This window comes from Mustela putorius, unplaced genomic scaffold (genome assembly GCF_011764305.1).
Source record: "Mustela putorius furo isolate JIRA1106 unplaced genomic scaffold, ASM1176430v1.1 tig00003875_pilon_pilon_pilon, whole genome shotgun sequence".
NCBI lineage: Eukaryota > Metazoa > Chordata > Mammalia > Carnivora > Mustelidae > Mustela > Mustela putorius.
Genome location: NW_025422026.1, coordinates 6,183,626 through 6,253,033, shown reverse-complemented (window position 1 = coordinate 6,253,033; position 69,408 = coordinate 6,183,626). Strand labels below are relative to the sequence as shown.

Below are 69,408 nucleotides of genomic sequence, written 5' to 3'. Positions count from 1 at the left end.
GCACAAGGACAGGAACGGGACGGGACTGGTGCCTTCTGGCCCAGGGTGAAGAAGGGTAGTGGGATTTCCTTTCCCTTGACACTGGAGTGTGGGCCACTGTTTTTGGAGTAGGTAAGGGATTGGGAGCTGGCAGAGTGTCTCTGCGCAGGCCTTCCAGACCCCCTGTTAGCAACCCAAGCCCTTCTCCTCCCGCCTGCCTGGCAGAAGGGAGCTTGGCAGTGGCAGCGAAGGAGAACTGGAGTGAGAGCAGCTGCTGGCCAGGGCCCTGGGTGTGTCCTGGTCATCCCCTACAGGCCGTGGCATGGGGGACGGGGCTGAGAAGGGGCTGGGTGCCTGCTGAACTGAGCCTTCAGACAGCTTTCTGGATCCTGCCTTCACATCTCCAGCGCTGCACAGTGACGCTGGCACGTGCAGGGAGACACGGGGCACAGCCCCTCTTGTCCAGGTACAGGGGTCTCCGGATCCAGTGCCCAGGGTTCTGGCCTTCAGGCGTTTCTTCGCCTTAACCCCCTGCTCAGCCCCACTGGCCCTTCTGCCACTGCTTCCCAGTAATTGAAATGACAAGCCTGTGGTCCTTACAGTCTAGACAGCCCCGTGCCAAAACCTCCAGTTCCTTCCTGTGGGGTCTTTATCATGGATGGACCCATCCCATCTCATTTCTTACAGATCTGGTGACAGCATGCATACAGAAGGCAACCTCTTTTCCTGGGTTTGTGATTTAAATGGTTCATCATGACTTTGGTTCAGGAAATACTGGGGTCTTGAGGGAAAAGCTTTGAATGTCCCAATTCCTCCTCTCTTCCTTTGCCAGCCTCCCCCACCTCTGGCACTCCGCCCCCGGATGCCCCTCACTCTGCAGTCAGGCAGCTGGCCACAGGGTCCCACAGGGAGCCTCTGGGATTACCCTTGGTGGCGCCCAGTCCAGGCAGGGAGGCCCTGGGCCTGCCTTCCAGTGCTCACCATCCTTCCCTCCCATGAGGCTCCAGCCGGCCGCCCCCGGCCTGTACCCTTACCATCGCTGCTGCCCCCCCCATCCCCTCCCCACCCAGTCTCCTGGGCTGCTCCAAGCTCCAGCTGGGTATCTGGAGGGGGGGGTGAGGGGTTCGCACGAGCTCAGTGAGGAAGGGTACAGGGATTAGAGCTCATGGCAGAACAGAGAATAGGGCCCACAGTAGGAGTGGGGGAGAGAGGGCAGGGAGGGCCCTGGGAGGCTGCCCACTGCCCTCCCTGCCCCTCCCCTCCTGGTTTTAGCTGCCTCAGCTGTAGCCTTGAGCTCCTTAATCTGGTGATCAGCGTGGTGGTGGGGGGCGGGCTGGCAGAGGCTTTAGGAGGTGACAGGGGATCCTGGGAGTCGCACTCCGCTAACCGAGCGTCACGCAAAGCCAGGGAATCACATTCCAAGCGCGGCTCCCGGTCCTGAGGCTGGACCCCACATGAGTGGTACCCAGTGGAGGGCCGGTGCACAGGCCCCACAGGCAGCCAGTGTCACCTTGTCCTTTGTTCCTCAGGAAGAGAACTCCCAAGACAGGCTCCTCCGCCCTGTCTGCTTGGCTGTGGTCTTAACTGTCCCCACCCTTGCCCAGCCTCCTAGTCCTCTGGCTCTCTTTTCCAGGTGGAAGTCGAAATCTGCAACGGGTAAGGATTCCTTCCTCTGGCAGCCTGTCAGGGCTGGGCAGAAGAGAGGGATTTGCTCTGGAACGAATCAAGTAGGCGGGACAGTGCGCCTTCCTGGCTCACCAGCTTTGACAGAGCAGCCCTGAGAGAGCCGGGGGAGAAAGGAAACGGAGGCAGGGATGCAGAGCCCGAACCCACATGGTTTGGAAGCTTCGGGTGCACCAGGCCAGGGTGGCCCCAGCCTGGGACTTGAGCTGGAGAGAGGGCACAGGAGGAGATGCCATGGGCCGAGGCCCAGATCCGAGCTCTGCTTCTGGCATCCCTGCGCAGCAGCGCCCCCCTGACTCTCAGAGTCTCTCAACCCTCATCTGTAAAATGGGAGGAAAGATCCTAGCTCGGAGCTGCTGTGAGGAGCGTTAAGTACATGGGAAACACCGAATAGTGTTCATTTTCCTTCTCCCTTTCCCCCGTTAGAAATGGGGCAGGTATGAAGGCGTTGAGCTCCTCAAGGTCAGTTAATACAGCTAGATTTTGAGGACCGAGGACGGTGACGATATACAGAATATTTAACCATGGGCACCGGCCAGTCACCGTGGCAGCAGGCCCAAATCATCAGCCCAGGGGAGGGCACAGCTGGGCCGGAATAAGTTCATTTGTCTTTGTGTCTTTCTGCCCTGTCACGTGTCTGTTCATCAGCAAAGCACGCAGACTTCCCTCGAGGGCAGTCCCTGACAAGGTTGGAGGATGGATCCCCCAGTTCGCCTTTGCATTCGGAGCAGCTCAGGTCGGCCTGGTGCGGGGCCCCGGAACCCCACCTGGCAGAGGACCCAACAACACAGGGTCATGAGCTGAGATCCTTCCCAGCTTCGGGCCCTTGTTTCCTTGGGTGAAATCCTTGCCTTTGAGGGCCCAGGTGGCCTGGTAGAGTGACGAGGGCCTAGGAGGATGCGGCCCTGCTCACCTGGAAGTCAGAGACTTGGACCCCAGCCCGTGTTCCTGCTGAGTATGAATAGCCTTGGGTGTGCTGGGCCTGGACAAGGAGCACTGGATAGAATGGCATCAACGGTGCCTTTTAGCTGGGACATTTTACAATTTGGAAGTTGGTTCTGCTTTTTCTCCTCTGTTACCAGCAGTCTGTGGCCCCAGCCCCTGGGGCTCACAGGAAACACAGCTCCTGCTGTTCCCTTCAAGCTGCCCTGGGATGCAGGGAGACCCCCTTACCCGGAGGCTACGAACAGGAAAACCCAGCTCTGTGCCGGCAAGTGACTTGAAGCTGGGTGGGGACCTGCCCTGGAGCAAGACTTGGGCCCCAGAGCACATCTGAGCCAAGTCTGTTCCCAGCCTCTGATCTGGAGCCCCCTTGGCTGTTTCTCTTTCCTCTGACCAGTGTTTACCCTGGTGGCTCTGTTTGTCCCCGGCTGACCCTCGGGGTGGTTTTGCAGTATCCTCCTTGGGGCTCAGCCCACCGTACTCCCCTGGGCCGGGGCCTTTAGTCGCTGATACTCTAAGCCCACAGAAACAAAGCTTGGGGGAAAGGCTAGTTCTCAGAGCCCCTCCCCACAGCACGCCCAGCCTGGGGGCTGAGCCCTGGCGTGGGCATAAGTGTGGGCCATGGAGTCAGGTGGCTATGGGCCTTTTACGGCCAGTGTGACCTGGGGCTAGCCCTTTACCTCTCTGAGCCTCTTTCCTTAGTTCTAAAATGAGATAACCACACCTTTTTCATCAAGTTGCAGCAAGGCCTAGAGATAATATAGGTAAAACACCTTGAAATTATAGGGTTACTCTATTTTTTTTTTTAGGGTTACTCTCTTTTACCTCCCAGTGCCAGGTGAACCCGGGGGTCCAGAGACCACAGACATAACCCGTTGTCTTTCCTGACCTCTTGTCTTTGAGTTTCAGGCCTGCTGTGCTGGGAAGGCTCCAGAACAATCTCAGGGGAGCTCTTCCCCTAGCCCCAGGGAGCAGAAATACCTACTTCCAGCCCTAATAATACCTGAATGAGATTTATAGGACACCTTCCTCCCCAGAGTGCAAAGCTCCTTCTCACATATTATTCTCTTATCTTTAGATCTTCCCGTGCAGTGTGATGGGACAGCCTCTTTTCAGCATCTCTGAAGATGGAGACAGAGAGGAGCTGTGGGTCTTGCCAAGGTCACAGGATTGGAGTCCAGAGCCACGTCACTCCCGGACATGGGAGGTCATCAGCAGGGGAAAAGCCAAGCAGAAGGGGAAGATGCAGGATCCGCCTTCCCAAGGCAGCAGCAGTCAGGGGCCAGGATGGATGAGGCGGCCGTGGGCAGAGACGCGAGCTCCTCCTCTCCCATCCCTGCCCATCTGGGACTTTGCAAAGGACCTGGGGAGACATACCCTGACCATCCCACAGGGTGGGGCCTTGGCCTTTGGCCTGTGGGCTCCTGTCTTTGCTGTGGTCACACCGGGTGCCTGTTCAGGTCTGAGGGCCTCTGCCCATGCCTCCAGCTCTCTGCCATCCTTATTTCCACCCCAGAGGGGCAAGGGCAGCGTGCTGGGAGGTTGCCAAAGCTAGGGGCTCCAGCCTTCTAGGAGTTAACGACTCCCTCTCCCCAGCTGTCCTCCCCTTGGTGCTCCTCTTCCTCCCTCCTCCTGCTCACAGCAGGCAGGGCCTGGACCTGGGAGCCACGCCGCTGTGCTGTTGCCACGGGAGCCGGGAGGCAGACCTGAGCTATGCAGGGGAAAGGCCCGGCCTGTCAAAGTGTCTGAGATGAACCGTCGCCGTCCCTGTGCAGCTGGGCTCAGACGTGTCTCGGCTCTTGTTCTGTGCCTGAGAATGGCGAAGCCCAGTGAGGTTCAAGGGCAAACTCACTATTCATTAGTCAGGGGTTCTTGACGTCCCGTCTCTCCCAGGGATGGGATCCCCCACGCCTCTTTCTCTCCCTCCTGTAACACATTCCTGGGTGCCTTTGGTGAGGACTACACCCTCTGCCTCTGCCCAACCTTTTCTCCAGAGGCCCCTAAATAAACTCCCCCCAAGGAGACCAGGCAGGGCAGAGACAGTGGCCACAGGAAACCAGGCAGGACTCTAGCCATGCCAGCCTGCCCTCCCCCCAGCACCCTGTGGGCCCCATTCCCCTCTGACTCAGGGTACCCCTGGGCCACCGGCACGCACAGGCCCGGACAGGAGGAAGCCACTGGCTGCTGCCCCGGGGACAACAGGCCCATTCTCTGAGGGCTCCTAAGTTGGCCTGCACAGCCTGAATTTCACAGCTGTCTCTTCTGGTGCCTTTCTCTACCATCACGTGTCTGTTTTAAGACACTCCAATACTGTTGGCTGGAGAATGTCAATCGTATATTCTGTAATGTGGCTGTATCAGAATGTAAAAGACATACAGACTTAGTCACAAACTACACCGTTAGGAATTTACTCTTATGGTTCTATATGTAAAATTTCCAAAAAAAAATGTGTACAAGGATGTTTGTCAGAGCATTTTCTTTTTAAGAATGTAAGAACATGGAAATGAACCTATGGTCTGATCATATGGTGGAATATTATACAGCTCCAAAAAGCACTGTGGTAGGTCTCTCTGTGCTGATATGGAAGGTTGGCCAGTATATATTGATGCATGAAGAGAATAAACTGCAGAACAGGCCACAGAGTATGATTTTATTTACATGTATTTAAAGGTGGCTCTGCCTTGGGCTCAGGCCATGATCCCAGAGTCCTGGGATAGAGCCCCCACATCAAGCTCCCTGCTCAGTGGGGAGCCTGCTTCCCCCTCTCTCTGCCTGCCTGTCTGCCTACTTGTGATTTCTCTCTCTGTGTCAAATAAATAAATAAAACCTTAAAAAAAAAAAGTCAGTCCTAATTATGCTTGTATCTGAGGAGTTTCTGGAAACTTCGAGTTGGAAGATGGATAGATGCCTTCTTCTGGACTGTTACTTGTTCCTTCCATGCCTATGGAATGTTTTCATTGAAAAATTTAAAGACACTATTTAATATAATGGGCTTAACTTCTTTTTGGGGGGGGGCGCTTAACTTCTTTTAACCAACTTAGGATAAGAGCTCCAGGAGGATGCTGGTGGTGTTGCAGGGAAAAAAATCCCAGAAACTCTGCCATTGGCTGTTTTCAGGCCTAAGAAGCACACATCGTCGTTGTCATGTCTACTGCGGTTAATTAAAAGCTTTACTAAGTGCCAGGCTTAGTATCTCTGGGTCTTCCTTCAGTGGCTATCATTCCAATTTGACCATGTGGAAGGGTAGTTGACTGGTTGGTCTGAGCTCCTCAGCAGGGAGGGGGTGGGGGGGTTCCCTGTTTTCATGGGAGCAAACCTTACCCCTCTGCCTTCCAGAGCTGCCTTTTTGGGAGAAGACCTTGGAAGCCCCCGCCTAGCTATCTCCTCCCCTACACCCCAGCCAGTCGAGTTGTGGGACTGGGCTGGGACCTATTGTTGGGGAGGGGCTGTCTCTGCTGCCTAGTAGAAGTATCATCAAACTGGGGGGCTGGTCAGGCTGGGGCCAGCAGGGGGGAAGGAAGGGGCTGTGAAAGGCCCAATTTGCATAAGCAGCATGTTTCATGAGAGAGACATCCTCAGGAAGTGCCCAGTGCCAATCGCCTCCTCTATTTGCTTCGCCCCTGACCTTCCCCCCAAAGAGGAAGTGGACCAGCAAGTGTCTCAGAGGAGGCAGCACGGGGTGGGCCAAACCCACTGGAGGCTGGGGCCACCTGGGCTCCCCTCAGCCTCGCTCCCCCTGCTGTGGCCTGAGAGGGGCAGGGAAAGGATTGCGCTGACCCAGATGGCACAGCTGCTCAGGGATCCCTGAGGCCTGGGTGGTAGCAACGGTCACCCTGAATCAGCCATGGAGCCAGCAGAGAGAGGAGGAAAGATGCATTACGAATGACCACATGAGGAGTGGGGACTCCTTGGAACTCCGCTGGCCATCAGTATTATTGGCACATTCATTTTAGGGGTGAGGATGGTGAGACACAGAAAAGCTAAGTCACAGGTCCCAAGCCACACACACAGTGCCAGAACCGAGGTTCCAAACCAAGTCTCTTTGATTCTGAGGTCTGTATCCTTAACCCCACGGCAGTCATGTTTGGCTGGGCCACATAAAGGAAGCCCCCAAAGCTGCAAGGTCTCCTTGCCAATCCCCATGCACAGAGACATTCACCCTTCTTCTGCAAGGTCACCACAAATGGTCCTTTGCCTGAGGTCCTCCCTCAGTTTCACCTAATGCCATCTGTCTCCTGCAGGGTGCTCAGCCCTGGCCTGGACAGTGGAGTGGAGAATGGGGTGGAACTATAGAGCCTTTCACAGTTGGGGCTTTTGTCTTGTCTGGTAGTATAACCTCTCCTCCAGGGCTGTCCAAGGGCAGTATGGTTGTCCAGATGGGCTTTCCTAAAGGTGGTGGTCTGGAGGCAAAGATGCTGCCCCAGCTGGTCAAGACAAGCCTAGCTGAGCACTGGAGAGCTGGGGCAGAGTCCTGGGGAAGGTCCAGGGTCTCCACCTGGTGGAAGTGGGAGTGGGGGAGGTCTGAGGGTTAATTAGATGTCACAGACTCACAGTCCCCTGGTTGTGGGTCATCTCTTACTCCATACTCCTACTCCTACCCCATACTCCTACTCCTAGAGTGCTTCTGTTCTTCCTTGACTGGAAGGGGCCTACCAGGGACGCGAGGATCCTCCCAGGCTCGTCCCCGTGCTTCCCAGAGGCTGACCTGATGGAAGGCTGAGGGAAAGCTGAAGGTACAGATACAGAAATGGGAGAAAAGAGGCCTCACCCAGGCAACTTGAACCACTGGGACACTCCAAGCCCAGTGGGTCCCCCTGGGTGCGCATGAGGGAAAACTAGGGCAGATTCTGGAAAAGGCCTCTTGCTATCCTGTGGACCCCCTGAGTCTGTCTTCCCAGCCCACAGTGAATGAGGTTTCTTTGCAATATCCGTGTCTCTGGTCAGTTTTTCTGGGAGGACATGAATGAGGAAAGTATGACTTAGCCACTAGCAAAGAAAAGGTATGGTGTGTGGGGATGTGGAGGGGACCTGGTGTAGACGGGAAGAGTCGGGGAAGGTCTTGGAAAGTCTGCCTCCCTGACTGGGGCAGGGTCCTTTGGGGAAGAGGATGAAGGCTGCTACCTGGTCCAGGACCTGCCCCTAGCCTTGAGGGTGGCCCTCAGAGGTACTGCTAGGTTCCAGAGAGTGAGGCCGAGCACGGTGGCCCATGGGTGCAGCTGTGGGTGTAGCCAAGATGCCCCCACAATCGCCCGTCCAGATGCCAAGCACTTAACCACTGCCCACACTGCCTCCCCGAGGGTCCCGCGGGCCACTGGCCTCGCCCTGCCTCACGCCGCCAGCGAAACGTCTCTCACACGGGCCCCACCGCAGCGGGGGCGCTTTCGGGGCCACGCGCGGCGCGGCGGGGTGTGCACCACTGGCCGGCAGGCGGCGCTCCCCGGGGTGCCCGGCTCCCCCCTCAGTCTGAGCTCCGCCGGGCAGCAGGCTCGGGCCTCAGGGCCCCGGGAGGAGCCAGGACCCCGGGCGGGAGGGAGAGGACGGAGGGGCGCGCGCGGCACAAAGAGCTTTTTATTTAAATTTGTTTAGAGTTTCGCGAATTTGCATGAAAAATGTGTGAGAAAAGCCAGCTCCGGTGACCTCATCCGCACCTGCCATTAACGTTCAATTAGCGGCTGAATAGCGGCCGCCGACGCGACGTGCAGAGAATCCGGCCAGCCCCGCGCAGCCACGGCTGCGGCCCGGGCCCACAGTGGGGTGGGAGTGGGAGGGGGGTGCGTAGGGCCCCGGCCCACGGCTCCGGGCTGGAGACCCAGAGGCCTCCTCCGCACCCCGACTCTCCCAGGGGACGCGGGGACACCAGGGTCCTGGGCTTCAAGGCACTTTGGAGCGCACGGGGCCCGCGGGATCCTGGGGATGCCAGGCTCCCATCCGGCGCCGAGGGGGACGGGCTCGCCCCCTTCCCGGGACGTGAGGTGAACGGCTGAGCCCCCGTCCTAGCTCAGATGGGTTCCCTCGCCACCTTCCGGACGAAGTGTCAAGTACAAGTTCAAGTTCAGGGCCAGGCCCGGGGGGCTCCGAGCCTTCCCCGGCTGCCTTTGTTCTTCAGGATAATCGCTCCCAAGTCCCCTCCGGGCGGGGCCCGGCAGACGCCCCCGCCCCGCCCCACCGCGCCCCGCGGGAGCCGCCTCCTCCCGCCCGCGCGGCGCCTGTCCCCTGGTCCCGGCGCCCCCGCTCGGGGCCACCGTAGGGTCTGGGGGCTCGGGGCGGGGGGAGGCGCGAGCCGCGTCCGTGGGAGCCTCCCCAGCCCCGCAGTCCCAGCAGCAAAGCAAGCTTGGTCGGACGGACGCTCGCGCTGAGGTAAGAACCCTTGGCGGGGTGCGCCCGCACCCCTCGTGCCCCGCCCCCCGCCCGGACTGTGCGGCCCAGAGGGCGGGGTGCTGCAAAGTGGCGGGGGGACTGGGCAGCCCCACTGGGCCTCCGGGGGGCGCGCTGCCGCTTCAGGGCTCTGGTTGGGGGGTTACTAGGCCTGGGGCGGGGGGCAGGGCACAGAGCAAGGGCGCCCCGTGACGGCCTGGTGAGGTCGCCGGCCTTTCCCAAGAGCCTCTAGCTCATCCACGGTCCGTTAGCCTCTTGGTCTCCACTTGGTGCGCTGCTAGATCTGGCTTTTCCTCGACTCCTCTCAGATTCTGGCTGGAGGAGCTCCCAGTTAGAATCTAGCTCCCCAGGCCCTGAGGCTCCTCCTGGAGAGCTGGAGTCAGAGGGAGGTGGGTGTTGGAGAGAGAGCGTGTGCGTGTGTCGCTCAGCTCTAAGGAGAATCAGCTGTGGGCACTCCTCGCTCCCATCTCTGGCACCAAAATTAAGGCCCTGGTCCAAACGGTGTCAGCTGGGGTGAAGGTGGGTGGGCTGTGATTTAGTGGCAGTGCAAGGGGCCAGAGCAGGCGCTTGTCTCTGAGCATAAGATCTTTTTCTGTTCCTGTGTGCCTAGCTCCTGAATTGTGTGGGGAAGGTGTCAGCCTGTACCCCACCCAACCAAGACACTGCCGGTCTGAGCCACACACAGAGCTGCTTTTGAGTGGTCCAGACCCTGTCCTCCATACCTGCCTTGCACTCTCAGTGCTCACTTGGAGGTCCTGTATGCCCCTGTGCTTTATTTTACACACAGTTCCAACATCCCCCATATTTGGTTTCTAAATGGACAGCCAATTAGAAGGAGCAAATTAAAAGGGCGGGGAGATGGCCTTTTCCCTGAAGCCACATTGCTCCCCTCTGTGTTCCTTCCCATCTTCTTGATGAGAAATCACAGATCTCTCACCTGTGGGATTTTACTCATGCTAAAGTTTCTGCCTCCAAGAGTACAAGGACCTCCTTCTTCAGGAGGTCTGCCCAGATTTCCCCCACATCACGTCCTCTCCTAGCACCTTCAGCCGCACTGCCAAGTGCTTAGTGGGCACTCAAGAAATGAAATAGTTTCTGAATTAATAAAAAAAAAAATCAAACACACATAAATTTGAAACGCACTGAAGATTTAGATTTTTTTTTTTTTTAAACATTAGCTCAAACTGAGATACCATCTCCCAGGGGACTCTCCCCCTCTGTTCCATTACATAAGAGATCTCATTCATAGGCAAAAGCCAGCAGGGAGAGGCTGCTCCCATGTACTCTTGTTATTTGGGGAAAAAAAAAAAAAGACAAATTCTATGCAAGTTGCTTTAAAATTTTAAAAATTTTAAAAAGAAGAGAACCCCTCCACTTCCGTAAGTCTCCGCTGTCCATTTGACCGGGTCCGAGGGCCTGGAGGGGCTGGTGTTTTGGGCACTGCTTCAAACCTTGTGCCCTCCTACAAGGCCTCAGCGGGGCCACCAGGAAGTTGACTAAAATTGGAGACTGTGACCTACCTAGTGTATGTCTTCACGCTCCCGATGATTCATCACTGACAGGCTAATGTCAGACGAGCCTGGGAAGATGTTTACATCCTTTTTAAAAAGGGAAACTGAAACGTTTTTCTGCAAAACCGTCTGCAAACGCTCCTCTTCCTCGAGGGAACTTCTGGCCTGAGCTCTCCTCTGATTCTCCCTGAGTTATTGTGTCATCTTGGACAAACTGCTGTTTTTCCTTCTACTAGCCGAGGTTCCCAACTCGTGGAACTGGGTAGAATGAGAAAATATAAGGCAGCAGTTTGTAAAGGGCAGTGAGTTAAATTCTGCCAAATACTACACTGTCGTAGACTGAGGGTAGGAAATGATATTTTATTATTAATATATAATGGCTCAGTCATTCCAGCTAAAGGAGATGGGTCTTGTTATTGGCCCCCTTTTACAGAAGGGGAAAGAGGGCATTACGTAAATTGCCTTCGGTGCCAAACCTAGAAAAGAGGTCCCTGTGCCTTTGGCTTAGACTCAGTGTGCATGGCTAAACTACCAACATTCTAGCTTTGTTCCTAAGCTGGTTGCGGAAAATTCCTCCCAAATCACAGTCCACAGGGATTCTGCTCTCCTGGTCACCCAGAGGCAGAAGGAAGGGTGGGGGTGAGTGGTGAAAAGGATTTGGAGTGTCGTGTTCAATGCCTGACTGCTAAATTAGGAGATGTAGCAAAAGTCAACCATTTGGTAAAACTGGTTGACTTTTGCTAAATCTCCATTTCCTCATCTGTAAAATGGGCTTGCAAATGGATCTCAGGAGCTCTTTGTGAAGAAAAAGGAAGGTACTGTAATCAGCCCGTGCCTGAGATGCTGTCAGTGTATCCACAAATGAGAGCTATTATTATTTTAACAGCAAACACCTTTAATGACAATGTTACTGTCACTTTGCATTTTCAAAAAACAAGGTCCTCCTCCCTCAGAAAAGAAAAAACTGACACCAGTTGGTCTCCTCGTGCTTTAAACAACAGCCAAGGAGGGACCTGGACTGTGAAAAGACGTCAGCTCTTTTCAGGAGGCAGATCACCGATCCCCCAGGAGGTCACATGGATGCCTCAATGTCTTTGAAGGTGATCAATTAAATACAGACCCTTGCACTCTTGTCTCTTGGAGCCTAAGCACTTAGAGGTGTGTGTGTTGTGTAGAGGAAAAACATTAATAGTTCTGGGCAGTACTCTATCTCCCTCAAAGCAGGATCCCTCTTGGTGGGGATGGTTTTCATGCAGCTGTCTCATCTCTGGATGGAATTGAGGAAAGAGAAAGGGAGAGACACTGATTCCGCTTCCTTCCATATCAGAAAATAAGCAAAGCGCTGGCACAAAGAGATTCCACAAAGTGTTCATCAAGCAGGCAATATACAGGCGTCCTGCCTGCCTTCCTCCATCCCATTCCTGGGGTGCTGGCACTGGGGCAGGGACAGAAATGGTGACAGTCAGCGGAGGAAAACTGAGAAGACTTGCATCCAGGGGTCTGGCCACCCCATAGGAAAAGCCACCTGTGCCAGGCATGCTTCTAAGTGCTTTACGCGCCTGAGCCCAGTTAATTCCGCCAGCGCCCTGGAAGAAAAGGGGCCGTTATTAATCTGTTTCAATGATGAAATTGAGGCACAGAGAGACTGAGTAAAGAAGCCTGAGGCCACGTGGGTAGTAAATGGCAGGTCTGGGTCCGATTTGAGCCCAGCGAGCCTGGTTCCACGGTCAGTATGCCTAACTCTCCTACCCACCCGCTTATCAAAGGACCACGTTTCAGAAAGAGATGTGCACCTTTCTCAGAGTGAAACCAAGTGCCCCCAGTGCCCTTCGAAGTCTTCAAGAGTCTCCCTGTGCTGCCTTCCCTCATGCTTCTTGGAGCCCCGGGTTAGAGATGTTAGGAGACTTCTTTACAATCCTCCTCCCTTGGGCAGATGAGGAAACCGAAGAGAGGGCAGGATTTCCCCCAGTCACTGAAGTGGACATCAAAACTGTTTCGTTGTTTTTGTGTGTGTGTGTGTGTGTGTGTGTGTGTTTGTTTTGTTTTTTGGCGGAGCAGGGCTGCACGTCCAGGACTTGGGGGCAAAGAACTCCTTCCCTTACTGGAGACTCTTCAAGGGTCCTGGGCCAGAGGAACCTCAGTCCTTCCTTCACAAACCCAGAGACAGCATCATAGTTGATCAGGGAATGGTGGGCTTTCTCTCAGTTTCCCCCACGCAGGCTCCATCTTGAGGGCTGCCTTTGTCCTACTCCAGAGAGGGGCTCCCTGCGATGAGGAGGAAGCTGGGGACCGGGTGGGCAACCACACGCACCACACTCACAGGTCAAGGAGTCTGTCTTCTACCCTGAAGCCTTCTGGTCAGAACCAGTAGAGCCCACTTTACCTCAGTTACAGGCCTGGGGAGGAGGAGGAGGCCAGCTTCATGAGCTCTTCCTGGTTTTTCCAGGACGCAGAGATACTCTCAACAACCAACTGAAGTAAATGTTAAGGCGTTTGTGACATAATAGCCGGAGTAACAAAAATCCTTTAATCAGATAAGGCTTGGCATGGGTCAAAGGGTTGTGTGTGGGGCGGGGGTCTGAGTCTGAGGCCGGAATTAGGACACCCTAAGGAACAGCTCCACCCAGGCCTCCGGGTCTAGTGAGTTAGGCCTTTGGTCCCTTGGTCAGTGGGACTTCGCAAGAGTGACCTTCATGAATCAGAAGCTGGGGACGCCCATGGCGGGGGGAGGGGGCAAATGCATTTGCCCAAACGGTTTTCCTGGAAAGAACAAAACAGACTTTCAGCTGGTGGAAGCGGACACCAGGAGCCCAGGGCCAGAGATTACATCTGGGCTTATCTGCTTCCCCAGGAATCTTATTCGTTATATCCTTACGATTTCTTCTCCATCCGTAAGGTGAAGAGAATCAGTCGTGGAGTTAGTCCTGATGGCCCTGCTCCTGACCCCAGCTGCATCTTTTGGGCCGTGCCTTCAAGGGTTTGGGAATGGAAAATGTAAAAACTCCGTTGCGACGCGGCGTCTCCAGTCCCCCGACCGCACCCCGCCCCCGCCTTCCCTGCGCGAGCGTCGTTCACTTTCTGCCTAAATTCGGAGGCGCCCGCGGCGGCCGGCGGCCATCTTGCGGCGGAGACGGGAGAGGCCGCGCGGGGTCGGTCCCAGGCCCAGCACGCGGTTCGCCTGCAGCGCCCGGCGGTCCCGGCTCGGCGCCTTGCGGGTGCAGGAGTGGGCACAGCCCTGTCCCGCGGCCCTCGACCGCCCCGCGACATCCACTCGAGGCCGTCGTGCGGGGACGCTGCGTTCGCCGGCAGCGCCGCGGCGCCCGGGAGGGGGTCTCGGGGCCCTCCGCGGCCAGCGAGTGGGTCCCGCCGTCCCCCCCACCCCCGGTGTCCCCTCGGAGCAGGGGACGCAGGCTCTCGCCCGCGAGAAGCTTCCCCCTCCCACCCGAACTCAGCTCCTGGCAGGAGACAAGAGGGGAAGCCTTGCCTGTCTTGCGAGCCCTTTCCACGGAGCGCGGCCGCCCGGGCGTCCGGCCTGGGTTGGCCCGGCTGGCGGCTGTCCCCTGTCGGTGCGGGCACTGGGCTGACCTCGCCCGCTTCCCCGCCCAGCTATTGGGGTTACCGCTTTCGGTTTGCGCTCTCGCGCCGGGGGTCGGACGTCCCCGGGAATGGGGATTATTCTATGTGCAATTTATTCGAACCCTAAGGTTCCAAGAAAAATCGATAATGAACGTTCGTATCTACAATTTACTGGTCCGCCTGATCGAGTACGAAAGTCCTCGGGTTCTTCGTGGTGGAAAAGGAAAAAAACTGTCTCGTGGTGGGTCGTATCAGGTCCTTCTCCCTTGCTTACAGTCATGTCCGAAAGAATTTTCTTCCCGGGGCGAGGTGTGTATTGGGGGGGAAGCCCACTTGTTTGCAACACAGATTTCTCCTAATTCTGTGGACCGGAGAGAAATGATCTTAGTCGGTTCCTCCTAAGGATTTAAAAGAAAAAAAAAAAAGTCAATCCGTATAGGCCCCGGGGATCAGGCGGAGAGTGCTCAGACCGCCCAACCTTACGCACACGAAGCACCATCGAAGCTGCTGGGGAGCAGGGAGGGGATGTCGAACCCAGGTTGTCTCGCTGGGCCGGGAGGGAAACTCTAACGCGTTCTTAGCGTAGAGGACCGGGTTCTTGGCCCCCCAGGGCCCGGGCGCCAGCTGCACTCTCTCTGCGAGCGCCCAGCCGAGGCCGCCGGTCATGGGCAAAAACTGGGGGTTCTTAGGGATTCTGGAGCCACTCCGAGGGCGAGATCGAGTTTGTCCCACGACCTTGGCGCCAGGAAGCCGTGGAAAGAGACAGACCCCAATTTTCTCCCCTTGGAGTTGAAACAAAACCTGAAAGCCCGAGGTTACCCGCACGGCCAGAGGTGGCGCCTCGGCGGCGGGGGCGGCCAGAGCTGCGTGCCCGCGTGGTTCCCAGGCTCGGGTTCTGTTTCTTTCCTAGATGTTAAGTAAGTGACTTAGCTGGTTAGCTAATCGCCTGCTCACAAGCAGCATTTACGCAAACGCCGAACCTGGCCTCACGCTGCGTCCCCGCGTCCGCCAGATCGAAAGTTGCCCGGCTGGGCTTCGGCAGGAGGGACGGAGGGAAATTCTTGGTAATTAGAGGGGAGGTTTTCCCGGGACGCCCCTCGGTGAAGTGGCCTTGGCTTCGGATGTGGAACAAAAGGCTAAGGTGCCTGCGCGCCGCGCGCCCTTGGGGCCCGGCGCGGCCCGCATTCACGCCCCTCCCCGCGCCTTGGCGGCCGCGGGCTTTGTGCGCTCGGGCCGCGCGCAGCGCTGCACCTGCCCGGCTTTAAGTACCTTGGCGAGGCGGCGCGGGCGGCTGTTCTAATCGCCATCTCCAAAGTACCTGCTCATGAATAAACACCAGCCCCATTTATCAGGTACTTAGCGCTCATTGTGAAGGGGAAATTGGCCCTTTTCTGAAAGTGTCTATCCTCAGCCCATCTGCACAGTCGTGGCTGCAGAATTTCCCCCACCCTTTAGTCACACACACGCAACACGAGGCTCCTCCAGGCTAAGATAAACTCGCTTTTCTTTCGGTAAATGCGTGATTGAGCCGCCACAATAGACGGAGAGGAGGAGGCCGCTGGGTCAATTGCCCACGTCTCTCCCATTGGAGAGGAAAAGTCAGCACGGGGAATGCACGGTCTTCACAAAGCCTTGTCCTGTGCTCTGGCTACAGCGCCTGAGGACATATGTGCACAGAACCCCTGGGTTCCCCCAGACATTGGGCAAAATATTGGAAACGGTGACCCAGCGTGTCTACAGTGTCGGTCAACTTTGGCTGAATTGGTCCCAGCTGGCCTCTCTTTCCCAGCCCTTCCCTATCCTCGGCTTCCCTCTCTCCAGTAGGGCTCCACACCTTCGTCTGACCGTTAAGGAGTGGGAACGCAGGAATGCGGGACAGGAGGGATGTAAGAATCCGGGCAACTCAATTTGCAAAACCCCGAGGGCCAATGCAAGGAAAAGTGGCTCTTCTGGCTGGTCCGAATGGTAGCTTCTGGCCCACGAAGCTAAGGTTTCTCTGCCTGGAGGAAGAGACATGGTGGCCGCCCCATGGGGGGTATAAAACTGGGTAAACAGGCATAAATGTGTAGATGTCCTCAAAGTCGCACTAGGGAGTTTATAAAGACGTTTGCTCCAGAGGGTTCGCTTGTTAGAGGACTAACTCATCCATTCCTTCCAACACATGTGCACGAGCTTGCGTTCCCAGGGCTCTGTTCCCTGGGTGGAATTCGCCTGGAAACACAATCGATTTTCTGGACCTGCCTATGGCCACAGGCAGCTCTGAAAATGAAAGTGTATGCTAACGGTGGAGATTTTGCCAATGAACATTTTAAGATGGCTTTGTCTTCATTCGGCTTTCCCTGTTTCATTCTGAGAAGCCCGGAGCTACTGCCAAGAGCCTGGCTCCACAGCCCAGTCCTCGCATGGCTCCTGGCGGTGGTCACGGGGGATTCAGGAATCCGGAATGTTTAGAAAACCTCTGCGTATGGGGGTTTCCTAGCTCATGCCCTTCATGTCAAAGGCGGGCAGCCTCTGAAAATCCGGCCTCCAGTCTCTTGCCAATGACTATGTAGGACCCTTGGGGTCTTGCTGTTGTGCTGGCTAGTGTGCCCAGCTCCGTCCGCAGCAGGCCTGCAAAGGGAGACTGGATTCTCCTTGAGCAGCGGGTGGGCGCGCAGGGTCTGAGCGCAAGACCGGGAGACTGTTGCAGGGTACACCAAGGACACTCTGCGTTGCAGTCCCCTCGCCACCCCACCAGAAACGCGGGTGGCCCCAAGGCCCCAGCCCATCCCGGTTTCCACCACCGTGCCAGTCGGCAGCGCCATCATGCTGAAGAAAACAAGCTCGTTCCCGCTTACAATTCACCCAAATACAGCCGCTCATTTTTGGAATGTTCTAGAAAAAACAACAACAACAACAACAAACCAAGATCCCATTTCTCTTCATGAATAAAGGGGGTTAATTGGTGGGGTGAGCCATTTGCGTGAGGGCCAAGAGGGGAACTGTGAGGGTGACTTAGGGACATATAGGTTATACTAAAAACAACTTGAAATTCTGAATCTCCAGCCTTTCTGGCTACACATCGGACTGGGGCGGCTCCTGTGTTAGGAGAACTCAGGCATTTCAGCATTTCAGCTTGTGACCCACCTTCAGCACACGCAGGCTCGTTTTGTGGCCATGGAATCCATGGGGCGCCTCCTTGCCTAAAGTACACCCAGAGAATGGGCGCCAGGCCACGGGCAGTGGGGCATCTCCAGAAGGCCGACTGGAGGGGTTCCCTTCAGCCCTGTAGGGTGGCCAACAGGCATCTTCTTCAGTGCCTCCTCCCCACCTCAGGGTCTAGAGGCTGAGCGTCACCTCCCAGAGCTTTATTTTATTTGGAGAAAATTCTGGAATTTGAATTCGTTGCTCTTGTATGCTTGTGTTGAATGCCTCTATGGAGTGCGCTTCCTCAGGAGTGTATGGATTTCAGGGAGGCTGGCTGCGAGGGGCTTTGGGGACCGGGGAGAGAGGGTGCCTGGAAGTCCTCCCCAAACACAGGGACTGGCCCCTGAGGTGCGGCTGGAGACTGGTGGGACTAATTAGGGCTTCAGTCGGTGGGCACTTGGTTTTCAGTCTTCTCGACCACACCCTTGGTTCAGTTGCTGCTGTCCCTGGGGCTCCAACCCCACTTCTCCCAAAACCAGGGAGGAGCGGAAACGAGCCACGCCTGAGCAGGTCAGGGCAGCTCCCCGGCGGGGGCGGGCTTGCTTACCCGCAGGGCGCAGCCACGCTGGAGGCTTGGGCAGACATTGGGGAAACGCTGGGGCCCCCCAGGCAAGGCCTTCCAGGCTAGACTTGGGCTTTGGTGCTGGGTGAGAGCCGGGCCCACTCTACCCAATGTGGCTTATCCTCAAACAGCCCATCCTCCCACATCTCCCCCCACACCCATTTCATCTTGGTTCTTCTGGACCTGCGGGAGTTTCCTGGTCCTGACGACGACAAGTGCGAGTGTGCGAGGCCACCTGGCCTGGAGTTGGGAAGTCCAGTGGTGGTTTGTGGGGTTCATACGAGCTCTGATGAAGCCGGACAAGTTCCGGACAGGGGAAACAGCCATGTGAACGCTTACTTAGGGCTTGAAGTCTGCTATTTGACCTCACAAGTGGGCTTCAGCTGACCCGTGCTTTCCCACCCAACCTCGGGAGAGTACTTGTGGCCCCAGGGTATTTGCATTTGCAGATACCTTGGTCCCCCTGGAGAGGGTGGGGCGAGATTTGCTGTTCTCTGTTGGTTGAAACAACCCAGCCTATAGGACCGGCGTCCATTAAAGACCCCGCCTTTAGTCCCCCAGCCCCCTGCTCTGCCTCCCAGATAGCACTTAGAAGTGTCTGGGTACCCAAGCCTGGGAGATCTGGATGGGACTCCTTTTTCCCAACCACACCAGAGGCTGTTCCCCTATTCTCAGCAACTAGCCACCCTCCAGGGAGGAGGGAACAGTAGAGGCCTTGGCTTACCTTGAGGGCCCCCAAGGGAGGTCTTAGGGGTCTGAGGGTTAGGGGTCCTCACCTTCTCTGCATGCGGTGGGTGGAGAGGTATCTGGCCTTTCTGGGGCTTCTCCTTCATTCTCCATGGTTGCCCAAGACCCTGCCTCGCCCACAGTATAGAAGGAAATGACCAGGCCCATTGGCTCAGGTTGGCCAGCTGCCAGTGGGGGACCCAGGGTGCACCTGCCCCCACCCTGGCTCCCTCCACACATCCAGGTGGGACGATGGAAGGAGAACATGGAGGAGCAAGGAGTAGTGAGGTTGGGCCTTGTGGTTCCCATGCTCTCTTCCCAGTTTACTCTCGCAGTCTCTATGCCAGTTCAGCCTGAGGTTCCCTGACTCCTGCAGTGGAACAGAGTGCAGACGGGTAGAGGAGGGTGTGTGGCAAGGACGAGTCAGGTCCGAGGGTCACATGTGTTCCTCCAGGCACTCCTGTTCCTGTTCCAGATCCACCGGCAGAGGGAGCCCCAGGCTGGGGAGGAGCGCACATTTGGATGGTTCTCCTGGGTTCTGGGCGCCACACTGTGGGGCTCTGTGGCTCAGATCTGTACCTGACTCCCCCCACACCCATCGTGTCCTATACTGGCAAAAATCACAAGACAGAGCCACAGATGGGTGAGGCTCAGGGTGGGTGGGCGGGGTAGCTGGGGCCACCTGCTGGGGGACCTGCACAGATGCAGGCCACTAGACTCCTAGACCTGCCCTCCAGTTTGTAATAACACTGGAGAAAATCATTGTTGGTAGGCTGTGGAGTACGCACGCGCACACACCTACGTGTGTAGGGGCAGGGAGGGGCAGGAGGAGGAGCCAGACGCGGGGCCCCTCCTAGTTTCGGAGCTGGAAGGGGTTTTCTATACCATTTAGTCCAAGCATCTTGTTTTGTTGTTGTTGTTGTTTGTTTTTTTAAGTAGGCTTAGAACTTGAACTCAGGACCCTGAGATCAAGACTTGCGCTGAGCTCAAGAGTCGGGTGCTTAACCAACTGAACCACCCAGGCAACCCCAACACTTCATTTTTTTTTTTTCTTTTTTAAGATTTGTATCCATTTCTCAGAGAGAGAGCTAGAGCGAGAGCGAGCCCTTGCAGGGGGCGGCAGAGGGAGAGGAAGAAGCAGACTCCCCGCTGAGCAGGGAGCTGGATGGGGAGGCGGAGCTCGAGGATCCCAGGACCCAGAATCACACCCAGACCTGAAGGCAGACACTCAACCGACTGAGCCATCCACGTGCTGCCCCAAGCACCTCGTTTTAATAGCAGGAAACTGAGGTCCAGGTAAGAGAGAGGCTTATCTCCCTGTCTTGGGGCGGAAATAGGGATGACCCAGGTGGTGCTGGGAAAGGCCTGACCCTTGGCTACCTTCTGAGCCTCAGTTTCCTTTGCTGTAAAACACTGAAATTATCCTAGGTACCTGGCTCTGGGAGCACATCAGAAGGGATGTGTGTGTGTGTATGTGTGTGTGTGTGTGTGTTTTCGTGCCCAGGAAGCACATGTGGCCACCTGAGAAGGGCTGGGTGTCTGTGCACTGGCATCTGTGAAAGTGTGGGGAGGCCTGTGTGTTCCCCCCGAAGAGGGGCACTTATGCCTACACATAAGTATTTGTGCAAGTGGAGGAGGGAAGCGTTTTTGCATCTGCAAACAGCGTGTGTCCTTGTGACTATCTGCACCATCAGAAGGGTAAGTGTGCCCAGGGGCCCAGGCTCCAGGGTGTGTCCCAGCCCCAAACCCCAACAGGCTCTAAGGGGACTCTAGTTAAGCAGCACTTCTCCTGGGGTGGGGACAGGAGCAGAAGGAGAAGGATTATGGCAAATTCATTTCTATTTTCCAGCTCACTAAGCCTGCGGTGCGTCCCTGGCGTTAGCATGAGAATGGGCTAGGGCTCTGTGAACCCCTCCCGACCTGCTGACCCCTCTCCCCCCCCACAGGAACAGTGGGACTCTCTGCTTCCTCCGCTTCTCCAACCAGCTCTGCAAAGCCACGACTCCTAATCAGGGTAATTTAATATATTTTAAGCCCCCGGCGGCTTTATTTTCCCTCCTTTTCGAGTTTGTTTTAGGCATTCACAGCTCTCACCCCGTCATTAGACAGCCTTATTTGACGGATGGAAGGAGCCTGCTATGAGACCACAGCCCTTTGTGTCCCCTACATAAGCTGGGCTTCCCTGTAATTAGAATGGTATTCCCAGCCATTGAGGCCTTTCATGAGGCGGAACAAAAACTCCCCAAGATGAATATCCCCCAACTCTCAGCCCCCTGGCCGGGAAGGGGCTGTGAGTTAAAGGGACTCCTTAGGGAAGGCAGTCTGGGAGCAAGGACAGCCAAGATCCTGCCAGGGTGAGGAATTTCGGGGCCATAGGGAGTGGGCACCAGACAAAGGCTCCGGCGAGGTTGCCCATAAACACCAGTCTCTTATCCACGCTCCCCTGGCCAGGCTCAGGGCCTGCCTGGGCTCCGCCTCTGTGATCAGAGCACCCAAGTCTGTCCACAAGGTCAGGGGGTTATGGAACCAGGCTGGGGGTGCAGGTGGGACGCTCACACCCCCCCAGAGTCATGCAGACCCTGATTCAGGTATCACTTCGCATCTAGGCACACAGACAGTCACGCACGGATAGATTTGGGATTCCATTGTGAGCACACATAAACACACAAACTGACCTCCATGCACACTCAGCCACAAGATCACAAGAACCAGGGCAGGAAATGTTTGTAAATAGACAGCGTACCACACACACTGTCACCCAGACATAGAAACAGACTGCCGTTTGTGTACACACACACATACACACACACACACACACAAGCATGCCACACAGACTGGGCTTTGTTTATGATACACATATACTCCTGCACACTCGTATATATACATATATCTCTAAGATCTCCGGATCCCACTTCTTCTGTGGCTATAGGATATTTGCCAGCTTGTACGCACTGTGGTGCATACACCCTCCCCCCCCCCCCCGCACCCTCAGGATGTAAGCTTGCTTCTGGTCACATTCTTGGGTCCGTGCTTAGCCTGTGTTCAGATGCAGAAATTGACAAACACACATATGCGTGGACACACACATCTCCCAGCCCACATTGACACATGAAAACTCAGGAAAATACTATGGAACCGAAATACCATTATGGCATTTGGGCATTTCTAGGCCAGCCTCTCCTAGACTAGATATACATCAGGATGGGAAGGATTAGCCCCATGCAACTACACACTGTGCCGTGAACCCCAGAGAGCCTGGAGTCCCCTGTGCAGCACAGGTGGGTCTCCCCATGCCGCTTGGGAAGAGAAATTTCCTTTTTCTTGATTAGCCCTTTGGACTGGGCTCCAAAGACAGAAGGCTGCTATCTGGGTCTCTGGTACAATCTGTAGTCTTCCCCAGGTCTCAGGAAAGGCTCAGAGGCCAATGCTAGGTCTGCGGAGCTACAGAAGGAAGAACCCAACCTACCAACTGACCCACGGGAGAAGAAGTACTATGGAGAAATAGTGAGTGTTTCCTTTCCAGGAGGATTCAAACAGGGGCAGGACGATCACCAGTTAGGGACTTTATGGGGAAACTGATTTCATTCAGCCCCTCCTCTGTGCTCAGAGCTTGGAGTGCAGTGATGAGTCACATATAAGTCTGTCTTCAAAGGAACTTAGAGTCTTAAAAGGGGTGACCAGACACATATGAGGCACAGACCTGGGCAGGGGATGAAGATGGGGCTGGGGCATACTGGAGACTAGTGGGTTTCCAGTTTCCACACTGGAATATTGGTATCAAGGATTAAGGTAGCCCATTTAACTTTGGGCACCCGTGTTGGATAAATGATGGATTAGCTGGTCTCCCAGTTCTGTCTCCAAGATCTATCTCCATTCTACGATTCTTAGCCTTCTGGACTGGGTCCGTGGCTTTCTCACCAAGGCATTCTTTCCAAGTGGGTGTTGCCCCTTCACTCACTTTGCACAGGCTCTTATGCCAGGCACTAAAGCTGTGCTGAAGCCCTGGTGGGGTTGGGGCCTAATTCGATGTTCCCAGGAACAAACGAGAGGCTCATAAAGAGCGAGATCCACTTTGAGGTGGGGAGAGCTGTAGGTCAAATTCCTTCATGATTTCTGGCCACTGAATCTTACTAAGATTCACTCCCTTCTCTTCTGGAAGGAAGTACAGTTTCAAACGGGTGGGATGGGGATCTCAAGCTGCTGGTGATTTGCCTGGTTTTATTTACAAGTATAATTGTAATTGCTGAGGCAATTACAGATACCCAGGCAATGACCAGCAAAACTCCAACATCTCTCTCTGGATAAAACATTCATCTGTTTCTCTTTCTAGGAGAGATTCCCCAGGGAAATTAGAGAACAAGGAATGCTTTGAAGCCACGTCCAATGTCTTTTTTTTTTTTTTTTTAATTTTACGACAGTGTTTTTCACAATGGTGTAAAATAATGGATGGGGCTTGGGGCTCTGGAGACGGATTCAAAGCCACTTACCAGTTATGCCTGATCATGGGGCCTGAGTGTCTTTAACTGTAATGTGGGGGTAATAACAGTACCATCCTAATAGCAAAGTTGTGAGGGTTAAATGAGCTAATACCTGTAGAAAAGCCCAACAAAGCGTTGCAGGCAGTAAGTGCTCAGTGTTGGCCCTGGTGGTTAATACGAGGTGTTCAGTAAATATTTATTGAGTGAATGAGTCCATTTTTTCATTTTACTTGCGTTTATGATAAAATTACCAGAAAATAAGATTTTCCTGGAAGCCTCTCGCATGTACTTTTGGAGGAAGTTGGGGATGGGGCCCAGGTAGGAAGAGGATGATAGGCGGGTTCCCTATATTTAAAAAAAAAAAAAAAAAAAAAACAGCTTTCCAGCTTTCCCCGCTAGTGGGGGCGCAGGTCATTACCTGAGTGAGCCAGCAGGGGGGGCCCGAGCCGCCGCAGCGCGGAGGGCTCTAGCTAAGGGAAGCCGAAGGGAGTTACTCTTGACAGAGCACCTACTGTGTACAGTGTACCGCCTAGGGCTGGGCGGCGTTGCAAGGGCAGGACCGCCGGGAAGTTGGGGGCATGGGTGGCGCAGTGAGCTGCCCTGGAGTGCAGATGTGGAGGTCGGCCTTTTGAGCACGAGGGTCTCGTCGCTATGGCGTGACCCGTGTTTGGGTCCTGGTGGGGACGGTGCTAGGGAAGCCCGGCTGGTGGAGGGCCGTGCCTTCTGCTTCTCCGCTGAGGCCCCAGCACTCAGCTCGGAGCACGCTCCCTGTACTTCTCGGGTAGTGTGGTGGAGAGACTTTGCATGTAGCCTAAAGGCGTGGGCATAAGGGATCCCCTTCAACGCAGTTTGGAAGTGAGAACTGTACCCCTTCTTCCAGCCCTTACTGCCACCTCTGCGCAGACCCGGGAAGAGGTAAAGCCCGGATCCCCCTTAGCCTGAGGTGGCGCGCCACGTCGGAACTGGCCTTGATCATGATATTCCTGATTCTACGGCTGGCCGCACCACGTTTTCTCCAACACCGCCAGGTGATGGGTCCGCACCGGGGAGAACAGCTAATTCGATGAGCCCTGGTATGTATAAACGTTTGTGCGTAGTAGCAGTTGTTCTCCTAGATGGTGTAAAATATCAGAGCTGCCAACAGTCCATCAGTGCTGCTAATTAAAAACCAGTTTGAGTCTCAGCTTGGAAATGCAGGAATCAGAAAGACGTTGAGGAATGAACCACTGTAGCTGTTCTCCTGCCCCAGGACCAGAGGGATCCCCCCCCCCCGCCCCCCCGCCCCAATCAGGGTGTGATTGGGTGGTGGGATCTGCACAGGGTGGGATCGGCCTGGGACATGATCCTTCTGCTTCCCGCGCTCCTGAGAGCCTAGGGATCATGGGAGCCAGCAACCCCAGCACGGGTGTAGGCAGCCTCGACAACCCTGTGGGCTCCCCACCTTTGGCTTTTGGATTGGAACCTGGCTCCTGCCCTCCGAAACCCTCCAAGAGAGGCTGGCTTGGAGTCGTGGAGTGCCACATTTCCAATGGCGTGACACTGGTCCATTTAAACCTCTCTCAGCCATTTGGAACCATAAGGGTTGGCTCTGGGCCATGTGGGCTGCTTCAGGGAGATGGTAAGTCCCACATCTGTAGAACCAGGTGCTGGAGGCATTGCTGGGTTTTTAAATTTTTAAATCCCATTTAATCCTTACACTCATCTGCAGAGTTTCATCGTTCTCATTTTATAGGTGAAGGAGTTGAGGTCTTGATATATGGGGAGGTGAACCCTCTTGTTCCTGGAACAGCCATGGCTCCCTACGCTCCTTTAGAAATTCCTGAACAGGTGTGCTGGGACTGGGGGAGGGAAGAGAGGCACATAAGGTAACTGGCTGAGGGCTAAGGCCCCCTTCACTTGGAATCCTGGTCTGAGGAACTGAAGGGGGACCCTGGGCAAGGCAGGTCCCCTCCCGGGTCTTACTTTTCCCATCTATAAAATGTATGTGAACATGTCTACCCAATCCTCAGGGAAGGTCCCAGAAGGTCTAGAGAGACAGAACATGCACTGGTTGGGAATGGGGGAAGTCTCCCTTAATTCTGGGAAGTCTCCACAGGTACTCCCCTTTCCAGGAGGGCACCTATATCTTTTTTTTTTTTTTAAGATTTCATTTATTTATTTGACAGATCACAATTAGGCAGAGAGGCAGGCAGAGAGAGAGAGGGAAGCAGCCTCCCTGCCCAGTAGAGAGCCCAATGTGGAGCTGGATCCCAGGACCCTGGGATCATGACCCCAGCCGAAGGCAGAGGCCTCAACCCACTGAGCCACTCAGGCACCCCAAGGCATCTTAATATCAGAACAACACTTATTGGAACTATGATAAGAGGCATACTTTTGTCTCTAGGACTCCTAAAATAGTAGTCTCCTGGGAGGAATTACTCCCACCACCCCCGCCCCCATTTCACAGGTGGAGAAACTGAGGCTGAGAGCAATAAAGTGAAAAGTGACTTGCCCAAGGTCACTTGGTGAATGAGGTAAAAGAGAAGGAGCTGGGATGTCAGAGGTCAGGATCTGGCCCCTGTTCACACTAAGAAACCTTGTCCAAGGGCCAAGTAGGAGGAGTGAGGGCCAAGTAGGTGGCGAGATGACCTTGTGGACCTGGCAGGGAGCTGGGTCACCTCAGGGTGTAGCCATGTGTCAGGCACTGCGGATGCCCTGATGGGCTCCTGTTGTGGTTAGCTGATATCCCTAAGGCCAGGGTCTGCCTGGGAAGCTGAGAGGAATCTCCTTTTTGGGGGAACCAGAAATGCAGAGGTCATTTCAAAGAGAGAAATCCTGAAGCCCCACTGGGCTTCCCTGACCCAGCAAAACTGAGCCTTCAGAAGCCTGAATTGGCACAGCAAGGTCCCTTCAGTCTGCTGATCCCGAGTGGTGCTCTTCAACTCTGGGAGTAGGAATCCTGCTGAGTTCCAAATAAGAAAATCAAACCAGTTTGAACACATCAAGTGAAACTAGATTTGGTTAGGGTGGCAGGGGTGCGGGCAGAGGCAGGAACAGCAGGGTGCAGGACCAATCCATCCCAGAGAAACTCTGTTATCACAAAGAGAAAATCTGCGCTGGCTCTGGAAGGATTGTCCAACTCTCGGGAGAAGCAACTTAGTTCTCCAGCCCTCTGTCTGCAGAGACGCCACACACAAGGTGCTGGCCACCAGGGTCTGCGGGGGGAAACGCCAGGACAATAGGTTTCCAACAATCCCTTAATCCAACCTGCTGCAAACTCAGCTTCATTTTTTTTTTAAAGATTTTATTTATTTATTTGACAGAGATCACAAGTAGGCAGAGAGGCAGGCAGAGAGAGAGGGAAGCAGGCTCCCTGCCGAGCAGAGAGTCCAATGTGGGACTCGATCCCAGGACCCTGAGATCATGACCTGAGCCGAAGGCAGCGGCTTATTTTTGATCACCCAAGTCGGGGAAATAAACTCCGGGTTCCGTGACAAACTATCTTAAGAGGCTCTTAAGGGGGCTCTCTCTCTGGCAACCTCTATCTTTGGTGTTCCTACAGTCCGTGGGTGGCTATCTTGTCCACACTCATGGAGCCCTTGTGTGGCAGGGCAGCTTCATTACTGTTGTCTGCATTTTAGAAGATTGCAAATGCAGATTTCCAAAGAAAGGGTATTCCCCTAAGCCTGACCACGGCCCCGGCCCCTAGCCACAGGCTTCTGTGGGGCACACTGGGCAAGGGCTGGACACCCACGCTCCACTATTAGGGGTGGTTGGGGCTGGAGCTGTCCATGCTGTGGTGCTGAAACACGGGCCCCCTCTGCTGAGGTCATGGACAAAGTGTGCTCACCCAGCCACCCCCAGGGCCCATCTTCCTGCCTCTGAAACAGGCTCCTGGGGGCATCGAGGTGGACGATTCTTCATAGAAGAAAAGTAATCCACACCATCATCATTCCTACTCCCAACCTCAATATCCACCTAATTGGTCTCACCATCTCTAGTCTCACCCCCTTAATCCATTCCTCACTCAGCACCAGAGTGATTTTTTCTTTTTCTTTTTTAAAAATTTTTTAGAAGATTTTATTTATTTATTTGACAGACAGAGAGAGATCATAAGTAGGCAGAGAGTTAGGCAGAGAGGGAGGGGAAAGCAGACTCCCTGTTGAGCAGAGAGCCCGATGCCTGGCTCGATCCCAGCACCCGGAGATCATGACCTGAGCCAAAGGCAGGGGCTTAACCCACTGAGCCCCCCAGGTGCCTCCAGAGTGGTTTATTCAAGAGGCCAATCCCGTCATATTTAAATTCTTCCTGTGGTTTCTCCTATAATTCAGAGTAGAACTTAAAGTTCTTGCCACCGTCAAGAGAGCTCTCCTGCTCAATGACCTGGCCCCTGCCTGCTTCTCCTACCTTGAACACCTATCAGGATGGCAGGGATTGGTGAGTGAACTGGCTTATTACTTACGCATTTTGAGGACAGAACTGCTGTGATTTACTGAGGGACTGAAGGCGGAATGTGAGAGGAGAACTGGAGTCAAGGATGATGTTGGGAGTTTTGATGTGAGCTCCTGGAAGGACGGAGTCTGTCTTTCAGAAACTGGGAAGGTAGAAGGAGAAATCGAGTTTTGGAGGTGAGGACATCGGCTTGGCCCTGGACATGTTAAATTAGAGAGGTCTATTAGATAGTTGGGGGCATAGTTGGTTGGGGGGAAGCCCCAAAGGCAACTGGATGTATAAGCCTGGCATTCAGGGGAGAGGTCCAGGCTGGAGGTTTTAACCTGGGAGTCGTCACCCTCTGGATCTTATTTAAAATCATGAGGCAAGATGAAATCACTATGGATTCAGTGTAGAAGGAAGAAAAATGTCCTAAGGCCTGACTGGGATAGCCTGATTTTGAGGGGAGGAAGACAAGGAGAATCAGTAAGAGGAGATCAAGAGGCAGAGTCTTTAAGTAGGAAGAGAACAGAGGAAGTAGTGAACTTGAGACCAGGGGCAAAAAGTCTTAAGAAGGAAGGAGGATTCAAAAGGGTCCTATATGCCTACAGGTCAGCTGAAATGAGGATTTGGGAACCGAACCCTTGGATACAGCCTGGAAGAGGTTCTTTTTTTTTTTTTTAAGATTTTACTTATTTATTGGACAGAGAGAGATCACAAGTAGGCAGAGAGGCAGGCAGAGAGAGAGGGAAGCAGGCTCCCTGCTGAGCAGAGAGCCCGATGCGGGGCTCCATCCCAGGACCCTGAGATCATGACCTGAGCCAAAGGCAGAGGCTTAACCCACTGAGCCACCCAGGCGCCCTGGAAGAGGTTCTTTTTAAGAAATGGAGGTGCAGGGGGTGACTAGAGGAAAGACCAAGAGGCAGCAGGAGGAAATAGTAGCTGGTGTTGGCGGACTCAGGCAGGCTAAGGAAGAGGAAGGTGGACTGGGAGCCGACAGGAAGGCCAAAGGGAGGGAACCCCAAGAGGGAGCGAGGTGCTGGGCTAACTATTTTCAGTCAGAAAGGTGCCCTGTTGGAAGACTACACCCTTAGTCTTCCCATATGCTTCTAAAGTCCAGTTCTAAGGGTCAGTCTTTGTCTTAATAAGATGTTCAGGGTACACATGTTTAAGGGAGCTTTTAAGAAGGTCGTCTTTTTCATTTGAGCTCAAGATCTTCTTCATTTGAGCTGGGGAAATGGTTTGATATTCACTCTTCTGGGAGCAGAGCTTCACAGCCCCTTGCCCTTGTGGGGACCAGACTGGGACTGGTGCTAGAAGCATCAAGCCGTTCTTGCCTCCTGCCAGCCAGCGAGTCTGAGTCCAAGACCTTGGACCCTGTACCCTTTGGTAAGCCGTACTCCTGAATTCAAGGCCCTCCAGGGTCACCTTCCTTGCCCAGTCTGCCCTTGGAAAAGCACTGGACACCTGTTTTTACTTTATTTTCAAGTTGGGAAAGACATCACACCCCCAAATGTAGCCTAGCTCTGTTTGCCTGGTCATTTATGCAGATGGTAGTGGACTTCCTCTCAGGCACCTGGGGTTGGGAGAGTGCCATGTCCCCGACAGCCTGTGGGGACCCTAAGACCAGGGTAATCCCCAAGCAGCCATGAAGGGCAAGCAGTCTTGAGAAGCAGAGGCAGGCTGTCTAGCTCTGTGTCTGCATTTGGAACAATGTCTGGTGGGGAAGGGTGATGTCCCCAGTCTCAAGCACCAAGGGCAGGGACAAAGGCAAACCTTGTGCTTCAGGTGCCTGAGGCCACAGTAGGGAAGTGGACTGAGGACAGAAGATTGATTCATGTGGTCTTGGATGCTTCCTAGCCTCCTTGACCTCTATTGAGGTGTTCTGGGCCCCCTCCCAAGGTCATGGGAGAACTATAGAGCCAGGCTAAGTGCAGCTCCCAGGCCCCAAGGGTGTGTGTGTTGTCCTGAGGCTGCCAAGGGAGCTGCTGAGAGACTAAGGCCTCTGGGCACATCCTTGCCCATCGTGTGTCTGGTGAATCACACCTCCTGGTATGATGACCTCAAGACTGTTCCCTGCCCTATAAAACATCTATATATACTATAGGCTACAGCCCTACGAATGCAGGTGTAGTGTGAACACCAATGGGGAACCAGGGGCCTCTACTTTGCCACTGTGTGACCTTGGGTAAGTTACTTCCTGCCTCTAAATCTCAATTTCTTCATTTGTCAGATTGGGGTCAAAGAAAAATTGGTATCCATCATCCTTTCCTAGGTCAGAGGCTGAAAGGTGGCTCAAGTTTGCCTCCTGCTGGCACACGTAAGGCTGACACATCTCCAGCTCAGGCCTTTATTTTAAGTTTTCTTAAAGGAAAAAAAAATTTTTAAAGAATTTATTTATTTATTTGACAGACAGAGGTCACAAGTGGGCAGAAGGGTAGGCAGAGAGAGAGGGGGAAGCAAGCTCCCTGCTGAGCAGAGAGCCCGATGCTGGGCTGCATCCCAGGACCCTGGGATCATGACCTGAGCTGAAAGCAGAGGCTTAACCCACTGAGCCACCCAGGCGCGCCTCCCCCATTTTTTTTAAGATTTTATTTGGGCCTCCTGGGTGGTTCGGTCGGTTAAGCAGCTGCCTTCAGCTCAGGTTGTGATTCCAGAGTCCTGGGATTGAGCCCTGCATGGGGCTCTCTGCTCGGTGGGGAGCCTGCTTCTCCCTTTCCCTCTGCCTGCTGCTCTGCCTACTTGTGCTGTCTCTCTGTCAAATAAATAAATAAAATCTTTTAAAAAATTAAAAAATAAAATATTTTATTTATTTGACAGAGCAAGAGGGCACAAGCACGGGGTACAGTAGGGGGAGAGAGAGAAGCAGGTTCCCCACCAGGCAGCCTGATGCAGGGCTCACTCTCAGGATCCTGGGATCATGGCCTGAACCGAAGGCAGACACTTAACCATCTGAGCCACCCAGGGCGGCCCTCAGGCCTTTCTTCAGCCCCGGACAGCAGAAGGCTCCCTCTGCTTCCAGCCCAAGTCTGAATCTACACCCCTTTCTGCCTACGCAGCCCATCCCTTCCTCTCTGTCCCTAAGAAGGCCCAAGAGTGGAGGTAGATGTTCTAATTAGATGGAGAAGAGAAAATACGGGATTCTGAGCATGGACAAGGGCACGGAGTCATGGCAGCATGGTTCAGTTAGAGAATGGCCCGTGGCCTGGTGTGGCTAGAATGAAGGGCGAGTGGGAAAGCAATGGAGCCAGATTCTGTAGTGTCTTTAAATCCACTCATAAATTTGGAGCTCATGCTGTAGGCAGTGGAGAGCCATTGAAGGATTTAGACTTGGCCAGAAGTTGCGGTTTGGAAATATTACTCTGGGGTGCTATGAAGAAGGACTTGAAGGTTTGTGGCAAAGCCTGCAGATCATTTTTCTTTCCCTATGGCTGCCCCCAGTGAACACTGCAATCCCATCCTGTCTTGGAACTAGGCATGCACAGGCGCGAACTTCTGGCCCCTTGAACGTAAACAGAAGGTCTTGTGCGCCTTTTAGGGAGCGTCCTTGGGATGTGTGAGTTGGGTGTGGGGGGGGTGCCTGTTAATTTTTCTTGCTTCCTCTGGCTTAGTGCACCTTGATGGCTGGCACCTGGATCTCCCGATCTGATCTGGTTAGACTGATGTAAGCGTGTTCAGTGGGCAAGGCCAGAGTGAGATGGAGGCAACCATCTTGGGTCAGCAGCTCCGCTCCGCTGCTCCACAGTATTCTCCCAAAGGTGCCAGAGCCCTTGCCCATAGGTTCTAACACTGGTAGCAATTGGGCCTCCTCTACTTCTTTTTGCCGATGTTCCTGACTGTTAGCTGTATCCTGGAGGAGGTCTTTCTCACGGCCATCCACTTTGTGAAAATAAAAGCAGCACAAATTCACTGAACACTTACTATGGGCAGGCACCGTGCTGCGGGCTTTGCATGGGTCAGCACGTTTATTATCTCTTAACCCTCATGCCATCTCACCTCCGAAACCACACCAGCGTCAAGACAACAGGAAGGGGGCGCCTGGGTGGCTCAGTGGGTTAAAGCCTCTGCCTTCGGCTCAGGTCATGATCCCAGGGTCCTAGGATCGAGCCCCGCATCGGGCTCTCTGCTCTGCAGGGAGCCTGCTTCCTCCCCTTTCTCTCTCTGCCTGCCTCTCTGCTTACTCATGCTTTCTCTCTCTCTGTCAAATAAATAAAATCTTTAAAAAAAAAAAAACACTTAAAAGAAAACAATTTTCCAAATAAATAAATAAATAAATAAAGACAACAGGAAGGTTCTGGTGGATTCGGGCGTCTTCAGGGAACAGAGCTGATGAGGCTCTAGGGCCCCTGCCCCCACTCCTGACCCAGTTTCATCACCTTCCCTGTTCTAGATGAGGAAGCAGGCTCAGAGAGATGTGAAGTAAGTGGCTCAAGGTCACCCAGCTGGGAAGCCGCAGGTGGGAAACTCCAGGTCTTTACTGGGCTCAGGAGAAGCAGGTGACCCTGTGAACTTCATTCATTTCCAGTGGAGGGATTATAAGGGTGGCCCTGGTTTACCACAGTGCCTGTGCTTTTTTTTTTTTTTTAAGATTTTATTTATTTATTTGAGAGAGAGAGAGGGAGAGCACAAGAGCCCAAGCAGGGGTGAGGGGAGAAGGGAGAGGAAGAGGAAGAAGCAGACTCCCTGCTGAGTGCGGAGCCTCAGTCGAGGCTCTATCCCAGGACCCTGAGATCCTGACCTGAGCAAAAAGTCAGACCCTTCAGGGACTGAGCACCCCACGCACCCCCACAGAGCCTGTGTTTAAATCCCAGCCCTGCCACTTACCGGCTTAGTTTCTCCATGCCTCAGTTTCCTCCTCTGAAAAAGGTGGGTGGTAATGGTGCGTCCCTCATCAGATTCCTGTGAGGATTTTAAGAGTTATTGCATAGAAATTGCTCGATCGTATGCATGATAAATGCATGCGTTGATATGCTCTATTACTACTACTACTGCTGCTTTTGCTATTGTTAGTGTTACCATGGGTCCGGCCCGCCCCAGCCCTGCCGGGAGAATCGGGAGGTAAAGAAGAAAGCCCCGCCAGAGGCCAAAGGACAGAGGAGGGGCCGCGTGACTGCCTGGGCTGGCGGGCAATTTACTGGAGGAGCTCATTTGGTGACTCCGACGCCAAGTTAATTAAAGATGGCCGCTAGGGGTCATTGCCATGGCGACAATTAGGCTGGGAAGGAGTCTCATTAAGGTGCGGGTTTTAACAAGGCCTGTTGTTTTTAACCTGGCCTCTTGTGAAAGAGGAATTCTTCAGCTCGGTTCCTTTCTTGCCTTTCTGTTTTTCGGGTTGGTTTCTAGAAACTCTCTGAGGAAGGACGAGACACAGGAGAGTTCCCGCGTTCAGTCCCTCGGACGAATCAACAGGGTAACAGGAGCTGCTTCTCCCTTGGGCTGACTTCGAATCTGAAAGGGGTGGCCCAGGTGTGGAGAGGGAGGGGGGGGTGGCGGCGGTGACGTCAGAGCAGGTGAGGAAGAGGGTTTTTTTAAGAATGGAAGTAGAGGCCTTTCCTGAAACTTAGAAATGTGGCTTCTGCCCCCCAAGCTGCTGACCAGTGGCCTAGGAGCGCCAAGCCTGTTTCTGTAAAGAGGAAGGAAGGAAGGAAGGATAGATGGACGGATGGAGGTCCAGGGCTCTCTTAATTCTGAACCCTTTATATAGACTTTTGGGACGCCTGGGTGGCTCAGTGGGTTAAGCCGCTGCCTTCAGCTCAGGTCATGATCCCAGCGTCCTGGGATCGAGTCCCACATCGGGCTCCTTGCTCGGCAGGGAGCCTGCCATTCTGTCTGCCTGTGCTCGCTCTCTGTCCCTCTCTCTCTCTGATAAATTAAAAAAAAAAAAAGAAGTATATAGACTTTTCTTATTTCCATAGTAATATAGGTATATTTAGAAAAAATTAGAAATTTCAGGAAAGCACAAAAGAAACTACCCCCTGTGGTCCTGCCCCCAGACTCACAGACTCTTACCAAATTTTGGAGAGAGAAGAACTGAGCAGAGGCTACAGGCAGCTGAATGGAGGGAAAGGGAGTTATGTTTTCGTTTATACCCTTTCTTAAAGTTTGAATTTTTTTTAAGATTTTATTTATTTATTTGACAGAGAGAGATCACAAGTAGGCAGAGAGAGAGAGGAGGAAGCAGGCTCCCTGCTGAGCAGAGAACCCGATGCGGGACTCGATCCCAGGACCCTGAGATCATGACCTGAGCCAAAGGCAAGGTCATGATCTAAGTTAAAGTGGTACATAATGCAGCTCCTCCCTTCCCCCCTTCTCCCCTTCCTCACTTCCTCCCAATCTCTGCACCCAAGGTGGGGCTTGAGCTTACAACCCCAAGATCAAGAGTTGCGTGCTCTACCAACTGAGCCAGCCAGGCGCCCCAACATTTTTCTGTACATTGAGATGTAGTGTACATTTTTTTCTACAAAAATAGGGGTCCTATTGTACCTACAATTTAAAATCTGAATTTATTACTTCCAGATAACAAGGTGTCTTGAATGATCCCCTGGATGTTATATTTCTTCCTAACTTTTTTTTTTTTTCTAAGCATGTTGTAACAAATATTTCATCTGGGCAAAGTGTAGACAGCATGGTAAATCTCCTATGTGGGGCCCGAACCCTGGCTCCCCCGCTCAGAGGCAGCTGCTAATACCAGTTTGCTTTGTGTCTATTTAGAGAGATTCCACCTTGTGTACAAGCACACATATTTCCCCCCAGGATCTACTTTGTGCAGGAAAGTACACGATACACCCTGTTTTGCACCTCAGTTCACAGTGTATTTGGAGATGGGTCCATACCAGCATGTATAGAGTTGACTATTTTTTTTAAGACTTTATCATTTTATTTGACAGAAAGAGACACAGCGAGAACGGGAACACAAGCGGGGGGAGTGGGAGAGGGAGAAGGGGACTCCGCACTGAGCGGGGAGCCGGATACGGGGCTCGATCTCGGGACCCCGGGATCATGACCTGAGCCGAAGGCAGACGCCCAACGACGGAGCCAGCCAGGTGCCCCAAGATTTTATTTATTTATTTATTTTAAAAGATTTTATTTATTTATTTATTTGACAGAGAGAGACACAGTGAGAGAGGGAACACAAACAGGGGGAGTGGAAGAGGGAGAAGCAGGCTTCCCGCTGAGCAAGGAGCCCGATGCGGGGCTCCATCCCAGGATGCTGGGATCATGACCTGAGCCAAAGGCAGACGCTCAACGGCTGAGCCACCCAGGCACCACCCCCCCCGCGATTTTATTTTATTTTTAAGTCATCTTTCCATCCAACGTGGGGCTCAAACCCACAATCCAAAGATCAAGAGTCACATGTTCCACGAAATGAGCCAGTCCCTGTTCTTCTCTTTTAAAAAAGAGAATTTTTTTCTTAATCTTTTTCTCTTAAATAAAAAATATTGTATTTATTTCTTTGATGTTTGAGAGCACCAGTAGGCAGAGTCGTTGGCAGAGAGGGAGAGGGAGAAGCAGGTTCCCCACTGAGCAGGGAGCCCCATGCGGGGCTTGATCCCAGGACCCTGAGATCATGACCTGAGCAGAAGGCAGACGCTTAACTGACTGAGCCACCCATGTGCGCCCCCCCCCCCACACTAGCTTTAATACCTGCATTCTGTGCAATTCTGGACTCTAACGCATTTGACCAGTACTCTCTTGGTGGACACTCAGGTTATTGCCGTGGGTAAGCTGTATCGCAGCTGGAATAATTTCAAAGGAGGCGTGTTCATTCAAAGAGTGTTACCCCATCATTTTTAGTATTTTTTAATATTCCAGAATAGGAATACCTGTGACCTATTTAACAATTCTTTATGGTTGAACATTTAAATTGTTACTGTTTGCTAGAGAGAGTTACCCACCATGATCTTGGAGGAGCCTGTGGTCTGCTGGGGGAGACAGACAACCGAACAAGCCCCATAATAACACATCGCGGGGGTTTGGGAGGCTGCTGTGTGCCGGAGTGACACAGCCCCACCTGCGGAAGTCAGGAAGGATCCAGGCTCGAAGTGGGAGGAGGAAGAATGGCAGGGCTTTAGGTAAAGCCCTTGAGGTATGAAAGCCTTGGTGGGTGGGCTGCTGATCTGGGAGTCTTTAGGTACAAACAGAGGTGGTTCTGGCCCCGAGGGGCTCACAGGATTGGTCTTGCGTATGCTTTCTTGCCCAGAATTCGGCATAGTGGTCAGCATTCAGTAGATGGTTATGGATAGATGACTAAGTGGGGGATCAAGGGAGAGCAGCCCAAGAAGGGGGGCAGGGACATGGCTTTGATGATCAGGCTGACAGTCTGAACTTGGTCTGGTCAGGGATGGGGTCTCCCAGAAGGCCGTCGGATGGAAGCATACACAGTTAGATCTGCTCCCACGGGAAGGTTCCTCTGGGAGCCCAGGTAGAATCAGGATGGCCCCAGAGGCTGCAAGCCAGATGTGGGACATGTCATAGGGTTCCCCCATATTCAGTGTCCCCGTCCCCGTCACTGGTTCTTCCTACAGGAGGATTAAACATCCCAGCCCTTTGTTGCATGCCTGGTGAACACAGGCATGGCCACAAGACTTGTTTTGGCCAATAAAATATGAATAGAAGAGGTGTGTGACACTTTCCAGAACACCTTTAAGGGACAATTAGTTTAAGCTTGGCCATGTTCTTGGTGGTTGTGGAAGTACAGGTCCATATGGAGATCCCTTAGGCCTGCGTCCCTGAGTCATTATGATGAGCAGAGACCCCTCACCGAGCTGCAGTGGGCATGTAAGCATGAATGAGAGATAAATGATGTTGCTTCACGCCGCTAAGATTTGGGGTTGTTTGATACTGCAGCATGGCAATGTTATGCAGACTGATCCACAGGAGAACTGGACCAGATAATTCCCAAGTTCCTTCCAGATGTGTGTAACAGGCCGTGATTCTGCCAAGCTGGCTTTCATGTGGTTTGTACTGTGTCCATTTTGGTTTACCCAATCTTAAGTTCTCTCTCTCTCTCTTTTTTTTTTTTTTAAAGATTTTATTTATTTATTTGACAGACAGAGATCACAAGTAGGCAGAGAGGCAGGCAGAGAGAGAGAGGAGGAAGCAGGCTCCCTGCTGAGCAGAGAGCCTGATGCGGGACTCGATCCCAGGACCCTGAGATAATGACCCGAGTCAAAGGCAGTGGCTTAACCCACTGAGCCACCCTTAAGTTCTCTTTTTTAAAAAAGATTTTATTTATTTATTTGACAGAGATCACAAGTAGGCAGAGAGGCAGGCAGAGAGAGAGAGGGAAGAGGCTCCCTGCCGAGCAGAGAACCTGATGTGGGGCTCGATCCCAGGACCCTGGAATCATGCCCTCAGCCTAAGGTAGAGGCTTTAACCCATTGAGACACCCAGGCACCCACCAATCTCAAGTTCTTATGGAGACCTAGACTCGTGGCTTTTCTGCTAGACCCACTTTGAGCCCTAAGAATATTTCTCAGAGGTGGAGAAAAACCTATGGCTGTTGTCCCTTCTAAGTCATGACTCCTGGTGGCCTTTAGAAGGTCAGAAACATCAACAGCCATGCTGGTATCAAAAGTAAGATGAGAGTGTATCCTTGGTCCCTGGGATTCCCTCTTTCTGAAGAGGAAAGCACGGCTGCAGTGCCATTTTAACCAAATGCTTTATGCCACCGTACCCAACAGTTGGTTGGAAGGCTGCTGCCTTCCCAGTAGAGCTGGAGGTCCAGAGGAAAGAGTCCTTGAATGTCACAGCATCAAGGCTCAGGGAGGTCACCAAGGTCCCAGTTCGTCCATCTTCATCTTCCACACTGGCTTTGTCCTTGGGAACATTCCCCTTTCACGGTCACAGGGCGGCTGCCAGTAACCACGAGAACCATATGATTGCCTGCTTGTCCATGCCAAAGAAGAAGAGGAGAGGAAAGCGCTCCGCCCAGTCCGTGGAGTGACAGATGGCTCCAGCCGGTCCAGACCAATGGTTCCCAGTCCCATCAAGCCTGGTGCCTGCTTTCCATAGTAAATATTACTATCCTTATGTAATATGTAGAAAACAGAACCCACTGGGGCGCCTGGGGGGCTCAGTGGGTTAAAGTCTCTGCCTTCGGCTCAGGTCATGATCTCAGGGACCTGTGATCAAGCCCCCCATTGGGCTCTCTGCTCTGCAGGGAGCCTGCTTCCCCCTCTCTCTCTGCCTGCCTGTCTGCCTACTTGTGATCTCTGTCAAATAAATAAATAAATCTTAGAAAATAGAACCTGCTTGGGCATATAATCACAACCCCCCAAAACCCCAAAAAATCCAGTAATCCAGAGCCCTAAGTATAAAAGGAAAAGAAAGTGAAATATACAATAAAAAAACATGTTTTTCAAGATACATGCTCAGGTGCAAGTATTCTAGAGGACAAAACAAAACAATCAAATGCCTTCACCTGCATCTAAAATCTCCATGAATGTGGCAGTGATGGATGGCGGAAGATACAGGTGGATTGTTCTGGTGGCTACACTGCCACCTGGTACATGACTGTGTTGACATAATAACTCTTGGGAAGATTCTAGACACCACAGAACACAAGGCTTCTCAATGTACCCGGTGGTTGCTGTGCTGTGGAATATAGTCTGTATATGTACTGAAGCTGTACGGGGCGTCTGGGTGGCCCAGTGGGTTAAAGCCTCTGTCTTCGGCTCAGGTCATGGTCTCAGGGTTCTGGGATCGAGCCCCGAATCAGGCTCTCTGCTCAGCAGGGAGCCTGCTTCCTCCTCTCTCTCTCTGCCTGCCTCTCTGTCTGCTTGTGATCTCTGTCTGTCAAATAAATAAAATCTTAAAAAAAAAAAAAACCTGTACAAAAAACTTCTCTGTTAATATGTAAAGTAGGATTAGATTCTAGGCTCAGATTTTGCATTTGTGTCTCTATTCAGTGGAACATTTGAAAGTCTGGTGGGATTCAGACCAAGGTTTTGTTATTGCAAGTGTCAGGCACTCTAGCCCCCACCCCAGCTTACCAAATATCTGCAGGGCCCGAATCACTGTGACAACCGGAAATGTCCCACAGAAGTGTCCGTGCTTGTAGGGATCCTGCTGCTCCTCTGGAAAACCTCTAGTCTGGTCCAGTCAGGAGTCCTTTATTTGGGTGGACTGGAATATTAGGCAGAGAGGCAGGCAGAGAGAGAGGAGGGGAAGCGGGCTCCCCGCTGAGCAGAGAGCGGGATGCGGGGCTCAATCCCAGGACCTGAGCCTAAGGCAGAGGCTCTAACCCACTGAGCCACCCAGGAGCCCCCAAACTGGGATTCTTTTAGAAGGAAGGAGGAGGGCCGAAGGTCGTAGAGGTGACCCAGTGTTCACGCTAGGCCTCCAGCTCAGCTGTTTCTTTCTTTCTTTTTTTTTTTTTTAATTTTATTTATTTATTTGACAGACAGAGATCACAAGTAGGCAAGGAGGCAGGCAGAGAGAGAGGAAGGGAAGCAGATTCTCTGCTGCCAGCTCAGCTGTTTCTAATAGGATTCATGTCTACTGCTGCAGTCCGTTCCTGGGACTGAAAACTCTTAGAAGACACACAGAGGGGCTCTCGGGAGAGAGGATGCGTGCGGGCATGTGTGTGGTTTCTGACTGGCACAGAAAATACTCTTGTTTCTCAGCCAGAAAGAGAGGAGTCCAGGACAGAGGAGGCTGGTCCCATGCCCCCTGAGAGAGTATAACCCTCCTTCCCTTGACTTCTTCTAAAACACTGACGCTCTGATTTGTCCGGCTCCTTCTGTTGTACAAAACTCCTTCCCTGCTGGGACGCCTGGGTGGCTCAGTCGGTTAAGCTGCTGCCTTCGGCTCAGGTCATGATCCTAGGGTCCTGGGATCGAGTTCTGCATCGGACTCCTTCCTCAGGAGGGAGCCTGCTTCCCTCTCTGCCTCTGCCTGCCACTCTGCCTGCTTGTGTGCTCCGTCTCTCTATCTCTGACAAATAAATAAATAATCTTAAAAAACAACAAGAACCAAAAAACTCCTTCCCTGCTATCTCGCTTGCCTTCTGTGGGTTACTCATCTTTTAGAAAATTAATCTGTCCTAACTGTCTATTATACTCTTCCTCCTTTGTTTATGTTGTTTTCTGCCAATTGTCATTTTTTAAAAAGATTTTATTTATTTATTTGACAGAGATCACAAGCAGGCAGAGAGGCAGGCAGAGGGAGAGGGGGAAGCAGGCTCCCTGCCGAGCAGAGAGCCCGATGCGGGGCTCGATCCCAGAACCCTGAGATCACGACCTGAGCCGAAGGCAGAGGCTTTAACCCTCTGAGCCACCCAGGTGCCCAAATTATCATTTTTTTTTTAATTTAACTTCAAATAAGGCTTTTTTTTTTTTTGGCCACATGTGATTTTTAGTTGTTATGTAATCAAATCTGAAAATCCATTACTTTGTGTACATTAGGGTTGTAAGGCTGGGTGATCATGTGTTGATATGAAGGAGGCCTGCCAGGGCATGGAAACTATGCGGTGGGGAAGGCTAGCTCACAGGTCTGCGACACAAATGGTTCCTTGAGCCTTCCTGGGTCAGGCAAATATTCAGAAACCTGTACCAGGACCTCCTGTCCACTCCTCTCCCCAGAAGGTACACCCGTGTGCCAGACCTGGGATTTGGAGTTGCCTCTGAATCCTGCCAACAACCCTTATAGAGCATGACTGGCTAACAGTTCTGCCTGAGGAGGGCTGAGGGACACCCTAGCGGTCATCTCCTGGCTTTGAGAGTGGAACCTCCAGGACATCCATGTGGCCAAGTGAATGCCACCAAGGGCAGAGAGGAAGAAGAGGTGGGGTGCGTCTCAGTTCTGCAGCTAACTGGCTGTGTGGCTTTGGGGCAGTCTCTGTCCCTCTCTGGGCTGAGCTTCCTCCTCTGCCCAAGGAGGGGGTTGACCATCACGGTCTCAAGGTTCCCTTTCACGGCAGATATTCCACCATATTTGTCCATATATCCCTTCCTTGAAAGAGCCCCACTGCTGGCAGCTGCCTCCTCCTGCCGCTGCTCAAATTTCTTACCTGGTGCAGGAGGAGACCTCAGTGTGAGCATGTCTGGGAGTATCTGTAGCTCCAGAAACTTGCTCCAGGTCTGGGCGTGATTTCTGAATCTCCCTGGTGCTTGACTTCGGTCCTGGAAATGTAGAATGGAAGCCGGTCCCGTAGGGCTTCCTGGGACATCCCTTTTCCAATATCAAACCTACTGACATGCGCTCACATTGAACAAAATTGTACTCTATGAGTTGTATGGTGACTGCTGGTTAGCATGAGTTCTATCCCACAGACAACTAATTCAGCATTTGTTCATTTGGATTTGCAGTTTTCTTTTAAAGATCTGCAAGCGAAACTTTTGCTTTTCATGCCCCTTATATCTTAGTCGTCTCAGAAAAGCTCATAAGCTGAACACTGGTCCTGTCACCAGGCTGGAGACTCAGCCCCCTGCTCACACCCACCCCCAGCCCCCCTGCCTCTAGTCTCTCCAACTCATCCTACACAACACAGCCAGAGTCATCTTAGCTTCTTCTTTTTAAATTATAAAGATTTTACAATTTAATAATTTTTTATTTTTTTCAGAAAGGTGATTCATTCCGTGGCTCCAAATTCAATATGAACAAAATGCACACAATGTAAGTCTCCCTCCTCCCTGTGCCCCCCACCCCTAATGGCCATCATTGTGGTATATCGTGTAGCTATAGTCTGTGAATATTTATGAGTATATACATACATATTCTTAATGGGGGGTGGCTCTTCTCCATTTTTTTAAAAAAGATTTTATTTATTTATTTGACAGATAGAGATGCAAGCAGGCAGAGAGGCAGACAGAGAGAGAGAGAGGAGGAAGCAGGCTCCCTGCTGAGCAGAGAGCCCGATGCGGGACTCGATCCCAGGACCCTGAGATCATGACCTGAGCTGAAGGCAGACCCTCAACCCACTGAGCCACCCAGGCGCCCCTCTAAGTGTATTTCTAAGCAGACCTTTGGGTGACTCCCTTTTGTCTCAAATGGGAAAGACCAAGGTCTTTAGGCTGGGACTAAAGACCCTCCATGACCAGTGCCGCCTCTGACTACTCCCACATCCTGGCTCACTTCCAGGCCTGTGCATACCTCTGTCTCCCGTCAAAGCACTAGTCGCCTGCTCCTGGCTCGTATGTTTCCTCCAGGGCTCAGTTTGCCTGGATCTCCCGCTGTGCTGGAGGGATCTCTCCTACTGATGGAAACATACAGTGCAACCATTGGCCAGTCCCCGTCTGCTCCCCCCCCCCCCCGCCAGGCTGTGCAATATTTGGGGACAAGAGGTTGTACCTTACTCATCTGGAATCCCCAGGGCGGGGTACAGTGCCTGGCATAAGGAGGGCGCCCCGCAATCTTTGCCCAGTAGTCTTGGACGGGGCCTGTAGACTCTTTGCCACAGCGGCACCTCGTGGTAGACCTTGGAAGTGCAGCGAGGAAGAGATCTTTGAGGGAGGGGTGGGGGTTCTGCAGGCTCCAGAGATCCCCTGGGGTCTGAGTAGGAGGCGCTCCCCTGTCTGTCTGCTCCAGACCCCATTTTGTCCAACAGCACCCAACCTGGGCACAGGCCAGTGGGCAGTGACCCACCTTTCCATCACCAGGACTGCTGTCCACTGAGACCTACCCTCCCCATGATCAGAGGCTTGGGGCATTTAGCTGTGTGCGACGTTCGTGTTTGTTTCCGGGCATGGCTAGCATATCTCTGCACAGATACTTAACACCATTCCTCTTCTATAAGACAAAATTATTGGCAGTCATTTCAATAATCATGAAATGAATAGCAGTAGATAAATGGCAGGCAGCCAAAATTTTCTTTTATTGAATTTTATCTATAAGCTCACGCCATTTCAAAAAGAAATGAAATTACAGATACAATAATCATTATAGTACAAAAAGGGAAAACATGGACACACATTTTTACATTATTTTTTTAAGAGGGAGGGACATATACCCATGTATTGGTGTGTCCCGGTATTGAATAAAATTACATTAGAATTAAATAGGAACAATTTAAAAAGAAGACACTTCATTTTATTTTTTTAAAGATTTTATTTATTTATTTGACAGACAGAGATCACAAGTAGGCAAAGAGGCAGGCAGAGAGAGGGGGGGAAGCAGGCTCCCTGCTGAGCAGAGAGCCCAATGCGGGGCTCAAACCCAGGACCCTGGGATCATGACCTGAGCCAAAGGCAGAGGCTTAACCCACTGAGCCACCCAGGCACCCCAAGACACTTCATTTTAAATAAGTTGTTCAAATTCAGTAAAAACACTTCCCGTTTAATCTAAAATTTGCACTTTCCTAACAAAACTGCTATGTCCTTAGAACTTGCTCTCTGGTTCACTGTTTAAAATTTTTTTTAATTTTATTATTTCAAAGATTTTATTTTGGGGGCACTTGGGTGGCTCAGTTGGTTAAGTGTCTGCCTTCAGCTCAAGTCATGATCCCAGGGTCCTGGGATTGAGCCTCACGTTGGGCTCCCCGCTTTGTGGGGAGTCTGCTTCTCTCTCTGCCTCTCCCTCCCCCCGCTTTGCACACTGTCTCTCTCTCTCTTAAGTAAACAAATGGAATCTTTTAAAAAAAGATTTTATTTTTAAATAATCCTTACCTTCCAATGTGGGGTTCGAACTTACAACCCTGAGATCAAGAGTTACATGCTCTACTAAGCCAGCCAATCACCCCTGTTTAAAATTTTAAATACAAAAAAAATTTTTTTTTTTAATACAAATAAAACCAAGTGACTCAAATCCTGTTTCTCCAAGTTCACTATGGCAGAGGTAGGGCTTGGAGACACAAACGACACTGGAGGTCACTTGGACATTTCCAACCATTGGAACCTGCCCATGGGGCCAATGTAGAGCTAGGAGTTGTTGGAATTCATGCCCATGTAGAGCACGGAGTTAAGGAGAGGATAAGTAATTGAAATGTGTGGGCTTGAAGCCTACATTTCTTTTCTTTTTTTTTTTTTATTTGACAGGCAGAGATTACAAGCAGGCAGAGAGAGAGAGAGAGAGAGAGAGAGAGAGAAGCAGGCTCCCCGTTGAGCAGAGAACCCAATGTGGGGCTCGATCCCAGGACCCTGGGATCATGACCTGAGCTGAAGGCAGAGGCTTTAACCCACTGAGCCACCCAGGTGCCCCAAGCCTACATATTTATTATTAAGGCCAACAAGTGAAGATGCAAAAGGACTCATATTGTAAGATTCCACTTATATGAGGAGTCTAGAACAGGCAAGTTCATAGAAACCAGAAGTAGAAAGAGGTTACCAGGGGCTGGACAAGGGGGAATGAATGTTATCAAGAGTCACTGAGTTTATGTTTGGGATGATGAGAAAGTTCTGGAAATAGATGGTGGCGATGGTTGCACAACATTGTGGATGTGCTTAATGCCTCTGAATTGTTTAACTTAAAAATGGTGAATCCATTCACAATGGAAAATTCACAATAGAAAAAAATGGTTAATATGGTAAAGTTTGTTTTCTCTATCTTACCACAATGAAAACAACATGAAAATTAAAAACCCAACAGGTTAGAATTAACAAAATAATTTGGGGAGAGGGAAAGAGTATGTTAACACAGACATGGCTGAAGAGTTATTGGTACAAAGAGATCATTTTTTAAAAAGATTTTATTTATTTATTTGACAGACAGAGAGCATAAGTAGGCAGAGCGGCAGACAGAGGGAGAGGGAGAAGCAGGCTCTCCGCTGAGCAGGGAGCCCAATGGGGGACTCGATCCCTAGTCTCTGGGATCATGACCTGAGGTGAAGGCAGAGGCTTAACCGACTGAGCCACCCAGGTGCCCACAAAGAGATGATTTTAAAAAAGAGACCGAAGGGGCACCTGGGTGGCTCAGCGGGCCCCAGCACAGCCCCACACCGGCCAGCTGGGTAAGCCCCCCTTTTGGGGCCCGCAGGCTGAGCTCTGTGAGAGGCCTCCAGAGCGGCTGGAGAATGGGAAGGGAGGTGTGGAGGCAGTGCGCCAAGCAGGGCTGGGAATCCTGTAGCTTCAGAGTCAGGAGGGAGCTGGCCTGACCCGCAGTGCGGGTGACACGCTTCCCCGTCCAGCTCTGAGGTTCCCAAGCGGAGGTTGGGTGAGGGTGGTGGGAAGCCGGTTCCTGAACAAAGGTCAGCCCCCCTTGCCGCCGATGCTCTTTTGGGAGCCTTGGCTTTGGCCAACGGGAAAGAAAGGCTCCTTCTCTCTGGGCGGTGGTGGGCCTGGCACAGGGCTGCCCGCGAAACAGAGCCCAGTGTCTGGCTCCAATGGGCATTCAGAAGCTCAGGGCCTGAAAGGCTCTGCCAGCTGCCGGAAAAAGGGGCCATTGTCCCGTCCTCATCTGAGCCAACGGGGCCTTCCCTCCATGGCTTTTGGGGGCCTGGCCAGCTCCGGGCTCCCAGGGGGGGCTGGGACTCAGAGGTGCCCACCATCAGGTGCCCTGACTGGGCTCCTTGGGAGGACTCACACGTGTGGGCTCGAGGAACAGGCTGGGACTTGTGACTCTCATTCAAGTCTGGATGCAGAGCCGCCCTCTGAGCTCCAGGAAGGCCTGGCTTAGGGCTGAGGGGTGTGTGTGTGCCAAGCAGCAGAACACGGAGCCGCTCCGAAGCTTTGGGGGTTCCCCCTTCCCATCCGCGCGGTCTAGCACAGTTCCAGAATTCTCCCTGTGGACCTCCAAGCTAGCAAGAAGCCACCCCTGACCTTCCTTCCTTCATCCAGAGCTCTGCCCCTCTGTGCACTGAGGCGCTCAGCAAACCCACTTCCTGGCCAGGGAGACCCCGACGCACCAGCACCGGGGGCTTGTGCAGATCCTCTGCCCGCGGTGGAGACAGCCTTGTTAAGAGCTCTGCGTCGGGAGGGCCCGTGGAGCTGATGAAGAATGACATTTCTGTCCTTTCATCCATTAAAAAACATGGGGCTACGGGCAACATGGTAGCCTGCACTGGACCCTGGAAGGAAGGACATTGGTGGAAACACTGGCGAAACCCCAATCAATCTAGCATTTAGTTGGTGGTGCGGTAGTCGCCCCTTCTCTGTGCTTTGGCTTTCCACGTTTCCGGGGCTGGAGGTCAGCCGTGTCCTGAGCAGACGATCCTCTTCCTGCCGCATCATCAGTAGGTCAACAGTAGCCTGATGCCACATCCCCGTGCCTGTGTCACCCACCCCACGTCCGCCCCTCACGTGGCCACGATATCCTCTCACCTTATCAAAGAAGAAAGGTGAGTGCAGCACAATATTTTGAGAGAGAGACAGACCACGTTTCACAAAACTTTTTAAAAAATTGTTTTTATTTATTTTTTAAAAAGATTTTGTTTACTTATTTGACAAACAGAGATCCCAAGCAGGCAGAGAGAGAGGAAGGGAAGCAGGCTCCCCGCTGAGCAGGGAGCCCGATGCTGGGACCCTGAGATCATGACCTGAGCCAAAAGCAGAGGCTTAACTGACTGAGCCACCCCAGCGCCCCCATGTAACTTTTACTATAGTGTGTTGCTTTGAAGTCTCTATTTTATTTTGTTATTGTTGTTGTTAAACTCCTACTGTGCCTAATTTTTAAGCTAAACTTTATTATAGGTATGTAATATAGAAAAAACATTTTTAATATATTATATAAATAAGTATATATTAGGTTCATACTCTCCGTGGTTTCAAGCATCCACTGGGGGTCTTGGAATCTACCCCCCGCAGATATGCAGGATGACTGTATGGTAGGAACGTTTCCTTGTGAGTTTGGACAAAGGTACTGTGGTTATCTAAGAAGTTAATGTTCGAGAATCCGAGTAAAGGGTCTGTGGGAATTCTGTACGATCTTCAGCTGTTCTGTAAGTCTAAAGTTGTTCCAAAATAATAATAATAAAAAAGTTCCTTTCGGGGCGCCTGGGTGGCTCAGTGGGTTGAGCCGCTGCCTTCGGCTCAGGTCATGATCTCAGGGTCCTGGGATCGAGCCCCGCATCGGGCTCTCTGCTCAGCGGGGAGCCTGCTTCCCTCTCTCTCTCTGCCTGCCTCTCTGCTTACTTGTGATTTCTATCAAATAAATAAATAAAATCTTAAAAAAAAAATTTCCTTTCAAAATGTGGATACTTGGGGTGCTTGGGTGGCTCAGTCGTTAGTTGTCTGCCTTTGGCTCGGGTCATGGTCCCAGCATCCTGGGATAGAGCCTCATATCATCTCCCTGTTCAACGGGGAGCCTGCTTGTGTTCCTTTCTTGCTCTCTCTATTATAAATAAATAAAATCTCTTAAAATAAATAAATAAATAAATAAAGGTAGATACTGGAGAAGGAGCCCTTAGTGCGTGTCCTCGTCACCCCAGACCACCTCTTTTCCCGAGACTGCTGGGAGCCCCATAGCTGGAGCAGCAGAGCCCAGGGCTGCGGACCCCCGGGGGACTTCAGACTGCTTCCCCCAGGGGGAGGTTGCTTTCTGACAGCTCAGCTGGCGAGGGACACAGGTCTAGTGGGTGTGACTAACCTGCTGGGTTAGGGGGAGGGCTTCAGAAGAGGGGCTCTCTCCAAGCCTCCCGGGGCAGCACCCTGTTTGCAGACCAGCGGCCCCTCAGGAGGCCCATCGCTCCCTGGAGGCCCGAAGGCCTTTCTCATCAGTCACCGGTCCCTGTGGCTGTCCTGGCAAGTGAGAAAGCCTTTTAGCTGTTTCCCCACCCCCACCCCTGACTGGCTCTCTTCTGGGACTTTCCAGGCCCCCCGGGGAGTGGGGGGACCAGGTTCCCTCAGCTTTCATCAGTCCCTAACACAGCTGCCAGGCTGTGGGTGGCTGGGGCCCAGCTGGCCCCCCGTGGTGGGGTGGTGGGGCGGTGGGGGCGTGTTGAGAGGATGCCTGGGTGGGCAGCTAGTGAGAACGGGCTTCCTGGGGCCTCCCCGGGTACTGAGCAGCGTGGCCACTTCCGAAGGCCCCTTTGTTTGCCTCTTTATCCAGAAGAGTGGCTGTAATTGTGTAGGGCACAAAAGCCACTGCAGGCCCTGACTTCCCACCCCTGCCTGTGGCCCGGGAGGGAGAGGGTTTCCCAGGCTCCCCGTGAAGGCCGCCTGCTACCCCTCCCAGGCAGCCAAAGAGACCCAGGCCTTCTGCATCTGGGCCTGAGACCTGCTCATCTAGCTTGCCTCGGCTCCTCTGCCTCCCCGCCCCCCAACCCTCTGCCAGGGTCACGGCCATTCATACAGGACACGGGCTTACTGCTCGTCCCCAGACACACACAAGTGCTAGACGCTGGGGGAGACACCACTCACCTGTCGCCAAGCATCTGGGGGGCAGTTTGCTGACGTGCGGGTAGCCTTGGCCACCTGAAGAGGCAGCTGGCGAGTGGGATAAGTGGGGACGTGGGCCACAGGGTTCTTGCTCCTACCATGAATGAAGAAGAGGAGAGGAGAGGAGGAAGAACATGTTTTTACCCTCCGTGCCCCTCCGCCTCAGCCCTTTACACACTGGTCTGCTAAGCGCTGTCCCCACATCACAGTGTTCAATTCTCCCACGAACTCCCCTCCTGTGGATGACTAGGACTGAGAGAAGTAAGTGACTTTCTCAAGGTCTCGCAGCTCTTAAGTGAAATTCAAGGCCATGGGTGTCTGACTCCTTAGACCGCGCTTTGAAGCATTCTTCAGGGAGCGGGTCAGGAATGCCACCCAGGGAGGAACTCCATGGCCAAGGCCGCAGAGGCTGCTCTTGGGCCGGCTGCTTTGGCCTCCTGTCGGCCCAGACTTCCCAACCCTGGTGATGCCCGGGGAGTGGCCACGCTTGCTCAGTGGGGGAGGCTCTGGTCCTTCCAGAAAGGAGACAGCAAAGCTCTTTGCCTTTGTCTCTCTACCTGTCCCTCACCGCCAAAGAGGGACAGAGGGGACCACGTCTGGGCTCATGCACTACACCCCGGAGCACTCAGGGAAGAAAGAATGGCTCACCTGTTGGCCAGTACCTCTCACTGAACCTGCATTCCGCTGGGTCAGGGGAAGCAGTGACTCAAGGTCTTGTGGTCCACTCTGGAACACAGAGGGTCATCCCCAGCCCCAGGGGTCAGGCTCTGGGCAGCAGCCCTCCAGGGAGAGCCACCCCTACCCACCTGCAACAAGCCTCAAATCTTTCGGTGCCCCGGGGAGCCAACTCGCTGGTGTTCTCCTCCCCAGAGACTGAGGCAGCCCAGCTGGATCTTCCCTCTCATTCTTCCCCCTCCCTCGGCTCCCCTCCCCTCCCTCTGCCTTCCCTTCTCCTCCCCCATCTTTCTTTCCCTCCTCCTCCTTCTCATCCCTCTCTTCCTCCTCCCATACCCAAATCTCTCCAGGGGTCCAGGACTTGAAGTTCCTATAAACGATGCAGTGAGCACAGCCCCCTCCCCCACCAACCCACAGTGCTCACAGTGTTCATGGGAATAAAAATCATTGCACCACCATTTATTGAGCACCTACTAGAGGTTAGGTGCTGTGCTAAGTACTTTATATGGATTCCATGAGAGCAGCCTGTTAGAGGCACTTGTTCCTTTTATTTTGCACCAAGGAACTGAAACACTGAAAAGCCCAATGACTTGTCCACTGTCCCACAGCTAGGACATGGAAGACTATAGATTCAACCCAACTCAGACCACACATGAGATCTCTTAGGATCATTGGCTCCAACTTCCTCCTGCCCAGGACTCACTGATCACTGATTCCCCCAGAGGTTGCTTAAGGCCCCATAGCCCCCCCACCCCACATTATACCAGCCTGTCTTCTGCCAGCCAGTCCGGGGGCCCCACCGCAGAACTCGCTCTGCCCCGGATGCCACCATCAGTTCATCTCAGGGACTCTGTCTTGCTCACTGCAGCCCTGCAGATGAGGGCAGAGGAGCATTCTGGGGAAACGGGGGATGGGGGACCTGCAGCGTCTCCCCCACCCCATCTGTCCGCCCATCCAGGAGCCCTCCCTCTGAGATGTCACATGAACTCATCATTAACAAAAGCTCAGGGCAGAGGTGGGAGTGCAGCCACGGCTGTGGGAATGGAGCTGGGAAGGAGGGAGGCAGCCAGCCAGAGATGTCCCCAACTTCCGGCTGCCCCTTGGAGCAGAAGGAGGCCTGTCAGATGTGGGAGGACACGGGGCGACCCCCAGCTGAGGAAAGACGCTAAGCTTGGGCCTCTTGCCAGGCCTAAAGAGGGCCTGACCCTGGCTCAGCCAGTCTGGGACAGAGCAGCTGACTTGGTCAGCGATCGGGTCCTTGCCCATCCCCTGCATTTGCGGGTCGCAGCCCCCCTAGGTGTGGTCCATTAGGGGATCAAGAAAGCAGAGAGCCTGGGACGCCTGGGTGGCTCAGTGGGTTAAGCCTCTGCTTTCAACTTGGAGGGTCCTGGGATGGAGCCCCACATCGGGCTCTCTGCTCAGCAGGGAGCCTGCTTCCCCTCTCTGTGCCTGCCTCTCTGCCTACTTGTGATCTCTGTCAAATAAATAAATAAAATCTTTTAAAAAAAAGAAAGAAAGCAAGCAAGCAAGCAGAGAGCCTCTGTTGCTGGCCTGCTGAGCACCCAGACTACACGGGTGTAAACACCAGGGACCGAGAGGAGGAAGGTGACAGATCCATTTCACAGAGGAGGAAACCGAGGCCCAGGGGGGAGAAGGGGTTTTGTGAATATAGGCAGTCAGGGCTTTTGGTTCTTGGAGGAGAGGACTGGGGGGGCAAGAGGGGGTCCTCTCCTTGTCCCCCCCAACACCGGGTCACCAGGCCAACAGGCTCAGAGTCTAGAGGACTACTGTCGGGAGGCCAGGGGACACTCCTTCCTGGGACAGGGGCTCAGGTCCAGAGGGAGTGCTCATGGGAGTTCCCCTGCAGCACCAAAGCTAGCCCACAGGGCACCTTGCTTCTGCTTCCGTTTGAATTAAAAAAAGAGGACCCCCTGTCCTTAACCCCTACTTCTCCATGCTGGTTGCTGCCACACCCTGGGGCTGGGTGCTTCTGCTAACCTGGCCCCCTCTCGCCCTGTCTATTCCCTTGTGACCGTCCCCCTCTCTCCGTGGCACTTCTCTTCACTCCTACCCTCCCATTCTCCACTGTCCCCAAGCCTGCTGCCTCCTCCGTCCACCCGTGCTGCCATATGTGAGCGCGCCTGCCGTGCACCTGCTCTTTCTTCTGGCGGAGTCAGAAGTCCCCCTTCTCCACTGGGACTGCTCCTGAGCACACACGAGGTCTTCGAAGACATTTCTTTGGGAGCCTCTGTGGCCCCATTGGCTGAGTCAGTTGCCCCTCCATGGCCTTCCCCTGGCATGGGCCTCGGCTCCCTGTATGGCCACACAGTGGCTGTCTCTCCCTCCGTGGACACAAAGCTTCTGGAGGGGAGGAGCCTATGTGTCTCCTCCCAGCTGTGTCCCCGGGTCCAGGCCCATAAGACAAATTGCTACAATGTAACAGTGAGTGAGTCTGCGAACCAGCTTCTGTGCGAAACCATATTACACGCAACTCTTTGGCGCATTTTCACAGATTTGCATTTGGATTCGATTAATACTACTAATAAATACTAATAATAGTCAATTCTATTATTAATTAATAATAATTAATTATAAACGCCCATTCCACAGGCAAAGAAACTGAGGCCCAGGGTGGTTAGGTGCTTTCCCGCTAAGCCATGTGTCTTGAATCTTCTGTCACACATGCTGCCTGGGGGGGAATGTGAGTGGAATGATTGGGTCTGCTGGGTGGGCAGGGACTCTGCAGCTCTCATCAGAGCCTGGCACCCGGTCCCAGCTGAAGAGGCCCCAGGACCCTCTGAAACGAGTGCTGGGCCCCAGCTTCAGCTTTGCCAGGCAGGAGCTGGGTGAGCCCCATTCAGGGGGCATCTGTAATGAGGAAGCTGCCATCACGCCCAGCTCCCCCGCATGCTGGAGTCAGGGGCTCGGCCAAGATCCTGCAGGAGAACAGGCTTCCACACTGGTAAAATTTCACACAAACAGAAAACGATGTTTAGTCTTAATAAAAGCTACCTGCTTCTCTGTGGCCCCCTCGTGAAGGGTCCAGAGCTCCCCGGACTGCTGGAGGTAGGGGCGTCTGGGCTGTTGGGGGGGGGCGTCACCTGCTCCCTTTCCTAGCTGGGTCCTCATGTCCCCTGAGGCTCTGTGGGGGCTGGTTGGCAGTCTAGCAGGGCGTCTTCCTAGGAGATGTAAGACAATGGGTTTTAGGCCCCTGGTAGCTCTGTGTCCTAGAACGGGGGCCTCAGTTTCCCCACATGTAAGATAACAACCCTCCTGTTTCTGGGCTTGTGAAGACCCAAAGGCCAGGGAGGGGCGAGGGCGGTGAAAATCTACATCCAATCCCCAAGCTAGGTGCCCTGCAAGGACCTCAGTTATCCCCAGGAAGCACACTTCTTTAATTTTCCCACAGGCTCTTGTGGGGCTGCACCGGAATAGGGCGCAGGCCTCTGAGGCAGAGAGCAGGGCCGAGCATCAGAAGCCCTCCAGGATTCCCTGAGGTCAGAGCACTTTTCCAGGCATGGACCTTCAGCAGGTCTCTGAGGCAGGGAGGGCGGGGCCTGTGTCCCTGTGACCCCCCCCCCCCAAGGGCCCCCTCACTTCTGGCACTTGACTGTGAGGGTGGAGGTGCCCTTGGTGGGCTCCGGGCTAGAATCCATGGTGTGGCCTCTGGTCTGAGCATACCCTGCCGAGGCGGCTTCTGGATGTTCTGCCCTCCAGTTCCCTCTCTGGGGGAGAAAGAAACAGAAAATAAAGTTCACATCTCCGGGTCTAAGTAAAGAGTGACAAGCTAAACACTGCTGACTACTGTGGCTTCGAGGCAGCACCATGGAGAAGTGGCCACGTCGGAAATAAGGTGGTCCAGCCTGTTTTGGGGGCCTCACCCTGCAATTAATCAGCACTGAAAGGGGGGGCAAGGAAAAGATGGGGGAGGGTCTGCACACTCACCCTGGAGAGTGGGGAAGCCCACTGTCCCTTCTCTTGGGAGGGGGTGGAGGGGGTCTAATGATGGAGGAGACCTCGTCCAGGGCAAAATCATGAATCTGGTTTCCTTATTTTGAATTCAAACCCATATTGTGAAGCTGCGGCGTGGGTGTCCCCCCGCCCTCCCTCAGAAATCCCTGGGATTATCATTCAATCCGATTTAGCCGCTGCCCTCTGGGGGCCTAAATGTTAGAACAGATGAGGCTGATGGACACACACACACACACACACACACACACAGAAGCATTTAATCAGTCTGGCAGGAGGGACTGTTTATAGAAATGATTTCATTTATTTTACTTCCAGTATCAAGCAGGCTTGGCAGGGAATAAGCCTTTCCTCGGGGTAGGCTGGTAAACTTTGCAACTTGCTTGCAAGCTTGTTTTAAACACAGGGCCTTGTAGGAATTAGGATGGTTTGGGGCCTGGTTGCAGCCCCCGCTTCCCGTTTTCGACTCACCTGAGTCATTAATTTTTTTTTTTAAAGATTTTATTTATTTATTTGACAGACAGAGATCACAAGTAAGCAGAGAGACAGGCAGAGAGAGAAGGGGAAGCAGGCTTCCCGCTGAGCAGAGCCCGATGCGGGGCTCGTGATCCCAGGACCCTGAGATCATGACCTGAGCTGAAGGCAGAGGCTTTAACCCACTGAGCCACCCAGGCGCCCCGAGTCATTAATTTTGAAGGTGCTGGAGAGCCATGCCACAAGCGTCTGGGTTTCAGGATTGGCATTTCCGAGGCTGCTCCTGCCCATGGGGGACAGGGGGAGCCCCTCGTGGCCGGGACTGTCTTCTGGGATTGAGGAGCTGCCGGCCAGGGCTCTGGAGGAGACCCGGAGCCCAGATCCAGCCCCCAGGGGACAGGGCAGCTGTGCCTCCCTCGGAGGTGGGCATGTGCCCAGGCTTCTAGCGGGCCCAGATGAGGAAGCACTCTGATGACTGTCCTCTGAGGCCCTGTGGCAGGGGTGGGGACTTGATCCCTTGGTCTTTCAGGCCTTGAGGATCAGTAATTAATCCACTAAAGAGGCTTGGTTGTTTTGATCTGACTCAGAGCACTGCCCCCCACCCTCACCCAGTCCCCTTTGTACGCCCTGAGGGCTCAGAGACCAGACAAGACTAAAACCCACAGAGGGGTCAGAGGGGAAGGCCTGGCAATTAACCCCACATCCTGAGCAGGGTGGGGTCAGTGGGGGTAGGGGTCGCTGGGGTGGGGGAGGGGCTGGCTGCCAGCTGCCACGCCAAGGGGGAGGCTTCCAGGGGTACCCACAGGTGGCATTCCAGCCCCCAGCCCCCCATCATTCCTGCCCTGCACCACCTCCCGGTGGCACCATGGCCCAGGCCTGAGAAGCATCATTGATGCCCCACGGCAGACAGGCCCGTGGGGTTCCTGACCAGGCCTCTTCCCAGGTGGGACCCTGCCCCCTGCCCCCAGCTTGGAGTGGCAGCTGATTCTACCCCACCCCGCACCGCTCTTACCGCCCCCTCCCCCCGCTTTACGTTAGGGGGAGAATAACCTGTGATAATTTCTTCTTCTTTTTTCTGGCAACTAATGGACTCCTTAAATAGCAAAAATTGCGGCCTGTAATTAAGATCTTGCTTTTTAAATGATTAATCATTGTAACCCCTTTGAGCAGTTTCCTACTTTCCTCCCTTCTCACATTGAAATGCAGATCGCTGGCGCGGGAGGGAGGTGCTCCGGAGCCACGGAGGAGCAATTCAACCTTCCCAGCTGTCTCTCTCGTTCCAGGCCGCCTCCCGGCCTGTCCAGACGCCGCCTGCCGCGGAGAACGCAGCCCCACTCCACCGCGCCTGGGGTCTGGCTTGGGGGCACCGGCGAGTCTGCCTCCGAGCCTGACCCTGGTGTGGAAGCCCAGCCTCTGGCTCTTGGAAACTTCTAGAAAAGCAGATCACGTTTGGCGAGCACCTCTTACGTGTCCAGCCCGTTAGGACTAAGATCTCATTCAATGTTCACAGCAAGGAGATGTGAAAGAGCCCCGTTTCCACAGAGGGACAAAGGAGGTGCATATTCACCGAAGCGGTGGGTGGGCCTGCCACAATCTCAAACAAGGACAGGCTGATGCCGAAGGGAGGCTTGATTTACTGCCCCCTGGGACGGACAGGCAGGCATGGGACACCTTACTAAACACACAGGCACAGCGCGTGCACACACACACACACACACACACACACACACACGTACACACAATTCCTCCACAGTGGGCGAAGTTCTCTCTGGGTTGATGGTCTTTAAGCCATCCTGGCAAATAAGCACTTATATATGGGCCCACAGAAGGGTTTTCCAAGCCTTTCCTCCCTTTGGGCCATACACAGACGGACAACGTGATCTGGGGATGGTACAGCCTGAGAGCTAGCAGAGGACCTGGAACCTCGTGTGTCTGTACCCCTCACCTTACTTACTTACTTACTTCGGCCACTGCCCCAGCACCCCAGGGCTCAGAGGTGAGGGAATCTGGCGGGGATCACAAACCGTATACACAGAGAGGGCTTAGCAGTAGGCCAGGCCTCTCGCAGGTGCTCATAGTGTTGAAAGAGTCAACGGGCAGATTTCTTCCTTAAGGGCTTTGCTGAAGCATTTCTCCAACGGATTTGTGCGATTGGATTTGTGCGATTTGCGCGTGTGTGTGTGTGTGTGCTGGTGGCAGTTGGGGGCGGGGGAGCAGGCTGAGAAGAGGCACGAGAGAGAGAACAGACTCGATGAACTAGTGTGCCGTGTGTGTTTGGACAAGATCGCTGCACAGGGCACTGGGCTGGGGAGGCTGACAGGCCCACGAACTCCTGGTGAAGCGGAGACGCGTGCATGGAAATCGCTAGCGACCCCTCCTTGTTAAGATCTGGTGGGTAGGCGATGACACCAGCCCCACGGAAGGCGATTTGGCAAGATATGGGGAAATGGCAAGTTGCATATAAGCTTTCGTCCCACAATCCCCTTCTGCGAATTTATCTCACGGACACACACACTCACACTTGTGAGAATGGACTCACACACTCGTAGTGACATTTGCAAAAGTGAAAGGTTGAAACAGAGCAAGTGGACCCTTGAGAGAGGACCTCTTACGTGATCCCATGAAGCTGAGTAAAATGCGGGAGAAAATAAGAATACAGATTTGTAGGGGCGCCTGGGTGGCTCAGTGGGTTAAAGCCTCTGTTTTCGGCTCAGGTCATGGTCCCAGGGTCCTGGGATCGAGCCCCGCATCGGGCTCTCTGCTCAGCAGGGAGCCTGCTTCCCTTCCTCTCTCTCTGCCTGCCTCTCTGCCTGCTTGTGATTTCTGTCTGTCAAATAAATAAAATCTTTAAAAAAAAAAGAATACAGATTTGTATTGGCTTGTTTATGTGGCAAGAAACTCTGGGAAGATACATAAGAAATGAACAGTTCATTTTAGGGAGCAGCGAGAATGGGGCGGACGTGGACGAGGACGTGAAGGACACTTCTTACCTCAGAACGTTTGTATATTTGTCCTAGGTGAAAGTATTAGTTATTCAAAAATGACTAAACATGGATGACCTTTAACACCCTCACCGGCAGGGCACGTGCTGGCTCACAGGCTCAGGCACACGTCAGCCGCCCCATCAGTGGGCCGCAGGTGTATCAGGACACATGCCCACTGCAGCGGGTCCACAGGCTCTAAGGACATGCCCCGCTTTAGGCCTCAAGTGAAGACACCTGCTGGGGTAACCAGGGGTGAAGGCAGGGCAGGTCCGCAGCTGCCTGTCCTTCCTGAGGGAGGCTCCAGCTTCCTTGGCCTTTTGCTCTCCTGGTCTCACATTCGGACTCACCACACAATCTAGGCATCACTCCGTGCCCACCTTTGTCTTGCCCTTTTAGGGACTTGGCGTGGTTCAAGGCACTGCTCAGGCACATGCGTCCGTAGTAAATATGCATGTGCAAACACACGCATGCACACACACACATGGTCACACACACAGGCCTGGCCTGGGCCGATCTGCAAGTCATGGATGCTTCGGCTGCTGCCAGGAGTGAGAGACTGAGGAGCGCTGAGTGCGGACGTAGGGGAGAAGGAGCTGGAAGAACCAAGGGAACTGGGCCCTTCCATTCTCGGCTGGAACCTCCCAATGGCCAGCCCCTAAGCCGGGAAGGAAGGCCCGTGCCCCTTGGGCCCATGAGAAGTAGCAAGCATGAGTCAGAAGTCAGACCGCCCTGGATTCAAATCCCAGCCCCACCTCGCGGTCCCGGCCAGGTGCTGGACCGGAGTGCGTCTTTAACACCAGCAGGTGTGTGAAGTCAGGCACGCAGGAGTCAGCTGGGCTTGCTAAGGTCTGACTGCTGGTAAGTGGCCAAGCCAGGGTCCCACGGAGCAGGCTGGCCTAGCCCTGTGCTCTGCCCTCCCCTACACAGGGGGCCACCTCTCTCCCATGATCGGCTTCTGTAGGTGTAGTCTGGGCGCAGGTGCCCAACAGGTGCTAGCAATCGGAAGGGTCATTATCAGGGCTGTTTCTGCTCTTGACCCCTGTAAGAGGGCTCACTGGCTTTTGCTTGGGCAGGACACCCGGTGGCTAAAGGGTCAGTTGCCTGGTCCTACTAGGGTCCCAGGGAACCTGGGGGGTCATCCTCGGGGAGTGCCTTTGCTGCCCGAGACCCCCTGGGAATGAGGTCTCCTGGGGCAAGGGCAGCTCAGGGGCCACAGCTCAGGGGCAGCCTGGCTCACTGTGCCCCAAGTCAAGGCTCTGTCCTAGGTCCTCATACCCTACCATGGCCATGCTGTCTCCCCTTCTCCTGGTTCTGAGTAGCACAAGCCCTTGGTCATTCTGAAAGCTCATGACCCGGGAATATGAGCCCCAGGCTGTCCCACCAAGTCTGATCGGATTGTTTTTGGCTGCAAGGAAGCAACAGCCGGACAGACAGGACAGAGCCTCACCAATGCAGGCTCATTCACCTCACACAGCAGGAGGGCTGCACAAGGTTCTTCCCAGTTCGTCCCAGGAGCTCAGTGATGTCAGGGAATGGGTTCAGCGTCTCTCGTGGCCCTGGGACATGAACCGCAGACCCTCTTCATGCTGTCCCCTCGACAACACGTCATAGTAGCCCATCAGGAGGAAGGACCCGTGAACCCTCATCCTGGTCATCAGATGCCAGGGGCACTGGACCACCTTGGTACCCACAAAGTCTTGGGAGGGGGGCCTGGGCGGATACTGGGGGAATTGTGTGGCTCCCAGACTTCCCCCATCCCCGGACACCGAGGCCTGGCCTGGAGGAGCAGGGAAGGAGCAGGGAAGGGAGCTGAGCTGCTCCAGTCTCTCCCCACCCCAAGCCCACATTCCAGGACAACTCTCAGAGCTGGGTCAGGCCAGCCCAGCTTGTTCCCATCCTCCCTGGGCGTGATGAATGCCAGAGCCGCTCACGGAGTCACAATCGCCAAATTAGGTTGCCAAAGGCATCCTAGGCCCAGCCTGGAAACACCGCCCCAGCTGAAAAGAGGCACGTCTGGACGGAGCAAACGTCTTTATTCAGCTCCAACTGACGTTTCACAGACGTCTGTAACTCCGTCTGGAGGGACACAAAGCGCCCCCAGGCTCGGCCCAGGCAGCGTCTTTATGTCGCCCGCTTTCATCTGGCAGTCAAAGTGTGCGCACTGCCTGGGCCGTCCTGGCCTCAGGACAAAGGCGGGTGCTGCACACACAGGCCGCCTGGTGGGCCTTTCCCTCCCGGAGGGCGTTATGCTAATCAGGCCTGTGGGACCCCTCCTGCATATCGATGGGCTGGGGACCAGGAGAGTCCTGGCTCCCCCAGAGAAGGGGTGGCCTGGCCAGTCAGGTCTGAGAGGGCGGGTCGGCCTGGCTGAGGCAGAGGGGGAAGAGACCCTGGCACTGGTCCCCAGGGGGAGGAGCACGGGACCCTCTCCAACCACGGGCAGATCTCTGAACAGGTCCTTTCCTCTAGGGAGAGGGTCCGTATCTTCTGCCAGATGCTTCTAAAGGCAAGTCTTACTGCTGGGCTCAGTCAACCTCCCATTTCACAGATGGAAAAGCTGAGGCCCAGAGAACAGACACTCCTTACCCAATGTCACAAGTTAAGTTAGAGGTAGCACTAGGGCCTCTGCCCCTGCCCAGGGCGTCTCTCCGATGTTAGAGGCCACGCCCTTGTGAGCTTACAGAGACGGGCAGGTGCTATAAGGAGGCATTGCAGGTTCAAGGAGGAGTGACCAGGAGGATGAGGGAGCGTGCCACAACCCCCAGGGCCACTGCTCCTCAGCCACAGCCCAGCGTTGCCAGGTCCTCAAGAGAAGACTCAGATAGATATTTTTTATGTATCAAATTTGCCACTTTAAAAAAACTGTAGGTTCATATTTTAAAGCCTCTGGAAGGGCAGGGAGGGGTGGCCTACGTGGCCAGCGGGCTGCTGGGTTTGAGACCTTTGCTTTTGGCCTCACTGAGATCCCCAACCTTCATTCCCAGGGCTGTAGGCAAAGGAGGCCTAACTGTAGCCACCAGCCCAGATTCTCCCTGTGCAGAAGTTCCCGTTGTGCAGAAGTCAAGACTGGGCTGTGATGCCAGCCTGGTGTCCAGAAACCCACTCCAGCTGTCCTTGGTGCCCTGGAGCCCGTCTGCAGGCCTCTGACTGGCTGGCTTCTGCTCTGGGCTGTCAGCTCAGGCTGACATGCCGCGTCTCCAGGGAGTGCTGGTCCCTTGCCTTTCCTGGGCCCTGCTGTTTTCCTGGCTAGAGGCAGAAATGACAGGTTAATGGCAGTCTGTACTGGTCCCCACAGGGTGCCCTGACCTTCCCTCTGGGCTTGGCATGATCCTACAGAGCATCCTTCAGAAGGGGTGAGTGGGGAGGGAGACGGAGGAGGAGAGAGTCAGAGACAGAGAACACCAGAGAGAGAGAGATAAGAGAGAAAAATAGAGAAGATGGGAAGGAAAGAGGGGGAATCAGGCAGATATAGGAGGCGAGAAGAAGAGGGGAAATCAAAGGGGGAGGTGGAGGAGAGGCTGTGGATGGGGCTCGAGACAGAAGAGGGAGACGGAGAGAGGAAGAACAGACCCACACAAGCAGAGAGAGAGGAGGGGAGGCTGAACCCACTGAGCCATGCGGGCAGGTGCCCCAGGAGAGGAGACAAGAAGGGGAGGGTAAGTGGGAGGTGGGGGGCGCTCACTCCAGGCGCCCTCAGGCTCCGCAGACCCAGCCTCCCCCCCCCCCCCCTGGCAGGGCCATCTGGGCCCTTCTGGGAGGCTCTGAGCAGAGAGCATAGCGCCCTCTGTCCGAGCTGATTTGCTCTTCGCTCTGAAGCTCAGGTGGGGTCAGCACCAGCTCTGTGCTGGGTCAGTGGCAGACTTCCAGAACTGACCCACTGGGGCTCCGGAGGGCAGGAAGACGCTTCTCACTGAGACCCCAGGGACGCCTTCCAGACAGGGGCTTTATTCAACCCTTCAAAGGAGTTCCCCATTCAGCTTGGGAAGAATGAGACCCAAATTTGCAAATTCTCTTTTTTTTTCCCCCAAGATTTTATTTATTTATTTGACAGAGAGAGAGAGAGCAAGCGTGCTCAAGCAGGCAGAGGGAGAGAAATAAGCAGACTCCCCGTGGAGCAGGGGCTCCATCCCTGGCACGACCTCCGGGATCATGACCTGAGCTGAAGGCAGATGCTTAACTGACTGAGCCACTGAGGCTGAGCCCCCCCCCATTTCCAAATTCTTAAAAATTTTCTTTTTGAAAGAGTTATTAATTTTTAAGATGATAAAAGAAAAATATGTTTGCTGTGTTGGCACAGGAGGGATCAAAAGTTAAGTTTTTCCCAGCAGCCTCCTTGAGTAAACTCGGGGGGACAGGATCTGAGTCCTCCAAGCAAAATCCACAAGGGGTTCCCTCCTCTCTCCCTCCCCTCAGCTGAAGGGACTGGAATCCGTGCCCGCCCTGCCTGCTGGACCCCGCAGCGGCCTCTCTCAGGAACGTACGGGAGGGCCAGGACCTTCGTGAAGCAGCTTTTTACAAGCACCCACACGCGTGTGGAAGTGCGTGAGCGTGCGTATTATCCACTTTCCAGGGGTGGTTCCTGGTGTATCCAAGGGTCAGCTAGGGGACCTGTCCTTCAGTCGGTGGTAGCAGCCGACCAGAGGCTAGAAGATGACTCAGGCACTGGCGGCCACTCGCAACTACGGCTTTTGAGACATCTGACCTCGGGGGTGGGGGAGTCTTGGTGCTCAGTTTCACAAGGAGGGACATTTCAGGGACAGGAGAGACAGAGTTAGCCCAACGGGGGTGGTTTTAGGGGAAAGAAGAGCAGACCTGCCAGAATCATCCCTTTGCTCAGTGATCAATCCCTTCTATCAAGCATTTTCAGGGATTTTTCTCTCATGTGCATTTAATTCTGTGCATAAATGCTCCATGTCTTTAGTTTAAAAAACCATAAGGATACATGTGAATATGTCCTCTTTCTCATAAGCAACATGGTAGCACATTCACTTCTACAGGTCTAGGACCGGTTAGAGGTGAGTACACCCAACCGCGCTTACGGGCTTGCTAGGCAGTTGCGAAAGGCTCACCAGGGGTAGCTGATGTTTACCCGAAGCATTGACTCTAACCCCACAAAGGTCAGACTCTACCTAATCCCTCCTCTGTGCCAAGCCCTCCATTACGCCCTGGGGGAGCCAGAAACGGATGTTCTGTCCTTGTGGACATTGTATCCTAGTGTGGTATATACCGTCTAGGCATGTGCTGCGTATGCCCTCTGATGTGTGCTCCATGGGAGGTTTGCCCGTGGTGAAATGGCATTCAGGAAGGTTCTATAGAGCAGGGACACTGGAAAGAATTCTCAAAGGGGGAGTCGGAGTGGTGGCGGCAGTCACAGTTTCAGCCATGCTCCGGAGGCCTGGGGGTTCAAGTTCTGACCCTACCATATGCTGAGTGAATGACTTCCTATGGGCCAAGTGCCTAGAAGTGAGCCCGCACACAGTAGGGCTTTGTGTGTTACTAGTCTTCCCTCCTATCCTGTCCTGACCAGCTACTGCGTCAGTGGTCTTGGACTTGCCTCCCTGTGGAGCCTGTGCTTATGGTGTTGGGGGCCTCCCTGCACCCCTGACTCCCAGCATCTGACCCAATAGAGGTCAAATGGTAACTGCGCATCGAAGTGTATTTGCTCCGGGAAGAATTCTGACCATCGTCCCATATAGTGATAAACGTGGACCCTGGCCTTTTCTCCCTCTTGGCGGGTGAGAGGTGCTCAGCTGTGGCTGCAGACCCTCCCCCAGATCTCTCTCCCTGCCACCAACTGCCAATGCCCCCCTACACCCCATCTCCCTGCCAGCTCCCCCCAGGGCAGATCCTAACAGCCCTGGATGGAAGAGTCAGGGTAGGGGTGGGGCGTGATCAGGCAGCAGCCCTGCGAGCACAGATGGAGAGGGGGCTCCTTACATCCAGAGGGACACTGAGGAGCCAGGTGGGCCCAGCAGGGAACAGCCAGCGTGGACAGGGCCCCATAATCAGAGAAACTGGTGTCGGCGTGCCATCCCCGGAGGGGGGGGGGGAATGGGAGAGTCTGGGGAAGGGAGGGGACCCCGGAGGGCAGGGGGATGCCTCTGGGGCAGGATCCAAACAGGGTATGTTCTTAACATCCATGACGTCTCCTAAGCAACACATCCCCTGCGCGACCCTTCCACGTGCCCACAGCTCCCGGCTGAGAGTGACCAGAGCACACACTACAGTGTGCCAGGGCTGAGGGCCCCAGGATCATGCCCTCCCTGGGGCATCTTGGTCTCCTGCATCCTCCATGCCTCATACACAACCAAGTGGACTGTTGGCTCCTTTTTGCTGCTTAAAGGAAGAACTGAACTCCCGCCGTGGGGGAGAGACAGGAGGGGTAGAGGGATCAGACAGAGCTGGGTTCAAACCTCTGTTCCTCATCTATTAGCCGTGTGCCTTTGGGCAAGTCACTTAGCTCGTCTGAGCCTCAGTTTCTTGGTCTGTGAAATGGGAAGCCCAGTGCCTACCTCCCCGGTTCAATGAGCCGCTGTTTGCAAAGGAGGTGCACAGTGGGCTGGTGCCTTCGTGGAGGCTCGGTGAACGGGGAAGAACTTTCTCTGAGTCTCCACACGTCTCCGTCTACGCATGCTGCGGCTCGGTCTTTCAGGACCCCATCTCTGCCCCCTCTTGGATCCCATGCAGCTCTCTAACTGCTCAAGACCCCGCCTGGCCCACAACGGACCAGGCACAGGGACAGCAAGCTGCCCACCTTCATCCTAATGGAACCTGGAGGCCACCTCTTCTGTCCCCTCTGGGGTCCCTGCCTCCTTCCCCGTCCTTGGTTTTCTCAGACCCAAAAGGACATCCCAGAGCACAACTCAAGCTGGAAGCTTCTGGGGTTCATGAGACAAGCCCCACACTAGTGCGGAGGTGTCCCCAAAGCCTGGGTGTCTCACACCCCCAGGCCTGCCTGCTCCTTGGAGAAGGGTCCGGGTACCTCCTATTTTCCCAGCCAGGAGGCCTGCGGGTTCCCACATTACCACATGAATGGGGCACAAGCCCCTGGTCCACTCAAGCAAACAATTTGGCTAGCAAATTGACATAATTATGAGAGACAGAGAGGGAAGAAAGCGGCCCCCACCCCGGAGGCCCCCCAGCGGGTGGCTCCCGCCGAGCTCCTCCCTGGCTTTGTGGGCCGGGCGCTCAGGGCTGATTAGAAACCGTGTGGCCTTTTCAAGAGCCCTAAGTGATTGGCCCCCTTAATCTGATTACAATTTGCAGAGCCCCTCCAGCCGCCTCTGAAGGGCCTTTCTCAAGCACCCCCGCTCTATGGTGCGCACACACGCACACACACACGCACACACACACACTTAGCACCCACTTGGGCCTGCTGGTGGGGGCTCTGCTGCTCTTTGTCCGCGCCTCACGTCCTCAGTTAGGGACCCTCAGCGGGTCGGTGGCTGCCCTCGGGCCCCAGTCCTCTCAAGGTATGCCCTCAACTTCAGACACACACATGTTGGGCGTCGGCGACCTCCTAACACATGGGCTCCCTTATCTTGAGGGTCCCACACAGATATCCTGCCCGGGTGAAGGGCACATGGGGATGCCCTGTCCTTCCCCATCACCATTCTTTGTCAGAGAGGCCACTCCGGGCATCCAGTTTTGGGCTGTACGACCCCATCAAGGCATCCCTCTCTCCACGGCAGCTAGATTTCTGGGGCTCAGGCTGCAGCTCCCAGGGGATTAGGCCCAGCGGGCAGCCTGGACAGCTCCGGCACAGGCTGCCCAGTCTACCCCCCTGGGAACTCAGCCCTCCACAGCCACTTTGTAGCTCTTAATCCCCTAGGCTAAGCCACAATGGCTCCTTTTCCCATACTTGTTCTCGAAGGCCCCGGCCTAGCTTCCCACCCCAAATGGAGGCCCCCCTCCCCCTGGGCAGCCGTTTAGGATGAGGGTGGGGTCGGGGGCAAATCTGGGGCCAAGGCAGAAGGCGACAGAAGATGGGGCTCTGGCCTTGTTAGCGAACCCCGTGTCCACGGGGGAGGAGCAAGTTGGGCGTGAGCCGGTAGGGAACATGCCTAGCAACCTCCTGGGCGAACCCCCCCCCAGGCTGCTGCACCCCCATACTTCAGGGCCCTCAGCCTGGAGGTCCTGAGAAGCGTCTTCTCCTCTTAGGAACCCCACTCTCTTCTCAGACTGTCCCGAAGCCCTTCACGTGGCTGGGCCAGAGAGCAATCTGGTGCTCAGGTTGAGGTGTTGGAATCAGAGAGACCTGGACCCCAGCCTCACTCTAGCACCATCTTTAATAACCCTGTGACCTCCAAAGGGTTACTTATCAGCCAGGCCTCAGTCTCCCCACCTATGAGATGGGTGTGCTAACAAGTTTCCGTCAGGGTGGCTGAGAGGTCAAAGAGGGAGCCTCCTGCACTCAGCACGGTCCATGGCTGCTGTCATCATATGGGAGTAAGAACCAGGAGGAAAGCAGGGGTGCCAACTCAGATGGGGGGAAGAGTCTCTGGGAACCCGAATGGTTCTGCTGGAAACGCAAGGCTCTGCAGTACTGGGTGTTTTTTAAGGACAAACCTCGCAGGCGCCAACAATTTTTAGATGCCGTCCCGGATCATGAGGGGGGAGGCAGAGGGAGTCTGGGAAGCAGGGGTCTAGACGCAGGTGTCTCACTCCATAGGGCCGGGAGCACGGAGGCGACAGATCAACCCCTGCCCTCGGTGCCCTCCCCGCAGAGCCGCCAGGATCCAGGTCAGGTAACGGGGAGCGAGGGGAAGAGGGGTCCCGTCTCAGCCCCTCAGAGCCCCGTGCTGCACCGGGTCTATCCCCGCTGGCGGAGGGCTGGCGGGCTCCCTGGGCAGGCTCTGGGAGGGTCTCCCCCGGCGCGCCCCCGCCCCCGCGGACAGGCCCCTCCCCGGGCCTCGTGGGCGTGCCGCTGGGCGGGGCCGCCGGGCCGGGGGCGGGCGGCTGGGGCCCCCAGCTCCGCGGAAATCAAAGCCGCCGCGCCCCTCCTCGCCACGCCGCACCCCTGCCGCGCCGTCGCGCACCTCCTCCTTTGTCACAATGTTTTTCAATCCGGTGAAGCAAACTGTCCAATTAGAGCCGGGGCCTCCAGCTTCCATCTTTGCCGACGTTTAATTAACATGCTCCTCTTGGCAGCTGCTGACAAGTTCCAGAAACAGGTTGTAAAGGGTTTTTGTCTTTACCCAGCATGGAAAATGAGGGGTGTTACATCGCGGGAACATGAATAGGTTGCATTTCAGCTCCCTCCTCCCCTCCTTCTCCTCCCCCTCCCCTCCTCTGGCACGGAGAATGAAGGCCTGTGTACGTATGCATGTGTGAATTGTGAGGGGGCGGGGAGGGCGGATTTGGAGGCAGGAGAGACCTTCTCCTCCCGCTCCCCTCACCCCTTCTTCCCTGGAGTCTGCTCCACAAAGGGTCTGGATTCTGCATCTTATTGGCCAGCTGGCACACTTTTGCCTCACGTCTCTTTTAGCCATAGCAAACCTCGCCATGTTGATTCCCATCTCTGGGTCTCTGCCCCTGCTGTCCCTGTGCCTCTGTTCTGGTAAACTCCTATTCAGCCTCCAAAACCCTGCTCCGGTGACCCACTCTGGGAAGCCCCCCTGGGGAACTGGATGGCTGTCAGGATTGAGGATGGATCCCTGGCATCAGGTTGGTCCTCAGCTAGACTGAGAGCTCCCTGAGGGTAGGAAGTGTTAGTCTGCCCAGGGTGGTGGCTGGCTGCAGGAAGTGGGGAGAGCGAAACAGCTGAAGCCTTCTCCCACTGTGGAGGGAGGGAAGGCTGGCTTGGCAGGGAGGATGGACGGAAAGGTTGGGGTCAGGGGATTGGATGGAAGGAGCCCCCCCCCCATTCTCCCACCCTGCCTGAGTACCCTTGAACCAGAGCGCGGTTACATGAAGGGCACAGTAAACATGGGTGTGTTTCTGGAATGGTTGACGTGAAGTCAACCTTGGAGAGAGGCCCCGGCCCAGAAGTGAGCCTGGAAGGGATTCCCAGGCCGGGCAGGCTCCAGCACCCCAAATTCCTCCTCTTCAGCCTGGGATGATTCCCCTTGCACTGTGGATGGCGGGGTGGTGTGGGAGGGCAGGACTGGGGCAGGAGGCCGGGTCTCTTGGGTCCTTTTCTCCCTCAGATTGGCCCTGTTGAAGTACTCACACCCATTCTACAAAGAATACCAAGCGTTTATTCACAGAGGCCACCATCTGCATGGCACAGAGTGGTCTGGGGGACGCAGGGAGCAAGGGAGGTGCTGGCCGAGGGGCAGGCAGAGAGTGGAGGAGCCCAGCGGTTGATGGCTGGCAGCTGAGTTGTCTCCTAGGAGGGCTTGGGTCCACGGCCAGCTCCCAGCCCCACGCCTGCCTGCTTTTCCCAGGAGGTGGCCACCAAGACCGCTGGAGGCAGGTCTCCTCAGCCAGAACCTGGCTTGGATGCCCACTTTGTCTATAGCTCTTCCTAGTCCATTCTCAGGCAGGCCCCCTGGGATGAAGGGGCAGGGAAGGGAGGCACCCTGGGCCAGGCCAGCAGTGGGGTGCTGCTCGCCTTGCTCTTGTGTTCCCAGCTTGGTCAGCACGGCTCCTTTGGGAGCGCCGGGACAGTCTGCAGAGCCTGTAGGGAGAGAGCCAGGAGCAGCAGGACACTGTGGGTCCTGCTGTAGCCCCTCGGGCCCCTTTACCTTGTCCCGGACAGGGTGGGCATTAGAGGCAAGGGGTCATAGCCTTACTCTTTATCCTTAAGGCCCAATATCCTCTCCTGCCCCATCACTCAGCCTTTTGCCCCAGACACAGCTCCTTCCAAGCTCTGGCCTCGAAGGGGACCAAATAGTACTACTGAGTACAAAGGAAATGACCTGCAGGGATCCCATGCCCCCCACTTGCTCTGTGGGGCCTCGAAGAGCCCGCGCTTCTCTGAGCCTTCATTTTCTCATCTATTAGAAAGAGGGAAGTAGTTGCACCTGTCAAGTGGCGCTCTCTGGAGGGTGAGATGCAAAAGGCAGGGCTTGGTGCATTCCACAGAGGAGCAAGGAAAGGTGAGCTGATGGGAAGAACAAAGGAGGAGCGAGAAGAAAGCAAGAACTAGCTGGAGCTGATCGACTGAACAGAGCCACACCTGTCATTTCCACTTTTAGAGATGAGGAAATTCAGGCTCTGTCTGTGGGTGAGGAGGGCCTCAAAGTCACAACCGGTAAGCAGCAAAACTAAGTGTGTAGCCAGATCACCTAGATCTTTTTTTTTTTTAGTGCCTTCCACATATTCTTGTGCCTGTCTGGCTTGCTAGGAGTCTTATTCTGAGGCCACCCACCCCATGTGCCCACTCCAATCCAGGCAGGAGGGGTGGACTTCTTGATGCTTTCTTTTTGCCCCTTTACTGGTGGCATCCAATTTCCAGCGCGGGGGGGGGGGGCGGGGCGGTGGGCACGGGGAGGACCTGCCCATGCTCACCTGCTTCTCACCTGGCCTGGGAGTTTAAGGTTCTGAGGGCTTGAGGGTAGAGTCCTCAGGATGCAAGACCGTGCTCTTTGGCTCCTCAGGAATCTGCGGAGAGAGGAGGGTGGCTCCAGGGGCCTTGTCCCAGGCCAGGCGGTTGTCCCTGGGAGGACTAGAACAACCTGGCCAAGTCTGGAGGGGTGGATGGTGTGTGGCGGGCGCCACCTTGTGATCACGGTGCAGAGCGCATGCAGAGAAGCAGGGCGGTCCTACACACAGGTATCCTGCCCTCTACGGCAGGTTAGCCACTGTCCAGGGTGCTGGGGCTCTGCAAGGACGACACGGGGTCCTTGCCCCACTTAGAGCAATGGGAAGGCGCTCAGGTGATGGGCACAGTGACAACAGGAGCTGCAAACGCACACGAGAGGCTGATAACCCACCTGGGGGGTGGAATTCTGGTTGTGCAGAATGAACCCGCTTTTGAAAGATGAGTGGTAATGTGCCAGGAAGACACAAGCTCCCTGAACACCAGGCAGGTCCAAAAGTGAGGTGAGGTGAGATGTAGGGCAGACCGGAAACGGATGGGTAGCTGGAGTGGGGGTGGGGTGGAACAGCCTTGCGCTGGCTTCAAGGTTTCGATTTAATCTTAAAGATGGCCTCAGCAGAGGTCCTGGGGAACATCTGTCTCACCACATCCTCTGGAAGGCCACCTCATCTCCCAGGTAAAGCAGCCAGAGGCCAGGGGCCAAGCGGATAGACTGATGGTGCCTTACTTCCACAGAGATAGAATTAGACCTCAAAACGGAGCACTGCTGAAGGGTATGCAGCAGCTAGAATGTGTGAACTAAGAATGATAAAGATCCAAACAGAACCAAGAATGAACTCCTCTGTATGGGAATTGATAAGATTTTTTAGTTTATTTCATTAGTGGCAAATCCATGTGATTTCTCATGGTCGTGTCTAAAATAGTTTAAGTTCTGACTTTAAATATGGAATGAAAATAATGCTGCTAAAAGAAGAAAGTTTATTAAGAATGTAATGACACAGAATACTTTTTACAATAGAGACGAAGAGAGAGAAAGTGAGCAGGATCCCAAATCGGGCATAAATCCATAAATCTCTGCTAAGAAAAGTCTCGGCTGATAAAAAAAAAAAAAAAACTGGAGGAACATAGGCCCAAAATATTAGCAGTGCTTGAATTAGGGTGATGGGATTTCTTTCTATATTTCTCTATTTCCCGATTTCTCTTAATGGGCTTCTATTCATTTTATAATAGACATTTTAAAGAGAATGAATTAAAAAATGTTATTAGTTATGTACATGAAATTGGCTTATAGTGGATATCGGTGAAAATGACCCAGAAAACTTTCTGGTGTGGTTTTAAAATTACGGAGCCAAATGAAAGGCGGTGATGGACAGACCCGAGTCACAGGGGCCACAGACACAGGTTATGTCCTGCCCCGTGTCATGAGGGGAGATGCAGGTGGCTGTCATCTCCCCAACATCGAATGCCAGTAAACACGTGCAACAAGGATCCGTTGGGAGGGAGCCCTGCCTCAAGTCACAGAAAACCCAAATTGTGGCAAGTTTTTAAAGAAACGGAGTTCTGTGACATCTTACTACTTTCAGCTTCTAGAACAATGTTTCTCAAGTTGAGTTTCTGTACCGATACTTCTCTGGATGCTGAAAACAATGGAATGTCACTCAGTTTTCTGGGCCAGAATCAGCTGGGAACTCGTTCCCATGAGGATGCCCTACTCAGTGACAGTTCTGGGCTGGCATCTGGGAAGCTGCTACACTTTAGGAATGACTGCTCTAGAATAAAGCCTTTGGCCCCCAGGAGACACACAGCCTCTGGATGGAGCAGGGTGATGCAGGCTCTGGCCCCAACCCTCAGCTTCCGGTCCCTCGGGCCCCAGCTTGGCTGATGCGGGCCGGGTCTGTGGAGAAGGGATATAACTCCCTTTGTGCAGGGGAACCAGTCCCTGGAACTCACCTCCCAGTAGACCGAATCCTCAAAGCAGTTCTCATCAGCAGGTTGTCCCCAGACTGGCAGTTTCAGGATAATTCCTAAGGAAAGTTTGGGGTCACACAAGGTCAGGAACCACTACTTTAGCCTACCCAGGCCTTCCCCTTAGCTGAGAAGCACCCCCTCCCCACCCCCCCCAACTCAGTCCCAAAGCCACAAGT

General features: G+C 54.0%; 1 protein-coding gene and 2 long non-coding RNA genes across 9 annotated transcripts in view; 1 reads left to right on the top strand and 2 right to left on the bottom strand.

The window, feature by feature from the left end:
- Positions 1-12,996: 12,996 nt before the first annotated feature.
- On the bottom strand, positions 12,997-13,461 carry LOC123388123. Its single transcript, XR_006602681.1, has 2 exons — positions 13,366-13,461; positions 12,997-13,250 (listed from the first exon to the last, which is right to left on the bottom strand). It is a non-coding gene; the product is annotated as an uncharacterized LOC123388123 (long non-coding RNA).
- A 6,167-nt stretch (positions 13,462-19,628) lies between these two features.
- On the top strand, positions 19,629-45,710 carry LOC101687070. Of its 3 annotated transcripts, XR_200300.3 has the most exons (5): positions 19,629-19,836; positions 20,487-20,554; positions 23,899-24,091; positions 40,993-41,045; positions 45,140-45,710. It is a non-coding gene; the product is annotated as an uncharacterized LOC101687070 (long non-coding RNA). The 3 variants fall into 3 exon arrangements; XR_001181359.2 differs by lacking the exon at positions 45,140-45,710 and having other exon boundaries at positions 40,993-41,164; XR_006602682.1 differs by lacking the exons at positions 20,487-20,554; positions 45,140-45,710 and having other exon boundaries at positions 40,993-41,164.
- A 19,084-nt stretch (positions 45,711-64,794) lies between these two features.
- The window catches only part of RHCG (Rh family C glycoprotein), a 22,552-nt gene continuing 17,938 nt past the window's right edge, over positions 64,795-69,408 (bottom strand). The window contains exons 9-12 of one of the 5 annotated variants that reach the window (XR_006602665.1): positions 69,215-69,288; positions 67,234-67,326; positions 66,747-66,826; positions 65,959-66,400 (exon numbers count right to left, since the gene is read on the bottom strand). Coding sequence is in view for 3 of the 5 variants with exons in the window: in XM_004763755.3 (XP_004763812.1) it covers positions 67,258-67,326; positions 69,215-69,288 (143 nt within the window). In the remaining 2 variants the exon portion in view is untranslated. Of the gene's footprint in view, positions 64,933-65,958; positions 66,401-66,746; positions 66,827-67,233; positions 67,327-69,214; positions 69,289-69,408 lie in introns of those variants that run through there. The other 4 variants (XR_006602666.1, XM_004763755.3, XM_004763753.3 and 1 more) reach the window with 4 other exon arrangements.